The sequence below is a fragment of the Cajanus cajan genome, chromosome 8, assembly GCF_000230855.2.
Source record: "Cajanus cajan strain Asha chromosome 8, NIPB_CcT2T_4, whole genome shotgun sequence".
In the NCBI taxonomy this organism is placed as follows: domain Eukaryota; kingdom Viridiplantae; phylum Streptophyta; class Magnoliopsida; order Fabales; family Fabaceae; genus Cajanus; species Cajanus cajan.
The window spans coordinates 9,537,406-9,602,837 of record NC_138524.1 but is presented as its reverse complement, the minus strand read 5'-3'; the positions used below and the strand labels follow the sequence as shown (position 1 = coordinate 9,602,837).

Sequence of the window (65,432 nt, the reverse complement as noted above, 5' to 3'; positions counted from 1 at the left end):
TAGATATCAATTAAACATATTTATAAAAATGATATTTCTGAGCATAATATATATTTTTGAGAATGCAACATTATCACCGAAACAAACACTACATAATAAATAATAATGCATTAAATAATGAGTAAATTATCAAATGTGTTATTAATATAACAATATTCTTATTGCCTATAGAATATTTGTAATTTTATGATTACAAATTTGCATCAAACACATTTGAATTTGAATAATTATAATTTTTCTCTTTCTTTTCCTTTTGCCTATATATATATATATATTTATCTCACAACTATTATTGTTTTTAGTATTATTTTTTTAATTTCACATTAACTAGTGATATAATTAAAATAATATATACAAATAAAAATAATTTTTACTTTATAAATTATTAGTTTTATAAGATTAAATAAAATTCTAATACACTTTTCTACATTTTAATTTTTTTATACCTCAAATTTAGAAAGAGAAATGATTGAACTCTACACCTAACAGGAAACACATGTTAATATAAATAAATCATAATTGATTTCACCTTATATTTAATAATATTATTTCTAAAATACTCTTCATTAATTAACTATATCTTTTATTTGGTGTTGATATTAAATTTTAATGGAAGAGAAAAGATACTTTTAAATAAAAATCATAAATATTTTTATTAATTTGCATAAACATTTTTTAGCTTACACTACTAGAAAAATACTATTTAACATCGGTTTAGGTAGAACCGATGTAAAAATTGGATGCGGTGGCATATTCGTAAATATGAGTTGAATGTAAAGCAAATTTATATCGGTTATGTATAAAACCGATGTAATTATTGAGCATTTTACATCGGTTTTAATTGGACCGATGTAGATTTAAATGCGCGGTGGCAATTTTGTAAATATTTACAATAAAATTTACGTCGGTTTTGAAAAGAACCGATGTAGTATGGAGACCAATACCCTACCTCGCGTGGAAGCCCTTTCTCCAGGAAAACATTTCGCTCAAGCATCTTGTTCAGCACGTACAGAGTGTGCGCGACCCAGCCATTGTTGAATCGCCATTTCCCCACGAAGAACCCTCTCTCGAAGCATCTTGTTTCCTTTGTTTGGTGAGCTGCGCAAGCCATTTCCCCCCGAAGATCCCTTTCTTGAAGCATCATCTTCTCGTGCAAAGAATTTTGCGCAAGCGATGTGGTGGAACCCTAAATCCCGTTTCTTCATTTTTCATCCGAAACTTCGAGACCGCCAACAACGTATTCCCTTACAGAGAGAGCCTCCTTGATAATCCTAAGTTCCTTCTCATCGATATCGGAGATCTCGATACCTTCGACTCTGACTTTCCCGCCTAACTCCGCTCTTCCCACGCCGATATCCTTCCACTCGTACTCTCTCTCACTCTCACTCTTTACAATCATCGTCGTTTCCGGTTATAACATTTTGTTTATTTTGCATTTTCAGTTCGAAACCGCGGCGGCGCAGGTTCTCGTGAGTTTGAAGACGAAGGTGGCTGGGGACGCTGGAGATATGGAGGATCCATTGCCTGGTGATGTTCAGATTTTGCTCACTTCCAAGGAGGATTCAGTGTCGATGAGATCACTCGGGGTAAGTGAGTTTGATCTAATTTAGAGTTCGATTATGATATTTGTGTTTTCATGAATGTGATAGTTTTCGTTTCAATTTGGTAAGTTTTGTAGTTGGTAATTAGGAATTCTTAGTATTTAATTAGCGGATGTCATAGCGATGCTTTTTTTTTTTTTCACAGGCTCAACATATATCGAAGCTTGTTAAAATTTCTGGGATTACTATTGCTGCATCCAGGACTAAGGCAAAGGCTACTTATGTTACTCTGGTGTGTAAGAATTGTAAGAAGGGGAAGCAGGTTCCGTGCCGGCCGGGACTTGGGGGAGCAATTGTTCCTCGGTCGTGCGATCATGTTCCTCAGGTTTAGTTAGTGTTTGTTGTTTGTTTATATTTTGCGTGACGTGTGCCTCATCTGTGTTAACTAAGGATCTGTTTGGCTATGGAAAATGTTTGATGCTTCTATTTTCTGTTTTTACTAATAATTACCAAAATATTACCATATTTTCAATTCTTTTTTTGTGAATTTTTTTTTGAAAAATATGAATTAAAGTGAAAACAAATTGACATCTTTTTTGTAATTACTAGTGGATATAGGAAATAGAAACGCTTTTTTGTTAAACTAATAATAAACTCTGCATTGTTTTGATTTCAGGATCACCTTGCCCTGATGATGGAACTCCTTGGAAAGATGGCTCGGAAGGTGAGTACACTTCCACTGCTTGTTTATATTATTTGTTGAATTAAGAGCTATTCTAGCCTATCTAGTGCTTGTTTGCTTCCTCATTAAGGATCCACGTTAAGAGCAAAATTGGGTCAAAAATAACCTTAAACCAACTATTAGTTGCTTCTTGGATTCACGTCAATGTGCACTTCGAGGTGCAAGCAAGCATGCCACTAATCTAATGCTTGTGGGTTGCAGATTGCTACTGGTGGAGCTCTATCCAAGGATTTCTTTGATAGGCATGGGGATCTAAAAAGGATTAGAAGGCTAAAATTCTTTCCACTTGACAAATTACTAATTGATAAATATAAATTCTCAGTGAATGATGCTCAAGAGTTTTCAAAATTTCTTTTACCACTCTTTGATTTTTCACCGGAGAAGCGACCAACTGCAAGACAGTGCCTGCAACACCCATGGCTGAAATGTCCCAATGAAGAGGAAAATGAATCTGCTGTGAATGTTGGAATGAGCAACCTCAAAATCAAGGGGGGAAAGTGAAGGGTGAAATGTGTTTTGACACAGTCAAAGTTTAAGCCCCTCCTTCCACATGAAAAAAAAAACTATTGATTGTGCTTTCTTTTATTTTTTTTTTTACTTTGTTCAACTTTAATAAGATTCTTTCTATTGGATTATTAACTACAGAGATGTAAATCAGTAAGGAATTTTGTTCCTCCAGAGATATCTGACAACAGAATTTGCGTGTATATTATTGTTCAGTTCTGCTCAGTAAAGCTGGGTCAACTGAGAAGTTATCTTGGTGAGAGAGCTTGGTCTTACTCAAACTTACAAAAAGTTGATAAAAGAGGTATGTGACTAGGTTTATTACAATCGCATTACATTCTTTTCAGAAAATACTGTTGTTTGAAATAACAATATTGAAATAGTCTTGTTGATTATAGTAGTATCAATAAGAGTGTCAAATTTGAACCAATCTTCAATTGATTGGCCCAAAAAGAACAATGAAATGAGCTTGTTTTGGGGCTAACAAAATTGACACAAACTTATTTTGGCCTGACCTAGTACAGTTGGCCTGATTTTGCCTAACGCAACAAACTAAAAAAATGCCAAAATCAACTATTAATCACTAGGGCTAAAGTTTAGGTTCGTGTCTAACTTGGGAGAGCTTTTTAATGGTTCATGATTTTAAGTCAAGTTAGACAAAGGAACTTCTAAAAAAATTTACGTGTATAGGTTGATTTTAACTTCTGCAAGAAGTTTGATGAATTTTGTCTCCTTAGTTTACTTTATTTTCTTTTTCTATAATTGCCTACCGTGGTGTTTATCCAAACTGGCCTTAGAATTGCGCTGCTATATTTTAATTGACGCAATTGCGTTGCCATTACTTCCAAATTTATTGCTTCAATTCCTTAATTAAAATACTACCTTATCATTGTCTATTGCAAAAAGTTTATTTCCTATACTTTTTTGTAACTTCCATTTGGTATTTGATACACACCATAACTGGCAAGAATTAGTTTGCATGGTAGCTTTATATAATTTAATACAAGTCATATCTAGTCTAATTTTGATATGAACTTTGGCATCATATGTAGGTAACTTGGCTGTGGCTTCTCTTCATGATCAAATACTTTTGCTTATAAACATTAACATAGGCTCTAGTCTAGTGCATACATTTGTATTTAATTACAGGTAATCAGAAATAATCCAAAAATAAGCATGATATTTTTTTTAAAAAAAAAATGCAATCTACATCGGTTCTTCAGAGAACCGATGTAAATTTAAGCATAAATCTACATCGGTTCTCCAGAGAACCGATGTAGATTTATGCTTAAATCTACATCGGTTTTTCAGAACCGATGTAAAAATGTACTCCTTTTCTACGTCGCTCTATTCTACATCGGTTTTAGATGACTTTAAAGAACCGATGTAAAATATGCATTTTGTAGTAGTGTTATATATATTGTATTTCTGATTGGATGAAATATTATTTTTGTACTAACTTGCTATGATTTCTACGCTTAACCACTCAACATCTAGCAGCGAAAAACAACTAAAATATCTAATATTTATGTATTCACATCATCTGGATACAAGTACCACACGATACATATAATATATAAAACAATTGAGGAATAAAAAAAATATACATGTGTATACAGTAATTCATCATTGTGAAATAAAAACCCTAAATTATCGTTTAAGTAACTCTACAACATATATACAAAAGTAGCCTCTAACTACACCACCATCCACCAAATGCATGTAACATCTTTAACATCAACACCTTAATAGGTCAATAAATCATGTCTAAATGCCTAAAATATTCTCAATATCACACCTCAACAAGTCAACAAATTAGGGCTAATTAATATTTAAAACATTCTCAACATCAAAACTTAATAATTATCATCTTTATGCATTGCCCCAAGTTAGTAGTTATAGATCTAATAACATTAATCAATGTACAACATAATTGCACTTCAATAGTTTAATACTATATAATCATCTATATATATTATCCCGGATCAATATACATAGACCTTAATACCTGGTAACATACAACATGCAATAAATTCATTTAACCTATCCATGTTGACAAAGTAATCATATCAGATTCATGAGTTGATCTTTCCTTCAACTAAAAACCAAAAAATCAAACATGCATTGCAATAAATCATCAACAACATGAATCCAAGCTCAAATTTAACATGCAACCAAGTATAAGTCAAAATCATCAAATTTCTCTCTTTGATAACCAAAGACACATGTTTCAACACCATTTCTTTCAAATTCATGCAATTCAACCTCACCATTACAACCAATTAGTAGACATTTACATGCATAGGACTCAAACCAGATTCTGGTCTTAGCTTTCTTTACCTCAAAATCTCAAGAATTTGAGAAAAGGAGAGGAAGAAGAACGAACAAATCGAGCTCCTTCGAGAACTATGCACAACTTCACAACTCAAACTCACGACTATAAGGACCTGAATCAATCACACATAACTAATCAAAACTTCGAGTAAAGAATTTTCCCTCTCAAGAGGAGGATTAGATATGAAGAGAAACTCATAGACTTTCAAAAGTTTTTCTCTAATTTATCTCTATAAAATTCTTAAGAACTAAATTAATGAGACTCGATTCTTAAAATTAAAGAACCTTATATACTTCTTTTCTCAAGGTCAAACTAAACTTTTGTCTAGAGAAGCTTACTAAAATACTTAAAGATTTCTCAATAGTTTCTTAACTCGTAAAGTCTCTGACAATCACACTTTAAAACATCACAACATATAATTAATAAAAAAATAATAATTAACAAAACTCATAGTGTTACAATTTTGAACACATTTTTATTATTTATTAAAAACTAAAAATTTCAATTAATCTCATTTTTTAATTTAAGGCCCCCCTTTCCTATTTTTATAATATTAGTTTTTTTTAAAAATAAATTTAAACTTAATAGTTTATTGTGTGAGTGTGTATTACTCCCTCTAGACCTATATATCAGCACAAAAAGTTTAACTTTTTTGGACTTAAATATAAGTAAATTTTAATCAAAGTTAATTTTATTTAATTTTCTTTATCCAAAAATATCTCTAAAGTAATAAATAAAGTAGTATCTAGAATAAATGTGATAAAAGATATTTTAGTAAATATAATATATATTTTATATAAAATAATAAAAATGAAATATATTTAATTATCTTCTTTAATCATCTATAATATGTGTGAAATTATTATTATTTTTCTTATAAATTAATAAGTTCATTTACTACTAATCCATTGTGGAAGGATGGAATAATAACATACCCTTTATTCCTGTTCCACGTGGCGCTCCCAACCAAACCAAAGCAGGTTAGGTTGCACCATATAAGATAGGGAGTTGCTACGGTACCTCAAAGATTGAGGGATTTTAATACATTTTTCTATGTAAACTTATAAAAGATTTAGAAAAATTAATTTAATTATAAAGTGAATAATACAAATTATACTTATAAAATAAAAAATAAGATAAAATTATAGAGATTAAAATTATAAGATTTCAATAATATTATAAAATATTAAAAAAGAAAAAAGTTAATAAATAGTAGAAATAAAAAATTATTAAAATTATAATATAAAAATTCAAAAATTTAAGATAAAAAGATAAAAAAATATACTTAAAATTAAAATTAAAATATAGAAATTCAAAAATTTTAAGTGAAAAGATAAAAATATACTTAAAAAATTATTAAAATTAAACTATTTAAATATATAATAATATTATTACAAATAAATTAGAATATATAAAATAAAAATAAAATAACTAAATAGTTTAAAAATTAAAAGAATAAAATATCATAAATATTATTTAAATAAATTATTAAAAATATAAAATATAAAAAACTGTACCGGTACCCTCTCAAATAAGATGGTACCGTAGAATTTGTGTATAAGATATCATCAATATCAAGAAATTAAGCAACATGGTTGAAAATGATGGAGTCAATGTGTAGCACGTTTTCCTTCTCCGTGTGAATTTCCTGTTCAAGTCGCGTTCTCCATGCTATATATATAGCCACCTAGCTACCTCACTTCAACACTCTAAATTATAAACTATGGAGTTTGAGAATAATAATGGATCTCAAAGTCCATCATCACCAAACCCTAGATGTTCATCTCACAAGAGGAAAGCTGGGAGAAAAAAGTTCAGGGAAACACGACACCCGGTGTATAGGGGTGTACGGCAAAGAAACGGGAACAAATGGGTGTGTGAAATAAGAGAACCTAAAAACAAATCAAGGATTTGGGTAGGGACTTACCTTACTCCTGAAATGGCTGCTAGGGCACATGACGTGGCTGTCTTAGCACTTAGTGGCACCTCAGCCAAGTTCAATTTTCCTGAATCAGTTTCCCTTCTTCCACTTCCAAACTCATCTTCTGCTATTGACATAAGAGCTGCAGCAGCAAAAGCTACTTCTGCTGACCTCACATTTTCTTCCTCTCACAATGGGAATAATGCTCATCAATGTCCTTGTTTCAACTTCAGCATGCTCGGATTGGAGGGTATTCCTGATAGCAATAGCAATGATGAGTCCCAAACAATGTTTTTTGATGAGGAGGCACTCTACAATATGCCAGCTTTGTTGGATAGCATGGCAGAGGGTTTGCTTCTCACCCCGCCATCTATCAAAACACCAATGGATTGGGATGATCTTGCTTCTCAAATAGACCTCACTTTGTGGACTAACTAATTCCATATATACTTATACCATCTGCCTCCATTTTAAACTTTAATCAATGTTCCTAGGAATATTTACAGATTACACTTTAATTAAGTTTTTATATTTACAGTGAGAATCAAACTTGCTTATATCTTTGTGAGATATGAGTATGACTCTCTTTTGTATTAATTGAATCAAACTTCAATGGTACACGTACTTTTTTTTTTTTTTTTTACCAATATTTTAAAATTTTACTTTAAATTAATTTGATTTGGTTGTGAGGTAAATAAAATTTTATCAAAGATTGTTTTCGTTAAAGATTAAACTTGGAGATTGTCTAAACGATTTGATAGTTCAAGTACTTTTAATTAGTATTCCTAATTTCTCCTTTGTTTTTTTTTTTTTTACTAATTTATCAAAGAGATTTTTTCGGATCCCATGGCATGCATGTTCATGTACCTTAAGAGAAAAGATCAATATGACAAAATTATATATATTAAGTAAAAAAATTAATATATATATATATATAGTAAAAGAAAGAAAGAAATAATTTACTTACTCTAAGAGTAACTCTTAATAAACTTATTTCACTTAATAATTCATATTTTATATTAAATTTTAATAATTTAACTGTTGAATTAAAAATTTTTAATCCATATATCAAGTCTATAATTTTTTTTATAAATTTAAAAATCATATGATATATCATTATATAAATTTAAATCAATGTATACAATTTTTTATGATTATATATCCATCAATTTATTTTAATGAAACAAAGTATATATCAAATAATTTTATTTTTTTTAACTTACAAACTTGATCAATGCATAAAAATATTAATTTTAATTTAATGATTAAATTGTTGAAAATAATTAAATTATTGAGTGAAGTAAATTTACTAAGACTTAATTATTCTTGAAGTAAATAAATTTTTTCTCATATATACATACATACATACATACATACATACATACATACATACATACATACATATATATATATATATATATATATATATATATATATATATATATATATATATATATATATATGAAAAGATCAAATCCTAAATATGTAATAATGTGAAATAGTTGGGACAAAATTTGACTGTGTATATTAATTTTATTAAACTTGAACATGATTGTCTTTGTATTCTAGTTAAAAGAATCTATGACTACTTCTTTTGTGCACTTTCCACAAAATTATTTTATTATTTACCTGTACTATTTAAATCCAGAATTTAAGATACAGTCGGTTAAATTAGGAGCTATTTTTATTTATTTTATCAGTTGTGTTTCAAAAGAACTAAATTTTTAACTATACCTTTATATAGTTAATCGTGGACGTGAGCCATTCTTTAACAACGGCATCTTTTTCTCTATTTTAATGTTGTAACTACCCTAGTTTTGTCTCCACATATATAGTGTCAAATCCAATCCACACCTTTCTCTTCCACTGGAATCTAATATGGATAGATATGGAAAAAAAAAAAAAATCAAATTGTCATTCTTCATGATACAGGGGTGTTTATATATAGTTTGATTTGCATTCATTAATTTTTATATATTTTCAATAAAAATAACTGAACTAATCATAAAAATAAAATGCTGTTTTTGTCTTAATAAATCTTTCAAATAATGTCAAGGATACAGCACCAAAATAAATTTCTTAATTTGTTTTAATTTCATCGTAAAGTGGCATTGTAGTTTTACAATTAATAATATTTTCTTACTTTAATTATTTTTCCTTTTTCATGAAAAGATAAAAATAAATTGTGTCCTACTTTTCAAATAGGCAGAAGGGTTAATATATATATATATATATATATATATATATATATATATATATATATATTATAATTATATTTCTCTAAAATGGCTCAACAAAAAGACACATTTTCTTAATGAAAATCGCACAACAAAACATTTTCGTGTTTGGTCGTTAAATAATTCATTTGTTATCTTTTATTTTTTTTAAATGTCTCTTGTTATATTATATCACTTGCAATATATATATATATATATATATATATATATATATATATATATATATAAAGTACATTTTATCAACTTAAACTTTATTTAAATGACACTAAATTTCAAATTTATTCAAATATAACATATCACCCATTTTTCTCAATTAAATAACAAAATTTTAAATAAATACTAACATAAGTTTAATTAAATAAAATTAACTGGTTAATATTAACAAATATCAAATATTTCATGCTTACCTGTTCATGCTCTTTTTACTATATAAAATGTTTTTTTTTTGGAGTTTAACTTTTCTACTATTAGTATGTTAAAAACATAACTCAGTTTAATTAGTAGCATTATTTTCTTTAACATTTCTATTGTTGAGTTTTTTCTTCTTCTTACTATTAACATGTTATGGATTTTGGTATTTTCTGTTCTGTGTAAAATATGCTAACAAAATTAATATTTTTCTTTATTTACGTAAAAGATTGACATAAATTACAATGACTAGTACATGACATGAAAGAAGGATGATAAAAAGCTGGCATATATATTGATTTAGATTCTAAGAGCGTTGTATGCTATATCACCTGTGAACTTCCAATTAGGCTTTAGTATTTCTACTTCTGTAATTTTGAATATAATTTGAGCCACAAGTGTAAAAAATCACAAATGTATGTTTCAGAAAAGCTAACAAAAGAACTCTTTTCAAAACTTGTGATGACCTCAACAATTAATTATGATGTTCGAAAGTTCAAAACGAGTGTGGAAGTCGGAGCAGTCGTTATGACTTCTGAGTTCTGAAGTTCTGAGATGTGAATCATACCAAAAACTTCCTATTGGGCCATAATTTGATGTTGGACCACTTCCAATTGAAAGATAACTTCCATGATATAACTTTTATGTACAATTCTCACCCTAACTTTCTGTAAAGGTTTGAACACAAATAGCCCAAATTTACTTGGTCAAGGCCTATTGGAACTTATTGGGATGAGTTTGGGGGGAGTTAAAAATAGACCCAATTTTGTAGGTCACTTTTCATCACCTAGTTTTTTCCTTGATTTGTGGAGATTCTCCATCACTTCTTTTTGTCAGATTTTCACACCAATACAATGTGTTTCTGAACTTAATTTCTAGCAAATTAGGATCGTTCCTTGGTTTTACACTTATTGTTTTGACCTTTTCTCAATATTAAGATCGTTCTTCACTCCGTATTTTGAATTCTTTTCAATTTGATGAACGGGAACTATTAAACTTAATTTAATTCAAAGGAGGTTTGCAATTGCAATCAATGAAAGTTTTTTTTTTTTTTTTTTTTGACTGGTTTGACTGTGCTTGGGAATTCTAGATTTAAAACTACTCTTGGGCCTTTTGGGCATTGGTCAAATAGAATTGGAATTTTTAATTCAAGCTTTTTGTTGATAATTGACAGTTTGTGCAAGTTGAATAATTGACTTGTTATTTTAATTTGCTTTGCCTAATTTGATTGAATTATTGAGTTGATCATCTATCTTTATTTAATTTAAAGTTTTCTTTTTGTTTCATGACAGTGAATGTGGAACTTAAATTGATGTTTGGTAATATAAAAAAGAGTTAATCACCTATATATATTGTCAGTGTAAAGTTTTTTTACAATGACAATTAATTATCTCTTTTAATTGTGCCATGTCACTATTAAAAGTAAATGTGTTTATAGTGACATGACACAATTAAAATAATTGATTATTAGTATAAATTTTTTTTTTCACTAACAGTGTATATAGGTGATTAACTCTATAAAAGAACAATTGCTGTTTGGTTTTTCACCTTTGGGTCGAGGGCCCTTTTCTTCATTTCAAGATCCGTATATGGATCAAGTTAACAGATTTAGGTATGGGCTCCACTGAAAAGAAAAAAAAAACATATTTGCAGATGAAATGGTATTATTATGAGTGTATATAAATAAAATATATTTTTTTATCTATCTAAATTACAATAACATAAATAAAGTTTGAACTTAAAATCATACACATAGTATTAAAATCTCTCATATGTCATATTTAGATGTGTGACACTTGAGTTTAGATATGTGTGCAAGCTATGAGTTTTCCTGAACTAATTAGTTTAGATTTAAGATAAAATCAATTTTAAATTAATCATATTGAATTAGTCTTATTAAGTTTGAGTTTACAAAAATGATAAATTTAAATCAAATCTATTTAATAAAATTTGAGTTGGTTTTATTGATATCATCAATTTAAATTGTTATATTAAAAATAAATAAATCTTTGCTTATTGTCTATTTTACACAACTTTTTTATTTTACATTTATACAAAATAAAAAAATTATTCTTTTTTCTTCAATGACTTACTAATTATATTATTTTCTATGATTATCACTTTACATATTTCATTAGTTTCTTTAAGAAAACAAAATCATAAAATAACATTACCTCATAAGTGCATATATTAGTTTAAAGTTGTCAATTTTAAGATATGAATGTGTTTGGTAATTTGTTTCAGGAACTTATTTGAACTTATACAAGTTAATTTTAAGAGTTGGATAACCTATAATTTTTTTCCTTTTTAATTCTCATTAATTTATTTCAAATCCTTTTTTTTATACTATTTTTAATTTAGAAATTATTTGGTCTATCTTATCATACTTCCACTCTTATTATAAAAATTATTTTATTTTATTTTATATTTATCAGTTAGTTTTATAAGCAAAGTTTTAAAAATTGAATCAATTATCAAATTAATTAAAGCACTAAGTCAATGAGTCAAAAATCAATCAACTAAATCACTGGTTGAACGAGATGACTCAATTTTTATTAATTACTTAATTTTTAATATAAATATATATAATTTATATTGAAATTAAATATAATATTACTAATATAAAACTAACTTATTATATTTTTAGGTAAGTACAAAAGCTTGTGTGAATTGGGTGATATAGTGGTAAAGCAGGATCAATGGAGGTGCATGTGTGTGGATTCTACTCTTTGTTGGTATTCTTTTACTTATATATATATTTCACAACCACAACCTCTATGCTCTATCAATACTATAATCGGTGACATGGCCGGTTTTAGGTTTGAACAAGTCTGAGCCAAGTTTCAAGATTCCACATGATTTTAGTCATGCATATCTAAAATTATTATTTTAGTTTCTATTACTTGTCTCTTTTAACTACTTATACATTTATTAAAAGATTATGCAATCATTTTAAGTGATATTTTTAATTGTAAGTCATATTTTATTTACATTCGTCGCTTCTAATTTTTTATTATTATTATAAATTGTTAAAATAAGTATTATATGTATCCTAAAATCATCGTCAATATCTAAAAATAGTAATTTTAAATTTTAGAAGATGAAAATCAATATATGAATCAAAATTAAAATTTACTTATTTTATAAAGATTAAAAATAATATTTACAAATTTTAAATTTTTTTATAAACATTTTTAAATTGTTGTGACTTTTCTAAATTACTTATTTTATAATGATGAATTTTCGATTAAACATATATATTGTTTTTTTAAAATTAGTTTGTGGATTTTATAAAAATTTAACTCATTTAAATTTAAATTATAAAATAGTTGTGAAAATTTTGCTTGGCACTTGGCACCTGTTTAATCTACCTTTATTGAAAGTTAAATAATAAATGTAAAACCGTTTATTTTATAAAACAATTTTGAGTACATTACAAAACATAAATATTAGGATTAAATATGTTTTTAATTTTTATTAAATGAACAGGTTTTGATTTTATTCTTTATAAAAAAAATTTAAAATTTGTAAATATTATTTAAAAACATTTACAGTATTATTTAGAAAAGTCACAACAATTTAAAAATGTTTTTACATTTACAGTATGTAGATATTAAACTCATTAAAAGTAATTCAATGCTTTAGAGTAGTGATTAGGTACCATGTACTCACATATTTTGCAAATGTAACAAGAAATCCGTGTTCAATCCCCATTTAGAAAATTCGTTGAGACAAAAGTCATAATATCATAAGTAATATTAGTCTCTAAATCAGTGAATATAACAAGAAATTTGTGTTCAATCCCCATGTAGAAAATTCATTGAGCCAAAAGTCATAATAAGTAATATTAGTCTTTAAATCAGTGAGTAGAAAAAATCTATGACAAAAAAAATACTCATTAAAGTAATTTGTGATTTTCAAACTAACTTTTTATTTCATTACATTTTAATAGTCAAAACTTATAAATGACTTTTTTTATATTTTTTTATTTATTATAGACATGTCCATATAATATCTCAAAATTAATAATCAAAACTAATTTATGTTTATGAAATGTAACTTTCTCCGATCAATTTTTATTTTAACACAATCTAAAATTGAATATGAGAGTACCAAATTAACTCCGGTAACTCATAGCAACCTTACAATCATTGGTTAAAAAACTTAGTTAAAATATAAATGAATCTTAAGGCATGACAGTGGAATTTATATTTTCAGCACACAGTATATTTTCTGTATTATAATGACATGAAATTGCAAGTTACTCCGTGCAACTTTTGTTTCAAACTTTCGACTTCTTTACTTTTTTGTTTGTTTGAGGACTTCTTTACTCTTCAGTTTCTATGCGAGACACTGACAGAACAGAGATTTGAATCATTTCATGCTTCTTACTGATGAGTGACTCTTCCTAGGATAGTAAAAATAGGCAAGTAAATTACTTAGTACCCCAAAATATCATGACATTACCTATCATTTATGCTTTCTAAAAAGGTTATATTATATAGACTTATAGTCATTAAGTTCCCGGTGCAATAGAAGTTTTCTGTGTCTTGAAACTTGAAAGTAATATAGGAGTAAACATCGCAGTCTATTATTGATTAAAATATCGTCAATTATTGAAATTCTGATTAAATAAACAGAAACTTCACAACAACAAAAAATCAACTCAAATAATTCAATTGTTTTAAAGGTTTTTTGTTCGATAACTGGTGATTAAGACAGATTACCAATTACATTGGTGTTATTAGGCCATCTATAATCCAATAATACATTTACTTTTTGACTTGTCATTTCATATCCAGCCAAATGTGTACAGACCCTAGATAATAATAATAATAATATTGGAAGCACATCTTGGTACAAAACAAAACACAAAAATTCACAGAAGTCCCAATGTCCCATAATACAATATATTAACTCGAGTAACATAAAAAAATACATACATTATCATTATTCCAATTAAACAGCTAAATTTGATAAATCACATTGTTCTATATTCACCCAAGTCAAGATTCCTTAACGACAAGTACAGAAGATGATGGCATCATTGACATGTATACAAGTATTTAAGTTGAATAATTTAGCTTGGTGGTGCACATGGCAAGGACCAAGGGAACAGTGTTTTGTTAAATAGAAAAAGGCAGTGAGGGTGGCATATATTATATATTATGATAATGTTTTCTGACTCTGAGTGAGGCCAACCCATAACTCAAAGTGCAACGACAATTGCACCAGACAATGTTCACTGTGCAAATGTGGAGAAGAAGTTGCACCCTGGTGGGTCTATATATGAAAGTGGTAACTTTCCTAATATTTAGTCTTGGATTCTGTCCCCCTTAAACTTTTTTTGGTCATTGATTAGGGCGGTGAAATTGGTCATCAGGATCTGACACCGGACAGATAGAGACCGTGAGAGTTGAATGCTAAATTGTGGGTCTTGTGTGTATATATTTGCCTACTAGGACCTGCTTTTTCTTCATTAGAGTTTCATTGTGTTGTGGCCATGGGGACTTTCAATCACTATGTGGTTGTTAAATTCAAGGATGGTGTGGCAGTTGAAGAACTCATTCAAGGGTTGGAGAAAATGGTCTCTGGGATTGACCATGTCAAGTCCTTTGAATGGTATATTGTTTTGCTTTATCTTCTTTCTCTTATCACTTAGAATCTGATCGGATACAAGTTTTGAAAAAGTATTTGAAAGCTTTCTACTAAATATAGAGAGCTTTTTGTAGTAAAAAAAATTCCCCAAAATACTTTTAACTTGTATCTAAACAGAGTCTTAATCACTTTTCTACATGTATTTGTTTGATCGCCTTCTAGATTCTGTAAATTAAAAGCAAAATCAACTAAAGATTGTATAAGAATCAAACTCAGAATTATGAGGTTTATGACAACTCGAACACTTTATGCAACTAATTGAATTAGATTCCTTGATATAATCTTTAACCTTTTGAGTACTGTTTTGGGAATCTATAAAACTCCCATTAATTTTGTTTAACTTCAATGATTAATACATAGAGACATTTTTGTATATGACATGTTTGTGAGACAGGGGGAAGGACATCGAGAGTCATGAAATGCTGAGACAAGGTTTCACTCATGCTTTCTTGATGACATTCAATGGGAAAGAGGAGTGCAACGCATTTCAGACTCATCCAAATCATGTTGAGTTCTCCGGGATATTTTCACCTGCTATTGAGAAGATTGTGGTGCTGGATTTTCCATCTAAGCTTGTCAAAGCACCAGCATGATCCTCAACTTATTTAAGCAATGAAATTTTCTGTCTTTGAAGTGCATGCATCTGTGTGTGTACATTGTAGTCTGTTATGGTTGTTCCTTCAAGTTCTTGTGCAATTTCAACTTGATAATAAGCACTTTTTTTCCTAATTAATGGAAAGTTCTAGCATTGTTATTTGTTAATACTAATTCTCTCCATACTTATAGGCTCATACTAATCAACTTTTCACTAAGGGTGTGAAGATGAATGATGAATGTGAAGAGTATGAGCCTCTTGTTTTTTAGGATGATAACTATTATTTTTCTCTCCCTTTTTTCACCTTTTTTTCTTTGTTTTTAATATTTTTGGATAAATATGTATCGGTATGAAATATCATCCATGACTAATTTCTATTGAAAAATTTGATTAACACATAACTCAAACTTAAGAACTTTCCAACTTGATTGAGTAAATATGTTAATATTATAATATTACAAAGTAATTATGATTTTTTTTCCATAAATAAAAAGGTAATTTATCGGTCATTTTCTTTCTCTTTTATTTCTCTCTCTCTTTTTTGGGGTCATAGAATATGTTTCTCTCTTCCACTCCTTTATCAAATTTACACTCAACATTTCCCTTTTACTTTTTAGTCATGGTGGGAACTTTTTTTTTTCTCCTCTTTTCTGTTTTCTTTTTCTTTTTCAGTTTTTACCTACTTCCCATTTTTGTCATCTTACTTAATTATATTCTTTTATCTTTACTTTCAACCTATATTCTGTGAGTAGAATATCTCTAATACATGGGTGGTAACTGACTAACAGTGAGTTGAGAAAGTAATCCAACTAATACGGTAGTTATGCAATTTAAAGCATGCTGCATATGATCGATTTAAGTTTGATAGTTTATTTTACTATAAAATCTTTTGTAACCATCTAAATATATTTTACTTTATTTATATCTTATGTTTATGTTCTGAAATGTAAGTAGTTTTATATTTTATGTAACTTTATCAAATTTTATTATATGAAATTATAATTTCATAATATATAAATTTGTATCATAACGTATCCTTGATCATTGCTCACTTTGAACAAATGCATTTTCCAAATTTTGGTTTTTTGATTGATGCAGTGAACAATTCAATCTTTACAATAAAGAGATGGGGTACTCAAAGCCTTCATTTAACTGTTGGAGAACAACATTGTTTGCCTTGCCTAAAAAAGCCTAAACACCAAAGTAACTTTAGTAGGGTAGGAAATGATTATCAATGGTGAAAGACATTGAACCATGCAAAACCCATGACCAATTGGAAAATATATTTAACAGTACTATTTTTTTTTTTGAAGGATGGTCTAATAAAGCGATGGCAAGCTAGTGTAAAGAAAAGTAATTTTTTTTTTTAACTTTTATTTATTTCATTTCATTGTTTTAACTTTTACATATTCAACAAATTAGTCCTTTTTCTAAGTTTTATTTAAGTTTGTAATAACATTATTAAGTTATCTTCATATTGGATTTAATATTGTTTTATTTCAATACTCGAATTTTTAAAAGCCCAATAAATTAGTTCTTTCATTACCTTTTATCCTTTGATTTTCGTTTAAGAGAATTTCAACTTTCTACAACAATGAGTTATAAAAATAGGGGTATTCCAATCTTGAAATGGTTACCCAAGTACTTGTCAAAATTGTTCTGCATTATTTTAAAAAAAACATTGAAGTATTTTGACTTTATTTCTGATTTTATTTTTGATTTCTTGTTATTGTTATTTTTCTATATTGCATTCACGTATATGTGACAGAAAACATTTCATATTCTTATATTCACACAAATTTGTGAGCAAACAATTATCTCAATGGTTTCCTTTGTTTATGATTAACAATGATTAATGCGTTGAAACAGAAAGAGGTTAACATGTAAAATAAACTATTTTTCTAAGCATATCCATATGCTTCCTGCAATATCAATAAGTCAAATTTGATAAAATGATACGTTCAAAGTAAGTCACTGTAGTGCAATGAGGGTATAAATAAATATACAATTAGACAAAAGTATGCAAGATGCTAATCATAAAAGAAGAATCCATACAAGCTACAATGGTAAAATGCACATTATTAAATCTTTTGCAATAAAATTAAAATTTTCCAATAATGAAAAATTAGCAAGATGTTATAAATATATCCCATTAAATAAAACTAGAATTATAGTAGATAAACAGTTCAAGTTAAACAATTTATCTAGTTTGCACTTTGTAAAGAAGCATTAACATGTAAAATCCTTTAGACAAATTACATCAAGTTTAAATCGCTTTCCTTTTTTAGAAATGTTCCGTCTTGAATGCAATGTGACCAATACATTTTTTTGTCAGCAATTCTTGTGTACGTATGAATTCCGACCTCTATTTTCTACACAGTATTAGAACATTAATAAAATAAAATAAAATAATGAAACATAGTTTAAATGTTTCAACAAGTTTTTTTTTGTTGTTGAAAAATATAGAACACTTTTAATAGGGGTCAATGGTTCATCCTAAAAACTAGAATATCCTTGTTTTCAACCGGTAGTTGCAAAAAAACAACAATTTTTTAATAGAAAAGAAAAGAAAGAACCAAAAACGAAAAATCAATTTCTTGGACTTGTTAGAGGAATAAAATAAAATAGCATTAAGTGAAATATAAAGATAACTTACCACTATTAGTCTATTACTAACAAATCATTAAAAGAATAAAAAAAAAAGGCGAAAAATTAAAGCAGCAAATTGACCCAAAAAAAGTTTTGAAATTTGAAGCTTAAGATTCCTTAAAGCAATGTAACCTTTTTCTAGTGACAAGAAAAAGAAAGTCACGAATCCAACATTGGCCAACTTGGAAAATGATTTGGAACTAGTGTTTTCTCGAGTTCTTAACGCTGCTTTTTCTATCAAGAATGATCCTGAAAGAAGAAACCTACAAAATATATTAAAATAACATAGCAAACAACATCCTTTGCATCGATTGGGAAAAAGGGATGAACATGAATCCATTCAAGAAACTCCATCTTCTTCATTCTTTACTCTTATTCAATATCATATTAGTTTATTCTACACCCCAACATGATCATGCAAACATCTGTGGGAACATCAAAACTCAAACACCTTTCTTGAACTCCAATTCTTCAATACTAGAAAGCATCACCCTTTGCATATCTCAGAATCTCTACTTGAGAACATCCCTTGGTCTTTTCCACGTTTCATCACTTGACTATAATGGTGGATTACTAACACTAACCATCACTCACTCTTCTTGTTCTTCTCTCCAATATGTTTCTCCTCTTGCTGTCACATCTGGTTTCCCTTCTCCTCCTGAGCCTAACTCACTTGTGCTCTTCAACTGCTCAAGCAGAAGAGACCCCTTTTTACCAATTATGCAAAATTGTAGGGCCTTATACAAATGTGGAGGTGCTGAAGAGAACATGAAACATCCTTGTTTAGTTGTTGAAGATCTTCAAAAAGTGAATAAGGATTTTCACCCTGAACAGATGAACTGCTCTCATTATAGTTGGGTACATAGAAGTGCTTCAGATGGTGGACATGATCAAGGATATAAGGTGGGAACAAGGATATCTGTTGACATTCCCCGTGTGCCAGAAATTTGTCAAGGGTGTGAAAAGCCTAATGGAAACTGTGGTGCTGGTTTGAATTGTTTATGCCACCCTAAAGAGTGCAGTAAGTACCTTGATCTTTGATATGTACATAGATTTTTATTAAACAAAACTTTGATGCAATTTTATAGGTGTTCTTGTATTATTTTTCTAATAAGAATTGAAGTTTTATCTTATAATTCGTGTAATAAAAGATTGTATTAAAAAGTCAACATAATTTTCTGATGGGAGGATAAAATCAACATTATTTATTGATCTGTATATGAGTTTTATCCTTTTTATTATTATTATGCTTTCCATTTGTTTTGGGTTATGAGGAAACTATTTGATTACTCTGACTCAGTGACTACAATTTTGCAGAAGACAAGGTCATCTCCAAGGGTGGGATAAAATCTACTGCTAGTGTTTTTTTCTCTGTGCTCTCTTTCATTGGTTCTGTTACAGTAGCCTTCTTGATGCATCTCTAAGAAAGCTTAGCTAAGAGTTTGATTGTTACGTAAGAGTACTTGATGGTTATACATATGTCATTTGCTATATGAATCTAAGGTGTATAATCTTCGAATCTCGTATTAATTGTTACTGGCACAAAACAGTGATTGATACTGGTTAGTCCTGCCCAAGATGGATGGTAACAAGAGTATTGAACATGAACCATCTATCTAACGGATATCTAAGTATGCTTAGATTGAAACTTGATTAGGATTGGAAGCTGAAATGATCGTTAAGTTTCTGTCACTGCCTCCTTAGAGCAGTGAAGCCAAAATTTACATGTTTGGAATACATTTTTTTTTTTGTCTTGTCACGAATATTCCTAGTCTATTGAGCTAGAGACTGATCCGCTCGTGATACAATAATTGACACTAATTAGAAAGATTTTCGCACACAACAGAGATTGAACACAAGGTTCAATACTAAATAAATCAATTCTATAATGTGTGAATGCAAGTTGCTTAATTATTATGTAAATGTCTGAAATACGTGAATGAATATGTTTATCACACTAGAGAATGCAGCTATCTTAGGGAACAAGTTATCTTGCACAAGAAAACGTTAATGCCCCAATCATGGTTGAAAACTTATAAAACTGCTGTTTGACATTGAAATCTGATCTGAGCAAGGATTTGTGTAAAACATCAGGTAAGTTGATTTTAGTTACAGGAGAAACAATGATATAGCAATCTGAATGTTTCAGAAACTAGAACATAAAAAAGGACAAAAAAGAAAAAAACACAACAGTGGATGACCATGAATATAATCATTTCACACATAGTCATCTTGTAAAAATGTAAGCAAGAAAATAATGAGAGTAATCAAAATTAATCACTTAAAACTACCAACTTGAATAATGAAACAGAACAGTGTGAAGCAGGGTTGATATTGATGGGGGTTATTTATGGTATTTGTCTGAGAGGATATTTTATGAGTTATTTTATAATTTTATTACAAACATACTCCATAATAATGAGATATTGTCCGCTTTGGGCCTTAGCCCTCACGGTTTTGCTTTTGGTCATCACCCAAAAGGCCTTTCAATCATTGAAGTATGTTTGTATTATATAAGTTATTATTATTTGTCATATTTTATCGATGTGAGACTTGTTTGTATCCCAACAATCCTCCTCTCAAACAAGGGACCTAACCTTTCATGTAGCGGAATCTATCTTTATATAGCACATTATATGTTATGAGTTATGAGGGGTTATATGTTATTGGTTGTCAATGAATCCGGAACCTAACCTTTCATACAGCGGAATCTGTCTTTATATAACACATTATATGTTATGAGTTATGAGGGGTTATATGTTATTGGTTGTCAACGAATCCAACCTGCGGCCATATTTTATCGATGTGAGACTTGTTTGTATCCCAACAATCCTCCTCTCAAACAAGGGACCTAACCTTTCATGCAGCGGAATCTGTCTTTATATAGCACATTATATGTTATGAGTTATGAGGGGTTATATGTTATTGGTTGTCAATGAATCCGGGACCTAACCTTTCATGCAGCGGAATCTGTATTTATATAGCACATTATATGTTATGAGTTATGAGGGGTCTAACCTTTCATGCAGCGAATCTGTCTTTATATAGCACATTATATGTTATGAGTTATGAGGGGTTATATGTTATTGGTTGTCAACGAAGTTATTTTATGATATTTGTCTGAGAGGATATTTTATGAGTTATTTTTATAAGGTTATTACACAAACATACTCCACAATGATAAGATATTGTCCGCTTTGGGCCTTAGCTCTCACGATTTTGCTTTTGGTCATCACCCAAAAGACCTCTCGATCATTGAAGTATATTTGTATTATATAAGTTGTTATTTGTTGTATTATTTTATCGATGTGAGACTTGTTTGAATCTCAACAGATATTAAAGTGATAAGCAATAGAAGCACGAAACAAGGATAAAAAAAATTGAGGAGATAAAAAATAAAACATAAATTTAGCGTGATATATACTTTCCCATGAAAGTGAAACAAGACATGACTCAATTCGGTAACATGAAAGAAGTGACTAAATTATTGTGTTCTTTCTCTCTCAATTATTTGTACTCGTGTCTCGCAGTTTTTGTTTTCTTTTGGAGCATGATAGCATAGCATGCCAGTAACTGTCAATTTATTATATTCGCATTTCTTCCTATGACTGGCTGGTTCCACTTTCAAAAAGATCCGTGTTAGCCAAAAATAAATAAAATAAAATTTTAATAGTTCAATTCTAAAGTTAGTTGTTTGGCCAAAAATAAAAGTCATTAGCAAATATAATCGGACTCACATTTTTATTCTACAAATGATGAGAAGAGTAATCTCTCATAAATTTCTCCAAAAATATGTGAAAAAAAAAATAAAGTAAGTTTCCTTAGTTAATTTGTAAAAATTCTCTCATATTAATTTTTTCAAAAATTATAAATTAAAAGTATTTTTGAGAACTTTTCTATTTAAGAAAAAAAAAAAACTTCAAACTTATGTATTTCAAAATCTAAATGCATCTCAAATGGGGTCAGATTAGTGAGACGAATTTGGCCATGCTCACATCACAGGTGACCTGAGCTTAGAAGAACTGGAAAAAATAAATATGTATACTGATGAGTGATGAAGCTATAATGAATGGCGTGTGCCCACTAGAAAATCAATTAATGGTATCAAACTTGGCCCACAAACAACACATTAAATATCCCTTCAAATGGAATGGGCTTTTTTGCGTGTCACAACTGCTATTGGACTCAAATCAAACTTCCATCCCCATCCCCTACTACTCCTTTATGCTCAATTCTATTTATATCTTTTTTTTTTTCCTTCACACTTCTTATTTTTTTATAATATATCAAAAATTCATTTTCCAATTAAAAAACTATTTTGGAAGCTATTTTTCGAAAAGAAGAAACAGTGTGAAGTGAAGAAAAAAAAAAGTGAAAAGAATCACTCCTATACCTAGTGCTTGGTTGGTTTCCCATCGTAGTTAGTTTTCCAGGCTGCCACAACAAACTGCTATAAATGCAACCGATAATATTAGCTGGATGGGAAACCAAAATAACGCACATTTTTTTTTTATTTTAAAAATCAACACTTTTATTATTAAAATTAAACAAGTAAATTATAGAAAAAAAATCATTAAATAAAAAATAAGACCCTTTAAAATTTATAATTTTTAATAAATTGTACTCAACTTTTTAAATAAATTTTAATTTATACTATTAATTAGTTAAATATTATCTTCAATATGACTTTTTTATGTTTAATTATTATAAAAACCAAAGACGAATCATAACATAATATATAGGTAAAATACCTAATTTGGTCTCTTATAATAATTAATAGTTTCAAATTTGTCCCTCAATAATTTTTTATTTCAATTTAGTCCTGAATAATTTAAAAAATGTCAATGTGGGACTTTCCGTCCAAATTTCACCAACGGCGTTAAAGGTGATGATGTGGATGTCACGTAGATGCATAGGTGGCATGCATGCCTCCTCTCCCCCTTCTTTAATGATCTGGAACGGCCCGTTCTGAAATCAGAACGGCCCGTTCCGCTTGCATTCCTTGTGTATTAATTTTGCATTTGGAATGAGTCGTTCCAGATTCAAAAAAAACATACAAAGAATGCAAGCGGAACGGGCCGTTCCAGATCCAAGGATTGTTCTTGAATATCTTAATTCTCTCCATATTAAAATTTTAACCGGGGAAAATTGTGAATCAGGATTGATTTTCTTTAAAGTTTTTAATATAGAATATCGTCTCAATTTGGAAGAATTTAATGGTATCTTTGGATTTCAAACCATAAGGGAAAAAAATCCAAGATTATTTAATTCATACATGTTTTAGGGGGTTGTAACAGGTAATACACAATGGGAGGCTGGTTAATGCAATTCATCTACATTCGTCATGTTGTCATTAAAATTATGCATAAGTTTATTGCATCTACTGTTCTAGGTCATGGGGACTCAGACGGTAAACTACGCCTAATTGATTTATTATTTATATGGGCAATGATGAAAAATAAGGATGAAAAGATCAACTCTGGTGCATATTTTAATATTTGAATTTATATTATGTTATGAATTTTTGTTTTCAATCTGTGAACCACATTGCTACATTTTGTTGAACATTTTGTTGAAATGTAACACTTAAATTAACGGTCTGTTCTTAAACCACAACGACCCGTTCTTAAACCAAAACGGGCTGTTCTGCTTCACTCGTTGTGTGTTACATTTGCATCTGGAACGGGCTGTTTCAGTTACAAAATTAACACACAACGAGTGGGATCAGAACGGCTCGTTCAAGTTTTAGAACAGGCCGTTCCAGGTTCATTAAAGAAGGACTATGGAAACTTGTCACGTATGTATCTACGTGGCATCCACGTCATCTACATTTGACACCATTTGTAAAAATTTGGACAAAAAACTCTACATTGACATTTTTTAAATTACAAAAAATTATAAAAAGATGAAACTGAAATTATTAATTATTATAAGGGACCAAATTAGATATTTTGTCTAATATATAATTAAATAAAGGTACTATAGCTATCTTCTCGTATAATAAATGGTATCTTAAAAAAAAGTGTTTTGGTAATATTTATCTAAGTGGATAAATATGCAATACAGCTGGTGTGGCAACAGCAAGACGTGTTAAGCAAAAGAGAAGCTGAAGCTGGGCAAACGCAGGAAAAAGCTGCGTTTCAGGATGAACGGTTAAGTCATGTTTGCCTTTTAAGGTCATTTGATTGTAATTGTGAAGGGATAATCATTAAAAACAAAAATGGTGGGGCATGTATATATAATGTATGAACATAAAGGATGATGTAGTTAAAAAAGAGTAGGTGCATGACAATTTGTAACATACATGTATCTATCTCTAAGTGCACTCACCATGTTCTCATTTTTAACTTTGAAAAGTCTTAAATTATGAATTTGGCATGAGTTCTTTTTCTTATAAGCGATGTTTTTATTTTTATTTTTTTATCTATTATATGTAACAACCTAAAAAAACACTTGATATAAAATGACATTTTCTTTTATAAATCACAGAAACAATGTGTGTATAGTTTTGTGAAATAATGGTGTTTTCAAAAAAATTCAAATGGCTATGTCTGGCCCAATCCCACGAAAATTCTTATGATGGTTGTTCTCACGTCTATCATGTCTAGATGAATTTTCTAGGATTTTAGATGGGGAATCTCTTTACCAGACAACATTTGGAACAATTCATAAGCCATCAATGTTTTTAGCTACAATTACACAATACCACATTGTTGCTACTTGGTGTTGAGACACTTCAGTTGTCAACCCAAGGAAAATTTTGATTTTTTTATGTTATAAAAAATATGTGATTTAAAAAAAAAAACTAAAACAAAAAAAATTCAAATCTCTCATTTTCAACTACTACTAGAGAACCACTTGCTATAAGGAGAAAATGTGCACAAAAGCAGAGCAAGTAACAGAGATTGGTATGTTAGCATTAATTGTAAATCAGCATTGATGTGCTTCTCAAAAGTCATAACGTGGTTTCACTGTAATGCCCATCTCTTTCAATTTCAAAGGTGATAACCAACCTAATATAGAATTTTCTAAGGCTAGTGGAGTCGCTAAATTTCAACATTTGAAAAATAGCATTACAAAATCCATAATTTGTAGGATTCATTCACTTCATCTATGGAACGCAAATAATGAATCAAAGCTTTTAATTAACGTACACAGACTTCTTAAAGATCATGTGCCAAGAATTTTGACAATTAATTGAAAGTAACATCCACCAAACAGCGCCCAACATACAAAATCAACTGAGTCATAAGTAGGGTTACTTTGACTTATGATGAAAATTTAATTTGATCCTATTAAATTTAAGTGATTTGGATTGGTATAGGTTTCATTTTAAGTTTTTTTGTTAATCTGAACTGAATTAATTAGATATTGATTAAGTTGGTTTGATTTGAGTCATAAGATATTTAATAATTTTTTAAAATAAATAAAATTTTTAATATTAACTAAATTGATATATTATCAAAATTTAATTAAATTGATTTGTTTGTAATATAATTTTTCTTGATTTTTTTTAATTTACTTAAACATTTCAAATATATTATGATATATAAAAATGACACTCAATATATTATAATATTTTTTTTAGTTTCTTTTAAGTATTTTAGAATAGGAATGGAAAAAATCTATATATTATAAAATTAAAATGATACATAAATGTTAATCGATAACTAAATAAAAATAAATGTATAAATTAATTAATTTAATTATTTAGATTTTAAATATATAAATTGAATATTCAAATTAATCAACTTTGATTTGGATTGTGATGTTTGTCATAATAATCTGATCCAACGAAGACTTGTAGTAAAATAATCAATATTGAAGACATCTTTGCAGTATATATAGTGGGTCAAAAAGAAAATGAGAAATAAATTTGAAAGATAAGACTGTTAGTAAATAGTAATACAGAAGACATCTTTGCACTTTATTTTGAATGAAGGAGAAAGGAAAAAGCAGAATAGTAGCATAAAAGGTACTTGGCCTATGTTTCAGTACAGAACCTCATGAGTTAAACAGAGCTGCAGATTATAGCTACAAAGCAGAAGCTTTTTTTTTTTTTCATAATGTTTTATACAAAAATTTATATATATAAAAAAAGATAGATAGATAGAAATAAAAGGTACTAGTATAAAAGTGTAAAATAAGATTACTGATGTAATTGAAAAAAAAAAACAGAAAAATTAATATTGTAAAATATATACTATAAAAACTGTATAAATAATATAACACAAAAAAAGAATTTCACAATTTTTCCGGAACAATTTTTTCGTTTGCCATGTTGCATCCTACTATAAAAGTGTTGTATTGTTTAGAAATTGAGGTAAATAATGAGTTATAAATATTTCCTTATGCATAAAAAAAGATGCGTTTTTTAAACAACAAAACTGTGTAAATCTATTAGAATACTTTTCTTTCATAACATATTTAGTGCGTGTTGCGTCTCAAATCCATGTTGTTCCTTAATTTTGCATCAAAAAAGAAGTAAAAAACGCATAAGCAAGCCTAGATTACTTTTGTTGATTCACATATGAAAATAAGTAATGTCTTACCAAATATACACTTATATCTAAATATAAGGGTGTTTATCGATCGGTTTTTTTAAAAATTCAAACCAAACCGAACCGAACCGATTTATTTTATAAGAGTGGATTAGTTAATCAATCCGTTTTTTATAAAGTGGATCGGTTTGATTTTTTTAAAAAATGGATCAGTTTTTTAAAATTGGATCGGTTCGGTGCGGTACGTTTATTCATTTTTTACTCATATATATAGATAAGTTTTTTTAAAAAATCAAACCGAACCGAACCGATCCACTTTGTAAAAATGAATTGGATAATTGAACTGGGTTTTATAAAGTGGATCGGTTCGGATTTTCTTTAAAAAAAGATTTTTTTTAATATGGATCGGATCGGTTATGAATCGGTTCAGATCAATTTGGATTTTTTGCACACCCCCTACTTATATCATGTTTGTTTATGTGGTGGTGATATGATTTTTCATGTCAAATTGGAAGCAAGTAATTTAAACATTCACGTTTTGAAAATAATTGATGCAAAAATATATTGTGAAACAAATCATCAACGTTAAAACAAACATACTTAAAGAATAAGATTCAAAATATTGATAAAAATTATAATCAAATATCTAGGATGACAATACAAAAAATTTATAATCGAAAGATCATGAAAACATTTCAATAAAAAATTTATAAATAAAATCAAATTGCCATCTAAAATTGATTTCATCCAAATCAAGTCTACCCAAAAAAGAAAAATTCATACCTACTTGGTATGTGAAATGAAGATTTGCATATGTTTTGAAAACGCATGCATCCACAAAGTAGGTGGTGATGATGAAAGTGAACTCGAGTTTTGGAGGGACAATAGAGTCATAAACACATGCCATGGCATCTCAGGACAGAGGAATAGACCATCATATTCTCCCATAATCAAAGGTTCCACCACGCCAAGTAAAGACAAGCCCAATATTTAAAATGTTGGAGCTTCCCTTTGAATCATTTTCGTGTGAAAGTGACCCGACCAAACCTTATTTTCCCTCTAAGTTATCCATCCTTAAATGCTCTGTAAATTCTTCCACCCTTCAATTACACTTTAAGTTTTAAACTAAACTCCTATCACAACCACATCGTCACATCATCATACTCGTACATTGTCGTGTGCCCTCATTGATTAGTTGGACGGTTATCATCAAAAAAACGTTTTTATCTTTCAACGCAAGACGACATTTATGAACAAAATCGTAAAGACGCGGTCAAGAATAAGATATCGTTCATTAATATTCTTTCCCATAAAGGCTTGGCAATTCAACCATGCCAATCAAACTCATCCACTACCCTTTCAGCTAGTTTTCGTTGGTGTTTATCTCACAAACCCCAAAAGCCCGTTTCGGTCACGCTCTTTTTCTTTCAAAACTAGTAAACGAGTTGGACACTAGAAATTCTACATTCTACACTTCTAGTAACATTCAAAATAACCGGTTCCACACATTCCAAAGCTGTAATAACTATGAAGTCGCATTAAAGACAACAATTTCTGTGATGATTAACTTATCCCAATTCATCATACCATCTACTAATCATATTTATGGTGTTATGTCAAAGAGTTTTAACACATTAAAAATCAAATTAACACCCTATTTTCACCCAAATAAATCAACTTTAATACCAGGAATCAACTTATTAATCAACCTTTCTTAATTCATTAGACCATATATTAATGTTTGTCGTGCTGTGACTTGTGACTGGCCTTGAAGGGTTTTCTTATTTCTTCACACGCGGTGGAGATATCAAACACATATTGCTTTCCAAATAAATCGACATAAACAACATGAATTTGAATAGTTTTCATGAAATTTTAGATTTAAACCTTGTACATACAAAAAAAAAAATGTTATTTCCCGACAGTTATGTCTTGTTGACAAAGCAGACAAGGCATGTGAACTAAACTAAACTCAGAAGGAAAAAAAAATGCAGAAAAATAGCTGAATTTTGTTGTACAAGTAAAATTAGTCTAAATTATTGACTTTGTCTTTAAAAAAAGAATGAGTATAGCTCCTTTCAAGAAAAGAAGAGTAAAAGCATGAGGTTAAGAGAAAAGAAGCAGAAGAAGGAAGTGTGGTTCCCTTATGAAGTCTTACAGGCATAGATCAACAAGGAGAATTCAACTCTCTCTTTATCTTTCTGCACACCCTTATCCTCCAACCACAACCTACTATCCATGCCACTCCTAGTCCTGAACATGAACACAGCATACCCTCCACCACAAGGGTTGTTGAAGAACCAATCATGAACGTCCCACATCAAATCCACCAATAACCCATCAACGAAAATGGTCTGGTTCCCCCGAAAGTTCCACTGCAGCCTCTTCACACGTGTCACAGTCTTCTTATCAATGCAGACGCTCAAAACCGGGGACTTGAAGAAGCCTCCATCGTTGTCCTTCTCGAGGCTGCACCTGATGAGAACATCGTGGCACGTGCCGGTGTCGCAAAAGCGAGCCTTGGTGGTGTAAAGCGTGTTGCCGGAACAATGCTCTCGTTTGGAAACCATTCTGGCAAGAGGGTTGGTTTTGAAAGCGAACCTCTTGGAAAGTGTTTCCTGCGCGGTGTCACCGAGAACCAAGGCTAGTTCGGAGTCTACGATGATGACGAGGTAAAAGGCTTGAAGCGGTTCTGGACCGGTTTGGTACTTGGCGTTTGAGAGGTCCCATAGGATTTCTAGGTTGGAGGAGTGTAGTTGGAGGGTTTTGGAGCCTTTTTTCTTTCGGAAGAAGCGTGAGGTGGTGTTGAGTCTGAAGTGTGGAGGGTCTTGGTGGTTGAAGGTTATGGTGAGGCCTTGGTTACACCATGTGACTGTGATGGTGATTTGTTTGAGGGTGTAGATGGTGGAGGTTGAGTTTTGGATGGAGGGTGAGATTGTGGAGCATGAGATTGTTGAAGAGTAGTGAGACACGTTCACTGCGTTGTCGCTCAAACATGAGACTATGTCTCTCATTTTTTTGGCACTTGGAGAAATTGTGAGTTAAGGGTTGCTTTTGGCTTTCGATTCTTATGCTTGCATCTTCTCTCTCTCTCTCTCTCAAAAGGAGGAAACTCGGAGGAAGAAGAGTTGCTATTTAACATCACAATCTCTCTCTCTCTCTTATTTTATAGCAGAAATGGGAAAGTGTTTGTGTTACGTACTATAAAGGAAGAAAGAGAGGAAGAAACGTTCAATCATGCAAGTTGCTTCATTACTTCATATACTTCTACTTGTTTGCTTTCTTTATTTACTTCCAACATAATTAGATACAAATTAAAAATCTCTTCTTCTTTTTTTTTTTTTTTGAATTTTTCTACTAAAAATAAATAATTTTTTTTAAAATTACATCTAAATTTATATCTAAACAAACTCTTTTATTTATTTATGTCGAATATTTTTCTTAAAATAGTAATTAGTTATTTGTTTTTTCTTCCTTAGATTTCCCACTAATGAAAAAAAAAATATAATAAATAGTGTAATAAATGATTGAACAAAGTCTTCCAAGATATTAATTTTTGGTAAGCAAAGAGATAATAAAAGTTTTGTTTTTCTTCGTAGGCATGGTCACGTAAAGGAATAACATCTTTTGCATAGACTATGTTGAGTAAATGTTATAAGTTATTAATTTTATATAGTTTAAAGGGAGAGTTTTATCTAATGATTTTATTTGATTGAAGTTTATGAAATGATATTTGTATAACAAATTATAAAAGAACATTTTTTATATTTATCTCTTTTATCACATCATTTATTACACATATTATGATAGAGGGAGATATAAATTGTCGTATTTTTTTTCATTATTTTATTGATAAGAAATATTCATATACAATCATTGATAAAAAAAACAAAAAAAAACTAATTAACAATTCTTAATTCATCTTTTCTCTTTATTGTGATTTCTATTTATAAAACTTGAATTTGAATCCTGACCTAAATAGATTAAGCTCAGTTTACTATTGTATTAATAACATGATATTGATTGAGTATTTTTTTCTCTCTCACATGTATCTCTCTATGATATATGTATTTTTTTAAAAAAAGTAGATGTATGAATATAATAATCCATTGTAATAATGTTTTTGGTATGAGAGGGAAAAGATAGAGGCAGAAACCTGGGTGGTGTGGTTTTTAAATATGAGTTGCCAGTTAATACTGCAATTTAAAAAAAAATGAAAAGAAAAGAAAAGGGGAAGCAAAAAAGTTGATCCTGTATTTCAGCACCAGTTGTAACACGATCATTTTTTTATTCATACCTTGGGTTTGATGATTATTAATAACAGAAATTAAGGAGAAAATGTTATGAGCAAAATCCAAACATACATAAGTGGGAAAGAATAAACTCAAAATAAAAATAAAAAGAGGAATCCCCTTTAAGGCTTTTGTATACTTTATCTTAATATATTTACTATTATTTTATAAATTTTATAAATCATTTTTAATATTATTTACATTTTTAATACTTCAATTGGTTCACTTTTTATATTTTATTTTTTCATGATAACTTTTTTTTTAAGAAAAAAGTTATTTCATATATCATGTTTGATTTTATAAATATTTGAGAAGTTTCCTTTGGCAATTATTATACGAAAAAGTTTAGGTTGAGTGGTTTGTTAATTCCATTTATTATTCCTAATGCCAAAATTTTTGAGTCGTGTCGGAATTCTGAACGAATCGTCTCATTCACTTCGCTTCAAACCCTTCCTGTCACAGTCTCACTTTCATTTTGAGCCAACTTTTTGTGGAATTTTGTTTTGTATTTTATTATTTACTCAGTATTGTTTAAACTTTAAAGCATCAAAGTAAATAAGTCAATTAATATTTTCATTAAAAAAACATTGATATTATATTATTAATATTAAGTTAATGAGTTTTTAATAGATTTTTTTATATTCTGTTATTGTAAAAATAAATGACAACTTTTGAAAAATATAAAATAAATTATTTTAATTAATACATTTCTCCTCTATAATTAATAATCTAAAATTATTTTCAAAAATTAAAATCAAATTTAAATTAGAATTGGATAAGATCATAATAATATTAAAACCTTTTTTATTTAAAATCCCATATATTTTATAATTTGATATCATGTATTAATAATTAAAATATTGATATTAAATTAAAATTAATTAAACTTAACTAAATTCGTTAATTTAAGTGATTCAACATTTGATTAAGGGTTGAAGTTCGAATTTTTTTAAACCTTTGAATTGGTGGAAATTTGTGTGTTTTTTTAGTTTGTCATTTTTCTTTTGTTGCAAATGCTACCTTGTTAAATAGGGAGTTTTCTTAGGGGACCATTGAAGCAAAAATATGTAAGTGTAAACATGCCATTTCTCTTTCTTTCTTTCTTGTGCCAAAAATACTAAACACCTCTTTCTTGATAAGAACAGAGGAGTGGGGGTAGCCATGATCATGAATATGCGATAGTGAATGTTGGACCCACAAAATAAATTTGGCTTCTAAATTCACCCCAACCCAAACTCATTTATGACTAATATTTAATTTATTAGCAAGATGGGGCAACCCACAAAAGAAGGCATAAACGAGCTATACCTATAGACATGACTTTCTGATTTTCCTTACATGTTGTTGACTTTGTAAGTAATAAAATTCAGAAAAATTAAAGGAGTGTGACTATTTTAATTACTTGTTAGTACATGATATAATACAGAATATCATGTGGTTGCAGTTGGGAAAGAAAAGCATTTGAATGAACACCAGCACATGAATTATTAAAGCATATATAACTGATCCAATTTTTATCCCCTCAATCTTCCCGTTTTTGGTAGTTTTCTCCAACCAAACATACATTATGGATTTGTGAAGTAATGTAGCGTTCTAGAGAGAGTAAAAGATGGGGGGTCACAACTTTACACATAACACAGACTTTGAAGTTTGATTTGCTAGAATGACTTAAGTGACTTAATTTTCCTATGATTAGATTATATACAAGAGATTTCTTGTGTAAGAGAGTCTAGGACTAATTTCTTAAAATACTATGATTCATTTATGAATCTGACATCTTTTAAAATATATTTTTTCATACACATGAACTTGAAATCAGATTCTTAACCACCATGTTTAAAGAGGAACTCTTTTATATATTAAAATTCATTTAAGAAATTTTGCACCCAATTTTCTTTTATACATATGAATTTGGAGGTCGAATCACTAACCATATGGTTAAAGAACATGATTATATCTTTCAATCTTACCACAATGTCCAAGTGTATATATGTAAAAGAGGTAAAACAGATGAGAAAGAAAGAATAGGGAATAGTGGAATCTGTCACAAACAACATGAAACAGCGCATAAAGGGCATCATTACTTTCTCTGGTTGAGGTACAAGTGTGAGGGCATATTGTTTGGGGCATGGACCCCATAACCTCTGGTTCTGCTGGGGCATGTTCTACCCTTCCTCATCATGAATCAAACATTCAACCTTGCTTATAATAAACGTAAGGATTCTTTATATGTAACTGCATCTACAAATCACTCTGTAAAGTTTAATTACAACTGTTAACAAGAGGGGGAATATATTGATATAATAAAAGTCATTTGAAGTTAAACAAGTCATACAACTAGAAATGTAATCCCTTAAGGGTTTTAACTATTTATCAACTACAATTGCAACTATTTGTGCATCTTGGAACTGAATTTTGTGGTTGGAGCTCATATGTACAAGAATTTTAGTTGATATTTAAGGGGGGAGAAAGAGAAACTATAAAAAGTGAATGAGAACGCATGCTTCTTGTGAGTTTCCTGGTTTATAAAGAAGGCATGCATGTTAACTTTTCTTTTTTTCTTTTCATCTACATTTTTAACTTTTCCCTATTAAAGTAGAATAACCAAATTCCTCACAAACTACGTGTTTCTCTCAACAAATTCTTAGCTAGTTACAAATTGCACTATAAAATGCAAATCCATAAATTAAATAATAGAAGCATTATATTTCAGACTAATATATATGTCTTCATTATGACATAGAAACAATAGAGAAAAATTCAAATTTTACATTGAATAAAATAAAACAAACAAAGAATATATAAATAGGAAACAAACTTTGCCTTATAAACTAATTTTGTAAACTTAAGTTAGACACAAACTCACATTTTAACATGGTATCATCAAACCCACATCTAACATGAACATGAAAGTCGTTACATTTGAACCATGAAATTCTTTGAAACTTTTTGTTTAGTTAACTAGTAGGCCACATATATAGCTAACTTATCCTATTCCATCTAATTAGGCCTTTACTTTTGGAAAGTTCAAAGTAGTAGTTGGTAATTGTCTAATAGAGACTAGAGATCCATGGTAGGGACTGATGAATCCCATCTGTTATGAATCTTATGATTAACCAATTATAATCCATGTGTCACAGACATATTGTAAAACAACAATAATTAGTATGTATGTGACCCCCTAGAGAAATTTAATTGTAGTGCCTTAGAAAACGAGTTGGATCCCATTGTTTTCTTCTTTCTCTTTTGATGCTAAAGATTAGTTGCACTGAGATTCCAAAGGGTGCATGATGATATATAACTAAACGCAACGTGAGGGTGACAATTCAAAAGGGTAGAAGAATGGAATCCAACCGAAAAGGAAAATTATTATGTGCCTTGGCCTTATGTAATACCAAGAAATTCTCTCCAACCATGGGGACATCATTTTTCTTTTTTATTTCTGGCAAAGTTGAATTTGAACTTTCTTTTAACACATAATAATACACTTGGTGCTGATAGATCTTAGACTTTATCCTTTAAGTTTTTTATGAAACTTGAAGGAAGCTGTTACCTATCCGCGGGAATATTGGGAATTAATAAATCAATTGGGCCAGCTAGCTAGCTCATGTGTTTCACCTTTTCCCCCACTTTTTTTTTATCAGCTTCCTGTGGGACTTCAAACTTCAAAATCAAAACCGTGTTATACTTTTTTTTTCTTCAAAAGGAATATTAATACTATAATATAATTAATCACTAATGTGAGTCTAGTAATTGAGAAGTTGGGATAATATATTATATACAGGATATTAGGTTTGAACTTCAATGTTGTTATTTTAATTGTTGAAAAACAATTAAAGTCTCACATTATTTGAACAAAAGACATGAATTTATAAATATACACAAAGTCTTTCTTGATAAAAAAATCTTTTGATTGATCACCAAAAGGAAAATTATACTTGTAATTGCCATGAAAAAGTTTTACCGTGATTTTGTATTTTTGGTAAAAGCTATGACTGATTTAGTGACCCTACTTAATCTTTTTTTTATTCAATTACATTCAGTTACATATACATTTAGAATTAGGTTCTCTTCCACCTTGAGACAATACAGTTGAGGTACTAGAATAATGCATAAATATAGTAGATATGAGGAGCGAAGTCAATATTTTTAAATCGTGTTTTATGGACAAATATTTTAACTGTTTGAAGTTATGTGTGTCCGAACATATCTTGAACTAGCTGTCTTGTAAAAACTATCAGAGTAAAAAGCTGTTTCCTGGATCGTACAATAATACAATTGGATAGTCCAATAATCCTATTGGGTATGGTTATTGAAGTACCGAACACTCATAGATTAATGTCTTAAATCACATGGACTTTAGGGAGTACAATTCATTTAATATGAATCTAGTATTCAATGACAGGTGAATTTTTAACTCAAACAACTGTTAAAACTATTTCTTTTATTTTTTATAATAATTAGAAAGCATTCCACCGAGTCATTCCATCGTGTATGAATAAAATGGTGTCATCAGTTATAATATTATGTTTCAATCCTTAATTAAAAAAATACAAACGTAAGACCGTTAACTTTCGATACTATAGTTAATGAAGAGATATGACAATATATAGATAAGAAACACAATTGTCCAACGTGCAATAATTATTGGAACGATATATATCGAAAATTTTGAAGTATACGATGATGTCTGTGTATGACATAAAACAAAAGTTCTGTAGAGCACTTTCTTCAGTTATACGTTTGTTTGAAGGATGTTACAGACATGATTTGGGTGCTAGCTATGATTTCTGAGAGAGACTTGAAAAATAGAATTAGAAAAACTAATCAGCTGGCTGTAATCTAATAAAGGGGGTCAGAACAATTAGTTTTAATTTTAAATTAAATCGAATACATGTTTCTTTGCTTATATAATTCCTTTGTTTAGAATAGCAGACAATTGACTTTGTTCTTATTCTTATTATGTTACTCGCAATTGGTGATTACTACAAGAAACCAATTAAGCTGAATTAAACCAACCAATAACTATATTTTTGGCCCTATTACTTTCTTTAGTTGAAATATTCTGAGGAACATGTAGAAGAAAGAAATTTGATCTATTATGTAGAATTAATGTACAAAGTCAATGAACCAAGAATAAATTTTCCTGTTTTTTTTTTATTTTGAGTTTAGGTCTTCCTAGCCTAGATCCAATGTAGTGGTGGCTTTTGTTCACTTTCTTGAGTTTCGTTAAATATATATGGTATGTTTTTTATCCATTTCTATATGGTATATGACTAGTAATGAGGAAAACTAAAATGACACCTCATCTACGCAAGCATGTGCAATCTAGTCTTACGTCAATCTCCACCAAAGAAAAGCAATTAATGAATCTTTGTAGCAAAGAAAATTAAGAAGAAAAAATCTTCTTTAGATGGGATTTTGTGTTGATTTTGGAAGTTTGGTTAAGAGTTCATTTTCGGAGTAACAGAAACTTGAATTAAATTTAATCGATGAATGTGACACATAAAATTCCGCAGTACATTTCCTCCCTCAAAACCTTCCTTGAGCATAAAAGATAATCTATATTTCATATCTGACAGTGTCGGCAAAATCAACAACTAGTTCCGTGTGATGGGACGGATCAAATGATATATTCAATCATTGAATTTGAATAATGTAAACTTGGCGGAGTGGCCAATCCATACTTGAAACTTCGAATCATATCAAATAGTTCTGAATTTCTAGGGCTTCCATTTAAAATTGAACAGGCAATGTCACATCCAATGAAGAATATTCATGTCTAATAACAGTGTTTGTGCAGTATGTATATCATCTCTAGCTGACAAATTCTATCCTCTTAAATATAAAATTCACCATCTAATAGCAACTCTAAGTCTAACCCAGTGATAAATTTTGCTCTAAAAATATATATGAATTTATACAGCTAGAGAAATAGACGAATAGCACATTAATATGCCTCAACTACATTATTTAAAACGCACAACAAATTTCCACTGTTTGGTAGTACTATTCCCCTTAACAATGGGAAATGGGTGATAGCTAAATATTGCCTAACCATATTATTCTCCTGTTCTAAACTATATGTCATTTTAGAGTGATCTATTTTATCTGTTATTTGATAAAATTAAACTTTTTTTTTAATTCTATCCTTGTTTTCTTACTGCATGTTTGATAGGGCGTCACATACCATTGAACTTACATCAAACATGAAGCATCTAGGAATAGCTTCTAATTTTTTTTTACACTGTTAGGTAAACAAAGGACTAAAAAGTATTTAATTAAATTAGTTAATATCACAATGAACTTTTTTTTTTTCTTTCCTTCATATTTCTGAACTCATTGTATAAAAAAGAATATAGAACTTGATTTCTTTAACTGATTATCTGTAAAGAGAAAGAGAGGAATAAAAAGTACCAGACAGAACAACGTTTTAGCCATAACATATTAAATGCCTCCTCAACTAGTACCTACTTCATTCGACTTATCTAATAACTTCTCTTTTTGTATCTCGAGATATTCGGGAACATTGAACATAGCCAGCAATCATCATTCATCAAACAGTATATAGCAACAATATCAAGAATTGCTATTAGAATATTCAAAACCACTGACAAAGTAATCTTGGGCGATTGGTGCTATGAACTGCACACATCAGACCAAGTCATGTATATATATATAGCTTTCATTACGAGGAAGGCAAGAAAAACCGTGCTGTCACATCCCAGGTCACCCCCCTGGCTAAGACCTTATAAGATTCAATGATCATGCCTTAAAGTTTCAACAATCATGATAACATTGAGCCTCTGAAACTCCACACTTGGGTGATGGGGTGTCATTTCAATTTAATTTCTCTCTAGTTATACAGTTAAAACTCTTCACCATCCTCTGTTGATCTAGTAATAGGTATGGACCATCTCCCCAAATGTGCAGTGTAATTTATGCACCTGATGACACCTTTTCCCTTAGGTCCATCAGGGAAGTCAACAACACTCACGCTCCCTGCATCAAGATGAAATGATCCCAACCATTCTTTTGTCAAATTAAGGCAGTGCCCCATTAGTGCTATGTGGATTGCAGGATGACCAACTGCAACTACAACTTCTTCTGGCCTAGATTCGTCAGATATTTCATCCAATAGCGATCGCCAGGCTTTCCCAGATTGATCCCATAATTTTGTTCTCAACCCATCATCAATTCTATTTAACCACCCAGGTTGAAATGGTGGAAAATTGGATATATCCTGAAATAAATAATATATATTAGACAGAACATACAGACAATGCACACTTAAACTGTTGACCAAGCCTTGTTATTCAGGAAGCTAGAAAAATGGATATCAAAATTAGAAGCAGCTATTTGCACCAAGTACCAAGCACTTGGAAAAACCTTTAGCTATACTTCTTAGTATATTGAGATGGTCATAAGTTTCTTCTACGTTTCAATTCTTTCAAGCTTCTTTTAACAACATCTTCAATTTTTATTTAGCAAATTCTTACGGTCATTCCTTTGTCAAGAATCAAGATCATTCTAATACAGAAAAAACTTAATTAGTATCCATTTAAGTCAACAAATGATTGATGCACACTTCCACATACAAACACATCCAAACATTACTTGCCGTGTTGGTTTGTTTGAAGATAGTTTCAACATCAAGGTTCCCCATCTGCTTCATCTCAACATATCGAGGCACACAGTCAGCACCCAAGCAATCTGCAGCTTCTTGCACCTAAATTCATATCAAACAATTTAATTAGAGGAGAACAACAATGAATAGAATAGAAATAGAAAACTCAAATTCTCCAGTTCGGGCTTACAATTCAACAGGTATATATATAAAAAGTAAAAACCAGAGTCTATATAGACGTAGATGCAAATCCTTGCAATATATAGATTACACTAGGAAATAGGAATTTGACATGATAGAACTGGGAACTTGGCATGACGGAACTAACTATGACATACCAAAAGTGAGCTTACCTTGGAGATGGCCACGGCTGTCTCAACACAAGCTTTGTTAGGACTGCTAACTATGGAATTCACTTTCAAATCAAGAAGTAGCTCTGCAGATTTCTGGGACTGTTATACATGCAAAAGGTCAGATGAAATAACTTCTGCCCACTTATTTCTGATGATTGGATGTAGTACCTGTATGACACCAAGCATGTTCAATGGTTGATCACCAGCAAAAGGAAAACCATCCTGTTAACATAAGGTAGTTTGTTTAGAACTGGTATGTGAAGAAATGCATTTGGAATCAAAAGCTTAAGTTATTCGGTGAATGCACAACTCTAAACCACATAGTCAGCTATAATATCATACCATGAATGGTGAACCAACTATGCCAAAAGCTATGCTTTTGGGTGAAAGCATACAAATGACTTTTAATTTGACACTTTCCATTCTAATGCAAATTTTATAGCAATAAAGATTTTGATAAAATATGGGGAAGAAATAGAAATATTGCAAAGAAGTTAAAGCACCCAAACCACATCAAAAAAAGATATTTGAGTAAACATCAATTTTAGTCATACAATAAACACTTTCATAAACTTTATTTCTCTGAACACCTTCCACTATACTTCCTATTCTAGTTTTTTTTTTTAAATGTCGCAAGGTGCATTGGATACTAGAATGAGTCATAATAACACTTGGTAAACTACTTGATTTTTCAAATAATTGCTTGGGGTTTGTAGGAATGCACTTCGCTGCCAGCATTAGAAAATAGATAGCTCACAAAGGGTAGGTTATCCCTCATCACATCAGTTATAACATTCACAGAAATGGAAAAAATAAAAACTCAATTTTAGAACTTCAGCTGATGATCCTTTGACAAGTTACATCTGGATCAAATACATTTTAGTGTTTGCTTCTTACCTCTGTATTTCCTTGTGTTGATCCACTACAAACAAGTATAAATCGCCTACTTGTCTCTCTACCTGCAGATTTCCCACCAGCAACAGGCGAACCAGGGGTCTGCATTAATATTTCAACTCTGTTTAAAGAACAGCCTACACTGTTGAGCACATTGTGATCGAAAAACAATTTTTGGATTATATAGAGAGAATAACATAATCTGCATTCACATCAGCTTTTACTTTGAAGCTCTGTCATGGGAATAACAGCCAATCCCACATTTAAACTCAGCTGGTCGGCAGCTCGGCGCTGTGGCATTTTGCCCAGTGAATGTACTATTTACCTGATTTAAGCGGTTAAGGCAAATATGTGGAGATCCACCCTCAGGTCTCGGGATGAAATCCAGCACACTAACACCACAATTGCTCTGAAGTAATGTTCTGAAATACTCTGCCCCCAAACCTGATTGTTAGGAATGGAAGAAAAGATGAGCACGTTATTCAAATTGATAAAATTTTGATATTTTATTTTCATTACCAAAATTTCCTCAGAGGGAGAAACAGGTACCAATTGCTGTGGCAACAAGAGCCTGATTAACAGCATTGTGAGCAACCACAAGAACAGACCTGCTATCATGAGCTAAGATTTTAGTCCAGCAGCTTCTAGCACGGTCCCACAACTCTCTAACAGGATAATGGCCATCAATCATGAAGTTCGCAGCATCCACCTGCCACTCACGGTAAGCAGCACCATATCTCGCTTTCCCTTCATGCTTCAACAGACCCTAAAGCGACAAGAGATCAGTCAGACCAAGTCACAAGGCCATACCTTAGAACAACCACTATTTTAGTACTTAAAAAGATACAAGCTTATTCAATTCGGTACCTTACAGATTAATTTTATCAATTTCATCTTTCAAAGTTCAAATTATCAATATTTTTATTCTTCCATCCAAATAACAAAGGCAATACGTGACTAGAAAGCTAAGAGCTTGTTTGGATTATTTTTTTTCCAGGCCTTAAGACCCTCATTATGCAGAAGTCACTTTAAATCTTGACTAATCTATGTTGAGCTCGGTGAACCCACTTAAGGAAGCAAAGCTCTCTTAATGCTTATTTTTTCCATACACAAGATTTGAATCCAAGGTCATGCTTAAGGAAAACCAAGCTCATTGTCATGTGAATCAACAAGCACTGGTTAAGAGCTTGTTTGGTTAAAAAAAAATTGCTATTTTTCATTTCCCATTCTCACTAAGAATTACAAAAAGAAAAAATAACGTACGCTCTAACAGTGTTAATGATTTTTACACTGCCATTTAATCACAATCTACCATATATAGCAAGTCTATTAACATTTACAATAGTTATCTTAAAACTCAAGCCAACCATAGTTCTCATTGATTGACAATGTAAAACATTTTGTTCGAACAATGCATAGAAATGAAATTCTTACAAAAATGTTTTCTTATTTTTGTTCTGTCCATGTTTTCAAAAATCTGACAATAAAGGTCTACTTGCTTTGACAAAATGTTTTGAATTTTCATTTTTTATTTTTATGAATAATCACAAAAATGTCACTACTTTTACTTGTTTTCTTCATTACAAAGATTTGTACAACTAACAGTGGAAACAACAAAGCCTTGCTGTCACTATTTCCTATTTAAATCTTTAACATCGTGAAAACAAAGCAAAAACAAGTTGACAATTTTATAACTGTGAATAGCAAAAAGAAAGCAAAATGTTTTCTTAAACCAAAGAGGTCGTAGTATAAAGTTTGACTTTCATACACTGAATGTACAGAATTTTACCCTATCAAGTAGCAACTAATTAAAAATCAATCTAAAATTAAATATAACGTCAATAATTATCACAAAATTCAATAATCTTAATCTTATCATACATGACAAGACAATGTATAATTAGACGACAATATATAAAACCTTTAACAGGTGAGTGCATTTTAATTAAATTATTTTTCAAATAGTAGTGAAAAACAACTAGAGTAAATAGAATATGCTTGGCCGACGTAACTAGTTTTTATACTATTAATCAATCAGAAATTGACAAATATAATAATTTTGTTGACCTTTATACTAACTACTTTAAAGCCTAGGATTTAGATGACGGTCTAAATGCGCATAAAAACTTAAACGAATAAACACCCACTTTGGCCTTTGAATTTAGAAGGCGTTGTCATATTAGTTTCTAAACTTAAGAAATTATTAAATAAGACCCTAAAGTGCAAATTTACTATCACATTAGTCTAAAACTTGAAAAAATGTGACTAAAGTAAGAATGTTGATATATATTCAAGACCAAAAAGATAGTAAGTAATTAAATTTAAGTACATATTCGACATTTCAAGGACTTGTTTGAGAATTTATGAGTTTGAGAGACTAATATGAGAGTACAACGGCTTCCCAATTCATGGACCAAAATGGATGTTTAATCAAATTTATCCTAAAACAAAAAACTATAATATTATGTTAGGGTGGAGCATAGCATACTTGAAAGGAGTACAAATCGATTTCCCTCAAGTCAATGTCGGGAACGATGGTCTCTTGGCGAGGTCCCCAAATGATTTCAGCGGTTCTCTTGGATCGAGCCAAAGGACTAGATTACAACAAGAAAGAGCACAATAAGCAATGGCAATAAACAAGCAATGGATCGAATTAAAGTGATGAGAAGAAGAAACCTAGCGAAGCATGCATCGAAGTGATCGTCGATGAGCATTTGGCGCGAAGTCTCGGCCTGAGACTCGCCCTTCTTCGTGAGAACCGAGAAATTGGAACTTCCTTGGATCCTCCCTTCCGCGTTCCACGTGCTCTGCCCGTGCCTCACCAGAACCACTCTCTTCGCCACCCTGATCGGAGGGAACGGCACCGAAGCCTGCAGCTCCGAATCCAATCCTCTTTTCTCTTCCACGCTGCTCAAGGAGCATCTAACGACGACGTTTCTGCTACGCTGCGGCTTGGGCTGAAAATGATGAATACTCACGGAAGAAGAACAGGGTCTTACTATCAAAAGCATCTTACTGAGTCAGTGAGATTGGGTTGGGTTGGAACTTGAAACTATTTTTTTTTTTTTTATATTTTATATATATGGTTGCCGTTGCTTCCATATCGCTCTGCCTCTGCGTGGAGGGAGATACCTACGGAAAGCCACGTGTTCAAACAACCAAACCTCTATCTTAACTAAATTCTTCAAAGACAACGTTTTTCTGCTTTGCTTTATATAATACTACTATATCTTTTTATTTGAAAAAACTGTTTGTTTATACTATGATCACACTACTTTCTTGGAAGTGGGAGATTATTAGAACGTTGCCTGATTGGCATCTTGAAGAGACTCATCGTGGAACATTTTTCATGTCTTTTACCCAAAAGACTTTAAATCATTTTGTGCTTTTTCACCCAGAGTAATTCTGCTAATACACCTAAAAAAAATTGTGTTGATACAACAATCAAAACGATATATTTAAGTTTTATTATGTTATCACCAAAAAATAGTTTCACTATATATATATTCTTTTAGAAACAATTTTATTCAACATACAGTCATATATTAAATGTGAACATCTCTTCCAACATTCACTCAAGCCCCGTTGATAGGTTACATTCTGTTTTAATACAATTACATTTCATATATTTCCATTTAATCTCTCTTTTATTTGGGCAAAACTGTTTTTTTAACTTCATAAAAGAATTATTTTCATTACCATTTTTTTTAAAGTATAGTAAAATATTACAACTTAGTATGATTAGAAATCTTGCAATTTCAGGAGTCACATCGTGGAACATCTTCCTTGGTTTTTATAGTTGAATTAGTTTATTTCCTTGAAAAAATAGCAGCTATTAATATTTTGCTCGATGACAGACATTTTTGTGAGCAAAAAAGCCAACAATTACCATGACAAGGTAAAGAGAAAACCATCTTTAGTCTATGGGTGCTTGGTTCAAAGAAGGGAGTGAAGAAAAAATGAATAGAAAAAAAAATAAAAGGGTAAGAGAATAAAAGGAGAGCAAATGAAAAAAAAGTTTTCCATATTTATTTTGGTGAAAGAAGAGAGATAAAAGGAAGGTTCCTTTATTTGATTAGCAAACAAAAGAAAGTAAAAATAATATTAATATACTGTTATTAGCTAAGCAAAGAAAGTAATGTGTTTTTAAATCTTTGGAAAAAAGAAACTACGCATAAAAGGGGTCCTAACTTTTAACTTTTGCCAACTGAGATGCCCTAATAAATCTTCTGCTACTTCCCTCCAGCTGTCCACTACTCGAGTTTCAGTCCAATCTATCAAAAGGGAAGACGGAAACAACAAACTCTTAACAGCAATAGGACAGGTAGTAGGTCTCCAAGAACCTAGAAATCTGCTGCCAGAAGAAACAGGAATACAGTATCTATTGGCAAACAATGAATTTCATCCATAGCAATTTGAACACTTGCGTTTAAATAGCTACCAACAAACAAGCCCACATAATGAAAAATGACCAAATTCTTAATGAAAAAGACTTTAACCGGAGAAAATATTCTCACTTCAGTTATGTACAAGTATATCCCAAAAAATGACCATATTATTGTTACAACCTCTTTAAAGTAGAAAATATAAATCACTCAACTTCCTAATCCTACAACTAATGTCACATCAAAACATGAAAGCCAGGAGTAATCCTTTTTCCCAATTGGAAGAGCTCTCTCAACAATTAATTGAATAAAAGGGAGAGCAATGTTGCCAAGCTAGTAATGGACTTCAATAGGCAACGTTGAGGCTACTTCGGACATGCATGCTCTCCTGATTAAATAATGCATTGTTCGTGATCACCCTCCGCAAACTTGTACCTAATTGATCAAATACCATAATTTGGTCACTGTAGAATAATGTCTCTGTATCAAATAATACATTTGGTAAATTACAAAGAGTTCTTCATTTCAAAACACAGTACATATTTGACTTTACACTAGACTGAATTGGGACGCAAGGAAGATGATTCGTGGATTATTGTGTTTAAAGCTACATTATCTAGCCCGACTTCATCCCTGCACTGAAATTACAGAATACTTGATTGATCAAGCTTAACCCAAGTTACAATTGAGTACTACCAAAAGGTAGAAAAGAATGATGCCACTGGTTCATTTGCAGAACTCTAATGTAAAGCAACGGGTGAATTCTGAGTATGCTTGAAGGAACTGTAACACTCATGATCATCCGTGATAGACCCTTGAATTGTAAGAGCAAGAAATATCCAATTTCATTTAGCAAATGAACCAACATTCCGAAGAGGCAGTCAACAGGACCCATATGCCCATCTTTCTTCACATGTTAAACAGACAAACCCAAAAACATACTACATCTAAAAAATGTCAAACCAATCATGTAGTATAGCCCAATGTGGCAAAGTTGTAGCAGGCAAATAAGTACCAATGTTCTCCCATCTTCAGGCCTGAAATAGGATCAAATTGTAGAAGACTAGCTTAGCATTCACAGTTGGGCCAGGTGTGGTTAAAATTTGGGTAATGAGCAAGATATTGGTTAATATGAATAATGGTGAACTTTGACCTTCATTATACAGTTGTATATGGAAGAGCACATAAAATTCAGTTGAACAAAAAGGTATATAATCTGCTAAACAAGCAGATAAGCCAGATAGCCACTAAATGCACCATCCACGCAATTTAGCTATCTTTCATTCATTTATTAAGTATACCCTTTGGAAAAAAGAATGTCAAAATTCAAATTGGAACATTGTTTGCTAAAAGGAGTTAACGCTGCATAAAGCATTTCAAAAGAAACACCCCTTCAATGTACAGCCTCTTCCAAAAGAAAAGTAATGGTCTATTTTGAATGAAGAGCGTTTAGGTTAAATAGTATATATGAACTTATATATATGCATAGATATCAATGCAAAGGAATAAAAGTAGTGGCCGAGGAATTCCTGGTTATTAATATTGTTTTCAAAATCACATGCTTGACTGAAAAACATACTGAGAGGTGCTTGGTCAAGTGCAGGAAATATCCAATTTCATTCTTTTAAGAACAATTAAAATAAAGAAACTGTTTCTATCAGTTATTTTCATATCTAGCATCTCCTGTGATCGTCACACAAACCCAAATAATATATGCAGCTTTTTATTAGAACAGTAACAACATTATTTATGAACCTTTCAACTTTCCTGCTTTCTTAAAACATGACTATCATGAAAGTTGAAGAAAATACATTAACAACTAACTTGATAAGAGCACCCCCAACAGGGAGTGCTTAGATGTATCTTAAAAATAAGCAACAGAGCTTACAAGAATTTGCCATTGGAGTGATCCTACGAGGCAAGAAAAGTTCCAATTTTTTTAGCTTCATTGCTTCAGCAAGGAATGGTGTTTAGCACTATGAATTGCTTATAAGTGACCTGGTATGGTGGGACCCATTTAAAGTGGATGGAAGTTGCTTATAAGCAACTCCCATTGTAGATGCTCTAATAAATGATGTACCTACCATATCCACCAGCTAAAATTTTAATAGAAAAGTAAATCATAGACAGGATAACCGGTGTCAGCCTCGTGAGCTCTTAACCAATTCACTGCCTATTTTTGCAAATGCCCTCAGCATTGAGGATTCTCTAGGCTTTCGCATATTGATTTACTTAAAATGAACCTAAGCAATATCCTACTTGCCAACTAACAGAGTCCATGGCCCTTGTGTTATGTATACACATCCAAGGATAACAAGAAGAAAAATGCTTATTGAACCAAACTCTGTTTCAGCAACATATCACATTGTAACTTGAAATAAGCCAAGCTTAGAATCAAGGAAACTCAATAATCATGTAAAGTTTAAGCACCATAAAACATTGAAATCCACACCATATAATGTTTTGTTCAAGAACACAAATAGAAAAAAGGATATCAAAATGCAATATTCAAATGAACCTGAAAGCAAGATTTTCAGCAATGGTGGATTCATCACCAGTGTCCAGCAGAATGCAGAACATGCTCTCCAATTGTTTATTCCTGAAATACCCTTTCATCATCGTGTTATACGCCATCGGCGTGCGCTTAACGATGCAGTAACAGTTGGCAATTATGTTGTAACTAATGCTATCGGCGTTGAATTTGTTTCTTAGGGTTTTGAAGAGGTCGTGCGCCATTTCGACGCGCTTGGACTTGCAGAGGATGTCGAGGATGGTGTTGAAGGAGTGAAGATCCTGGCGGCAACCATAGTTGTGCATGGAGAGGAAGAGATTCACGGCGCGGTGGGGCTTTTCGGCGGAGACGTAGCGCTCGGCGAGGATGGCGAAGGTGCGGGGAATTGGGCCATGGCGGAGGGAGCGCATGCGGGCCAGGAGGGCCCATGCGGAGTTGTAGTCGCGCATGCGGGCCGCGATGTCGATGGCATGGTCGAAGGCCGAGGGGGAGTGGGTGTAGGCGGGGGTGGCGGCCCAGGTGCTTGAAGAATTACCACAGAAACTCACACCATGGGCTAAGGAATGTTGATTTTTTTTTTTTTTTTTTTCTGATTTCTTTGGGGACTGTTGTTGACATTATTTTTTATGTTTGATTTCCATTAAAATAATGTTCGGTTAATAGAGATTAATATTTAATTATTAACTTTAAGAGATACGTAAATTATATTCATTAAAAAAAATATTTTTTTGTTGATACGAGATCTTTAACCTATACCTTGCATAATTGAAGTATTGGTATAATGATATTGAGATAAATTCTAATTATTATAAGAAAATATATTAACAACATAGTGAGACTTAACAAAACTAATTTTTAAGATAAAAATTATTTTTCACTCATATATATATAAACTTTCATTAATTTTTTTTAAAGTTATGTTGTGAGTTTTTTTATTGTGTATAAATTAATTAAGGATCATGTAATTTAGGATCATCAAAAAATTGTTGTCTTTGGGTATTTGTTATATAGTTATTGTTCTAATATGGGGGACGATCACCAAAACATCTAGTAACTATCTATACCTAAAACACCAATGAGTAAATCTGTCTTTTTAGTGCAAAGGAAATATCTATATATTGGGGGCTATCTCTCCGAATATTCCTTAACTATAATCAAAGTAGATATTAACTCAGCATGTTACCGACACGATACTCAATCAATACATGCGCTTCAAAAACATACAATTAAATAAATACATAGATGATATATTAATCAACAAAATAATAAACTAGTCGATAAAATACATAAATGATACATTAGTCAGAAAATATTAGAATGATAAATTAGTTGGCAAAATACAAGGGCAGTACAATACTTGAGGATGAATTCATGAGAAGTCGAACCCATGAATGTTTCTTATATAGTACTCTCTCAAGTCTTATATATGAAAAAAAAAACTAATTTACACTAATTAATAAAATTGGTTAGTATAATTTAATTGCACTAATTTCACTTAAAATAAATAAATTTTTCTTTTGAACTATTCAATCTATGCTTTATTGAAATTTGATACCAAAAAAGAGAGCAAAATTCAAGGAAAATAAAATCTCAATTAAATGAAAGGTGTTTTGAAAATAGTAATAATAAATTTGGGATGAAAACATGTCAAATTGTTGGACACGAGTCTATGACCTAACCTACATCAAGCCAAACTTTTTAAAACATAGGCCAAACCAATGCTTTTATTAGAACCAATTAAATTAAAGGTTCAAACTTTATGTCATTTAAAAGGTTTACTAACCTACTAGACTAACCTATTTAAATAAAAAATATTTATTATTATATCAAATTTGTTATAATGTATTATATATATATATATATATATATATATATATATATATATAATTTCCATTTTATAAGTTAAAGCATGTCGACTTATATAAAAAAAAGTGTAGTTTATAAGTTTATTGAAAGATAAATTTATGTCCTATTTAACATTTTTATTACAAAAAATATTTACAAATAAGTTATTAACCTTAAAAAATATTTATCTCATATAAATAAGTTAGATTTAATTTTATAAAACCTAACATATCTATCTTTGATTTCTAACTTGATATCAAAATTATTATAAAATAGGCTATTGAACAAATTTGAAAGTTAGGTTAATCCTTTAAAAAGATATATGACAAATAAATAGATCAAATTTATGACATGTATTTTCAAAAAAAGTCAAATTTAGGCTTAACAAAGCTTAAGTCTATTTAACCTATTTACACCTTTACAACAAATGAGGTCAAATTAGGAAAAATCCGTTAAATTTAAAATTAATATGCATGTGATTTTCTTTTTTCTTATATCTTAGACACAAAAGAGTATATACATTCTAATTTTTATTTGGTAATTAATATATTAATATACATACCAATGACGTACAAAATTGTTGCAATAATGAGAGTAATTATAATAATATAATATTTGATTGACACTCTTTCTTTTATAGATGGATTTTGTTAAAAATTACAAAATTAACAAGCAGATAAATATTCGTTCAAAATATTCGTAAGAATATTAATATCAGAATATATTTAAATAATTATAAAGAAAAATTAAAATGTAGTCATCCTTGAATTGATTTTTATCCTGTATTAATGTATTTGTAATAAGAGATTATGATTGACCCCCATATAAATAAAGTAGTATTTTAGTGTTAATAATTATTGTTCCTATTTGATGTGTTAAAAGTGATCTAATCATGGCCTATACTGGTCCAGGCCCAATCCAGTGTGGACAAGCCAACCTTTTGGACATCATCACAGTTTTTTTACTTCTGGCAAAAGAAGAGAAATGAAAAAAAAATTAAATTAAATTAAAGATCATTAGATCGGGGTTATCAGATTGTAAAATATAAATTAAATATTCAAACTAATGAATACATGGTCTTATTGGTTTGGACCGTTTGGTTTGAGTCAAATTCAATAAGAGAAGAAAAAAAAACCCATTTAATTAGTTTGGTTCAAATAATTGAATTAATCGATTAAATTAAACTAACTAAATTGTTAAAAATACTTTAAAATTGGTGAACTACGTAGCTCACACAGATTGTTGCTCCACTTTTGAATTTAGAGTAAGTTGGTTCCGTTTGTCTTTTTCAATGTAATCAATGGAATGTTAGATTAATCTAATGAGTTATCTTAATGGTTTATATTCACATGCTGCTGAGACGATTTATTTAATAAAAAAAATTGTATACAATTTTAATTTTGCAAAAAAATATTAAGATTAGAGACAATTACAATAAGTAAAATTCTGTTTTCAGTGAATTAAGAGATACCCATAATAAATTGAATACTACTCTAAAGTCTAAACGTTTGTTAGAGCCACCATATCCCCCAAAACCCAAAACTAATCTAAAAGTATTTTTTTGACATGCAAATTACTATTCGACTTCTGTAAAAGAAATAAAAGAGAAAAATAAAAAATATGATAAGTAATACGATGTAGTTGGAAAAATAAAAATAAAAATACATGATAAATGTTAGAACATCCACTACCTAACATTCCTCTTTAAAATCTAAAATAAATCTGAATTCTACACATCACTCATTTATTTTATTTTTTAAAATTTAAGCAAGTATCCCCTTTAATTGATTTCTTTTTAATCTTTAACATGTTATATGGGTTTCACTAAATTATACATTTTTTTTTATCTTTTCAATATATTTTAATTTTACTTTTTTACTATAGAGGCATTGTTTATTATTAAAAATATTTTATTTGGACCAGGCGTTAATTTTATTTTTTTCTGCATCTATTGTTTGGTGTTAGAATTAGTTCAATTGAACACAAATCAAAATCACAAATTGATTAAAAAAATTGGAAATGATGGAAAATTATGTTAATTTTTATTTTCCTAAATTATGCAGTTCAGCTCAATTTTTGGATTGAAATGTGATATTAACTCAAATCAAATCACACTTTTATTTATATATATATATATATATATATATATATATATATATATATATATATATATATATTCCTAATATATAATATAGGTATACAAATTGATACATATATAAAAGATTTTTTTTTATTAAATTGTAAGTTATTAAATTGTACCTTACGAAAGATGTTTGATCCCCATAACTATACTTTATAATATATTAAGACGTATTTAAAATTTTGATTAATATTTTTTTATTTATATTTGAATCAATAGTAAATTTGGTTTTTTATATTAAAAAATTATAATTTTTTATTTTATTTATTAAAAATAGGAACATATCGTTAATATATATTTTTAATTTTTTAATTTTAAAAAATTTTGATAAATTAATCAACTAACTCGTGGTGAGTTAAATTTTTCTGGTTCATTAGAAAATGAGTTGGATTGATTTAACCCGTTTAAAGTACCAATTTTTGTTGAGTTAACCTGTGTCAATCAAGTTGGTTCATTTTGACACCTTTATCAAAGATAATATTTATTTGTGTATATAATTTGTTAGAATTTTTTAGTTATATATAATAAACATTTAACTTATGTATTGTAGATGCTAAAATACTAGTTTTTAGTATTAGTATACTTATAATTTTATTTTTGATGCACAATTCTTAAACAAATAACGTAATATTATAATTTTTAGTTAATATTGAAATAAAAAAATTTAAAAATTGCAACATCAAACCAAATCAATCCACAACATATTGATTTAGTTCAGTTTGAATTTCATAATGCACTAGTATTTTAACCGTATAAAATATAGACATGTTTATTATATATATAATTAAGGTCGAGACATTTTGTGTTTCTATTAAAAATAAAATAAAATAAAAATTAAGTAATAAATATATGTTGATCTAATGTTATAATTAGTCAATTAATTTTGAGGTCTTGATTTTGATAAAAATATTATTTTTATATTTTTTTAAAATGAAATGATATAATGGTCAACAAAATGTGTAAAACAAGGTGATTACTAAAAAGAACATCTCCTTTATATATTAGTATATATATATATATATATATATATATATATATATATATATATATATATATATATATATATATAATATTATGTTTAAATATATAAATTATATTTAAAATTAGTATATATAAATATTTTTAAACATATAAATTATATTTTATATTTATGATAAATAGTTTGTGTGGTATCAAATTTTTTTTTTTTATTGATAATTTATTTTAAAATATAAATATTTAATTCACAAATTATTATTATAAACAAAAGTTAAATTAAATTAAAAAATTAAAAATTCTTACAAACTCTTTCATTATAGAAAAACTTAAAAAAAAAAACTCTCACATAAAATATTGATTAATATTTAATGTGTAAAAAATAATTAAAATCAAACTATACATAATTTTTTTATTTAATTCAAATAACTTTAATAAAAATCGAGCCAAATCACATTTAAATGCCCATTCTTCTTCTTAATAAGGAAAAATGAGTTAAAAAAGTCCCTATTTAAATGCCCCAAGTAAAATGTAAAAAATAAAATGATGGGATATATCATAGTATTACTGTTCAAACCATTGGCATGTGCGATTGCAACTATGATATGATGGCTTCCTGTTTATGAGTTTGCAATATCATGGGCCGGTGAATTTCCCCGAATCTTTAACATATCTCACGTTTGTTAAAGGATAATATATGTATATTTTTTATCATTATTATAGGACAAAATGATTGCAACAACAACAAAAATATCTTAACTTGTAGAAGAAAATGATGAATTCAATGGATGACATCACTATAATTATCAAGCATATATGAGAAGAAAAACAGAGTGGTGGAGAATTGTAAACCCAGCACCATAGTTGGTGTTGATTTGATTTGGTGATGGCAATGCATGATAATGCACTACAGGTAGTTTTTTTTAATTGTATTATTAATATTATTGATATAAAATATTAACTAATTTTATCGATTATTGATATTTATTGAAAAAATTGAATAAAATTTTTAGTGAGATTTTTTCTTTTCATCACATTTTTATTATGCATAATATTTAAACTCAAAATTTTATTTTAAAAAATTGAATTTAATATTTAAACCAATAATTTATTATTGACCATTATTCTACCTGTCACTTAAATCTCAAGGAATTTTATTAATCAACTTGATTGTAGTGTTAGAACAGAAGATATTTAATAAATATATAAGAATGAAAAAGGTATAAAAATTTTAAGAAATGAAATATCATCTAGATTTATCCAATTAATTGTCTTAAATCATATATTAGATATAATCAGTTGCATTAATATAAAATCACAGGACCTTGAAAATATGAGGCCTAAAACTGCTGCTTTAATTACTTGGAGTAACTTCACAAAGAAACTGTTTGGACTTAACCTAATTTAAATATAATTCATGTAAAATTAAGGGTATTGTTGACTTTAAATTTAAAAAAATTAATTTTAGCTTTTAAAATACAACTAAAATAAGGTTTTTCAAAATGAATAAGGTGTTAAGCTTGCCCCACATGCTGATGCTAAGACTGAATTAAATGAAAGTAGAAAACGGGAAAATTAGAATAACTGTCTTACCTGTTTAAATAATGAGAACATTTCCCATTTCAACAGATTGTTGAGATGGCCGAGTTGGTCTAAGGCGCCAGATTAAGGTTCTGGTCCGAAAGGGCGTGGGTTCAAATCCCACTCTCAACAGCAAACCTTTTTCTTTTTTTTATTATTATTTAAATTATTTAATTTTTTTATTTCTTGTCGTTCTTCTTTATCTCAATGTAATTAACTGGGTTCACTCAAGAAGATAATGTTTATTTAATTGTGGACCAAGTTTTGTTCAACCTAACACATTGATTTGATGTCTGTTGAACCCAGTCCAAGTCATCAAACTGAAAAATTGTTTAGAAACAGCGTTGTGGCAAAACCCATCGTGCCTAAATGGCTAAATCCATCCATCTTCTGAAAGACTGAAACCATGTATTTAGGGGAATAGCATCTTTTCTTTTTTGACTTGACAGCACAATGATATCTCATCGATGCATAATGACTTAGGTGAAATATAATAATGCATTATACATTTAAGATTTATTATATTTTAATGCTATTACGTTTATTTTGCACATCCAATTATTATATCCTTTTATTTGAAAAAACTGTTGTTTATACTATGATCACACTACTTTCTTGGAAGTGGGAGATTATTAGAACGTTGCCTGATTGGCTTCTTGAAGAGACTCATCGTGGAACATTTTTCATGTCTTTTACTCAGAAGACTTTAAATCATTTTGTGCTTTTTCACCCAGAGTAATTCTGCTAATACACCTACTAAAAAAAATTGTGTTGATACAACAATCAAAACGATATATTTAAGTTTTATTATGTTATCACCAAAAAATAGTTTCATTATATATATACAGGCACGGATCTACATTGATTAGAGTGGGGGCACTTGTCCCTACTATAATTTTATACATATATTTTTTATTAATTTATACATATATAATTTTTATTAAAGAATAATATATTTTAAAAATAAAATTTATTTTTTAATAATATATATATATATATATATATTTAAATTATAGTATGTATAAAATATAAATTTAGACAAAGTGTTTATTTATCTGATATTTGTCAAATTTTTGAAGAAAATTAGTTTTTATATGTGATAAGGAATTTTTAAAAAAATTTAATTATAATATATATACATATATAACGTAATATATTAAAAAAATCAATAAAATAAATTTTGTAGCATGTATGTTTACCTTTTATGCTTTCAATTTATTGTATATGTTGATTAAAAAGATCAAAATAGTAAAGATAATGAGATTGTATATGTTGATTAAAAAAATCAAAATAGAAAAGATTAGAAAATTTATGTTCTATTTAGAATTTTTATTATAAAATATGTTTTAAAATAAATTATCATCTAAAAACTTTATCATATATTAAAAACATGTTTATATCATAAATAAGTCAAACTTGATTTTTATAAGATTTAACATATTTATCTTTATATTTTTAATAGTGTTAAATTATTATAAAGTAGGTTTTTATGATTGTAGTTCTAACCAAACATTTAGAAAATATCTACGATAAATAAATAAGCCATATTTAGGACATGTATTTTTAAAGAAAGTTAAGTTCAAACCTATTAAATTATAATATAACCTAGTTTAACCTATTCTTTTTTTTATCCTTAATCGTAATCATAGATATAAAAACTTGTAAAAAAATAATTATGATATATTTATACTTTTAAAAGTTATATGTAAAAATTTTAACATTACAAATATATGAATAAATTTTACCCCCACTATCTAAAATTTCTGGATCCGTCACTCTATATATATATATATATATTATTTTAGAAACAATTTTATTCGATATACAATCATATATTAAATGTGAACATCTCTTTCAACATTCACTCAAGCCCCTTTGATAGGTTGCATTCTGTTTTAATACAATTACATTTCATGTACTTCCATTTAATCTCTCTTTTATTTGGGCAAAACTGTTTTTTTTTAACTTCATAAAAAAAATTATTTTCATTACCATTTTTTTAAGTATAGTAAAATATTACAACGTAGTATGATTAGCAATCTCACAATTTCAGGAGTCCCATCGTGGATAGGGATGACAATGAGGCCTCATGGGAGTGAGTAATAGTAAATTTGCCCTCGCGCCCGCTGGATAAAAATTGACCCCATACTCACCCCATATCCGTGCGGGTATCCATTAAGCGAGTATCCAAGAATTTATTGAATACCCACGGATATCAATGGATATTTATAAATTTTTTAAGAAATTAAAAAAAATTATATTACAAATAATTTTAAGTTTATATTTAATGTTATTGAAATATTAAAAATAAAAATTCAATGTTAATTTTGAACTTGTATTTAACGTTAATTTTGTTGAAATAATAATAAAAATGAAAGATAATCAATAACTTAAAATACATCAATCTCACAAATAAGTTAAAGTCTCATCACAAAGTTATAGTAATTCAATCTGATAATTCCAAACGAAAGTAAACAACTTAAAATACATAAATTTTATTGGTCAAATCAAAGTTAAAAAATTAATCAAATTACATCTAACATAATTCTATAACATGCTTAACACATGTTGGTAACTTCATCAACCTCACTTTTGTAAGAAAACAAGATGAGAGAGTGTAATTTTAGGGTTATGTGGTACAAGCATAGTTTTAAAAACCGGACCGGTCATCGAACTAGTTAGGGTAATGAATTAGTGGGTCAAAGGTTGAACCGGTGAGTCACTAATTGAACAACATGACTCAATTTTTATTAATTTTTTAAAAAAAATATTCATGTTAAATATATTTTATATTATGAATTTTAATAAATTCATATCCTATTTTAAATTTCAATTTTCTTCTTATTTAAAATTATCTTTATTTTTATTTTGTATAAAGAAATACATAATAAAAAAGTTACATGATAAACTGTATATTAATACAAATTAAAAATATAAATAATATGTACATATATAATATGCTTGCAATTGATATCACAAAATAAAATATGTAATATCTACATAGATATTATATTATTAAATATATAATTTAAAATTAATAATATGCTATAAAATTTATTTAAGTTGCATATATTACAAATAAATACATTAGAACAAGTAGTCATTGTTATGTTTAATAAGACTCTTTGTTCTACCATTAAAAATTCAATTCTCATTATTATTTTTGTGGTTTGTGGTCCCTTAAAAAAAATTTGTAGTTGAATCGGTTTGACCCACCGGTTCATTGATCGGACCGAAAAATTGACCAGTTCAATCCGGTTTGAAACAAGTCAAATGATAACCGATCCAACTTAAAGTTCAAACCGGCTGGACCACCAGTTCCCGATTCAACCGGTCCGACTAGCTGGTTCGATATGATTTTTAAAACACTGGGTACAAGGATAATTAGGATATTTAAGAAATATTATTAAACGAGTACACGCGGGTATGAATATCATCAAACTCGCCCCTTCCCCATTTATAAACGGGTAAAAAATTATTCGTCCCCGTTATCCGTGGGTATCCAATTAGCCTATTCATTTATTATCAATAGCGAATTTTATTTGCGAGTGCGTGTATTTTTGTCATCCCTAATCGTGATACATTTTCCTCGATTTTTATAGTTGAATTAGTTTATTTCCTTGTAAAAATAGTAGTTATTAATATTTTGCTCGATGACACACGTTTTTGTGAACAAAAAAGCCGACAAATACCATGACAAGGAAAAGAGAAAACCACCTTTAGGGTGTGTTTGGATGAGGAATTTATATAGGGTAATTCATTTATTTGAAGAATTTCAAATTTCTTGAGGTGAAATGCTTTGTTTGGATGAGGAATTTACAAAGAATTTGAAATCCAAGCATTTGTGAAATTCTTTAAAATAGTAGAATTTCAAATTCTCCCATAAATGGGAGAATTTGAAATTCCTCATATTTATTTTTCTTATTTCACCTATATATTTTATCTTATCTCTTCATTCTTTTAATTATTGGATATTCAAAAATATTTTTAAAATTGTTAAACATTATCTAATATTAATTTTTAAAATTATTAAATATTATCTAATATTAATTTTTAAAATTATTAAATATTTAAAAATGGATTAATATTTATTTTTATAAAATTTAATTTAAAAATATTAACATATAAATATATTTTTAAAATCAATTTTTATTATGATGGAATAAAATTATCATATTCAACCTAACAATTTAAAATTTAAGAAATTTGAATTGACTCATCCAAACAAAATATTTCAAGAATGATAGAAATTAAAATCAAAATAATTCAAATGCCAAGAATTTAAAATTTCTTGAATTTGTAAAATTTCTCATCCAAACACACTGTTAGTCTATGGGTGCTTGGTTCAAAAGAAGGGAGCGAAGAAAAAATGAAAAAAAAGGGTAAGAGAAAAAAAACGAGGGCAAATGAAAGAAAAGTTTCCCGTATTTATTTTGGTGAAAGAAGAGAGATAGAAGGAAGGTTCCTTTATTTGATTAGCAAAGAAAAGAAAGTAAAAATAATATTAATATACTGTTATTAGATAAGCAAAGCAAAGAAAGTAATGTGTTTTTAAATCTTTGGTAGAAAGAAACTACCCATAAAAGGGGTTCTAACTTTTAACTTCTGCCAACTGAGATGCCCTAATAAATCTTATGCTATTTCTCTCCAGCTGTCCACTACTCAAGTTTCAATCCAATCTATCAAAAGGGAAGACGAAAATAACAAACTCTTAACAACAATAGGACAGGTAGTAGGTCCCCAAGAACCTAGAAATCTGCTGCCAGAAGAAACAAGAATACAGTATCTATTGGTAAACAATGAATTTCATCCATAGCAATTTGAACACTTGCGTTTAAATAGCTACCGACAAACAAGCCCACATAATGAAAAATGACCAAATTCTTAATGAAAAAGACTTTAATAGGAGAAAATATTCTCACTCAGTTATGTATAAGTATAGTCCAAAAAATGACCATATTATTGTTACAACCTCTTTAAAGTAGAAAATATAAATCACTCAACTTCTTAATCCTACAACTAATGTCACATCAAAACATGAAAGCAAGGAGTAATCCTTTATCCCAATTGGAAGAGCCCTCTCAACAATTAATTGAATAAAAGAGAGAGCAATGTTGCTATGCTAGTAATGGACTTCAATAGGCAACGTTGGAGGCTACTTCGGACATGCATGCTCTCTTTGATTAAATAATGCATTGTTCGTGATCACACTCCGCAAATTTGTACCTATTTGATCAAATACCATAATTTCGTCACTGCAAAATAATGTCTCTGTATCAAACTCTGTTTCAGCAACATATCACATTATAACTTGAAATAAGCCAAGCTTAGAATCAAGGAAACTCAATAATCATGTAAAGTTTAAGCACCATAAAACATTGAAATCAACACCATATAATGTTTTGTTCAAGAACACAAATAGAAAAAAGGATATCAAAATGGAATATTCAAATGAACCTGAAAGTAACATTTTCAACAATGGTGGATTCATCACCAGAGTGTCCAGCAGAATGCAGAACATGCTCTCCAATTGAACACTCCATACATTTCCTGATGTTCAGAACAATGTGAATTGTCTTCCTTCAAGTACCTAACATCACAAGTGAGCAGTGACCAATATTATCTCGACAAAAACAATTGAAGCCGCTTCTAAATGTTAAATGGTGCTAAGAAAGAAACAAAAACCTACGAAATCCAACAATAAAACATGTCACAATTTCAAACGACGAACAACCCTTCCGCACTTGCTCTGCTTTCTAAGTATCTCCTTTGCGAACTCCTGATTTCCTGTAAGAACAAGTCCATTCAAAACCCTATTAAAAGTAAACTTCCTAGGCAAGAACCCTCTATCAATCATCTCCATCAATAACTTCCCAGCCACCACCAAATCCTCCGACTTCTTCTTCACAAACATTGCACAAATCAAAACATTGTACGAATCCAAATTAGGCAAACACTCGCCACCCCCCATTTTCCCAAACACCTCCAAACCCTTCTCAATCTCCCCAGCATCACAAAAGTATCGAATTAGAACATTATAAGTCTGAACACTAGCCCTCAAACCATGCTCCTCCATCCTCCCCATAAACCCCAACGCCCTCTCCATGTCCCCAACATGACACAAACCTATGATCACAATGTTGTAAGTTGTCACATTAGGCACACACAACCCCTCCCTCACCATCTCCTCAAAAACCACCATTGCACTCTCCACACTCTCCTTCTTACACAAAACCTGAATCAAAGCATTGTAAGTAGCAACCGAAGGAGCCACACCTTCCTTCACCATCTCATCAAAAACCCTACGAGATTTCTTAACCTCACCCGCAACACCAAACCGTGAATCATAGTGGTGTAAGTCACAACATCAATCTCGCATTTCCTCTTCTTCATCTCCAAGTAAAACTCCCAAGCCTCTTTCAATTGTTTATTCCTGAAATAGCCTTTCAGCATTGTGTTATACGTGACCATGGTAGGGCTAATCCCTCGCTCCACCATCTCCTTCAAAACTTGCAGCGCCATCGGCGTGCGCTTAACGATGCAGTAACCGTTGGCGATTATGTTGTAACTAACGCTATCGGCATTGAATTTGTTTCTTAGGGTTTTGAAGAGGTCGTGCACCATTTCAACGCGCTTGGACTTGCAGAGGATGTCGAGGATGGTGTTGAAGGAGTGAAGATCCAGGCGGCAACCGTAGTCTTGCATGGAGAGGAAAAGATTCACGGCGCGGTGGGGCTTTCCAGCGGAGACGTAGTGCTCAGCGAGAATGGCAAAGGTGCGAGGAGTTGGGCCATGACGGAGGGAGCGCATGCGGGACAGGAGGGCCCATGCGGAGTTATAGTCGCGCATGCGGGCCGCGATGTCGATGGCGAGGTCGAAGGCCGAGGAAGAGTGGGTGTAGGAGGGGTGGCGGCCCAGGTGCTTGAAGAATTGGAGAGCCTTGGGCCCGTGGTTCCAGAGGCGCTTCAGGACCTTGTCCACGAGCTCTGGGGTCCATTGGATGGTGGGCCTGTATAGGGCCTTGGGGAGAGTGCCTGGGTTGGATTCGAGGACTAGTTTGGCTATTGCGGCGGCGTCTTCCGTTTGGGCTCCGTCGGCGAGGGTAAACGCTGAACGTGGAAGCTGCGAAAAGTGATGCTTCGTTGCTAGAGGGAGAAGGTGGAGATGAGAACCCTTGGGGAACATTGATTTTTAGGAGCTTTTTCAGATTTTCACTGCTCCCTCACTCCTTAAACCTTTTTGAGGTAAGATCCTAAATTAAGCCCAACTATACCTCGATGTCACATTCTATCAGAGCATGCCCAATTGACGCCTTAAGCCTCATCAACATTCTCATGATGATGATCACCTGTAACATAATTTAAACATATACAAAAACAACAAGGGGGTGAGAAATATGTCACTCAGTTCCAGGTGCAGAAATAAAAGTTAGATAGCACACACACACAACAAACATAAGTCACATGTAAGCAATACACATACACAATCAATATCACATGCACACTCATTTATCATGCAATGATGTCATAAATTTGACTCATAAATGCATGCATGTGGCGCCATACAAAAGTTTCACATTTCTCATCATTTCATCACGTAGTTTGTTACATCACTGGTGATCCTAAGGTACACCTTGTTAGCTTGATACATCACTGTTGATCCTAAGGTATACCTTGTTAGCTTTTTATATCACTAGTGACCTAAGGTACACCTAAAATATCTCAGTACATCACTAGTATGCGGCTTAAGCAGCACACTTGGAATAAGTCATTTCATCACATAATTTGTTATATCAGTAGTGAAGGTACACTTGGAATACATCATTTCATCACTGGTATGCAGCCTAAGCAGCACACCTGGAGTTATATATGTATATGATGCATGTCATATATTCACTATTTCATTAACTCAACATTTCACTATCACGAAATTTAATTTATTATCTCATGTCATCATTTTTCATATTCTCATAGTCAGAGCTTATCTTAATAACTCATTCTTATGTCTCATATCATTTGTTCATATTTCACATAATCACGTTATAATTATTCCTCATAAAGTTCGCATAGGAATCCATAGAACACTCTTAATCATATTAAAACTTATTTATTATCAAAATTAATCACATATTTATTCATCATCTCCAACAAAGAACAAATCAGACTAATCAGAAAGTAAAACAAAACATATTCATGTTCCTAGAAACATATATCAGACAAGGCATTGGGGTCAATCCGACTACCCAACAATTATTCTCAAACCCTCGAGTGAGGTTTCTCACTCCCCCCTTACCTCGATAAACAGGAGCTGAAACTGGAGCAGAACCTTGTTAATCTCCTTCTCGGGATTCCCTCTTTCTTTCTCTTTCTCTTTCTCTCTCTAAATTTTCACCTTAAGTCAGCTATAATTTTTTCCATAGCTCCTCTCTCCTATTTATAGGCTTTCAGGGGTGGCCGGAACGGCCCGTTCTCAAACCAGAACGAGCCGTTCTGGATCCATCGATTATATGTAAAAGTTACAAATAGAACGGCCCGTTCTCACCACCAGAACGACCCGTTTTAAAAATCAGAACGGCCCGTTCTCAAAATAAGAACGGCCCGTTCTCAAAATAAGAACGGCCGTTCTGGGGTTGAATTTAAGACACATTGACCGTAATTAGAATGGGCGGTTTCTAAATTGTATTTTAGCCCATTTTCTTTCTCTGGAACGTCCCGTTCCACTTGATGGAACGCCCCGTTCTGATTATGGGAACGACCCGTTCTGCTTATGGGAACGGCCCGTTCCGCTGTTTGGAACGGCCATTCTGGGCCTAAGATCCAGAATTTCATATAAAAAAATTAATTTCTCATAATTATTTAAATTATTAAAAAATCTCTAAAATGTTCGATAAAACCCCTTTAATTAATAAACATAACCGTAAGAAGATAACTTCCATAAATATAAAAATAATAATAATTAACTATCGTATTATTAAAAAATTTGAGATGTTACAATACTTTGCATAATTGAAGTATTGGTCTAATGATATTGACATAAATTCTAATCCTTATAAGAAAATAGATTAAGAACTTAATCAGACTTAACAAAACTAATTTTTAAGATAAAAATTATTTTTCATTCATATATATATATATATATATATATATATATATATAAATGATTCATTTGTTATAAGAATAAATTTATATAGACTATGATATAAATTTTCATTAATTTTTTTTTTTAAGTTATGTTGAAAGTTTTTCTATTAAGTCACATGACAAGCCAACTCTAAATTAAATATAATCATGTGTTATGTTTGTTGGTATTAATTTAGTTAAAATTAAAGTATAAAATCTTAGTAAAGAATATCTCATCCAAGTAAATGTTCTCAAATACAAGTTAAAATGTAAGTATAAAATCTTAGTAGAAAATACTTTGTCTGAGTAAGTGCTCTTAGATGAAAGTTAAAACTCAAGTATAAAACCTTGATAAGGAAGTTTCCATATGAGAGAAATTAACATGCTCTTAACCCAAAAAATTATCTCAGATGGATTTTCCAAGTAAAAAATATTGGCTAACAAGTTCTTATGTGAGAAGCCAACATGTTCTCACTAGTGTAAAAACTTTTGTATCGATTTTTCTAGGTATAAAATCTTAATCAACAAGTTTTCGTTCGAGAATTCAACATGTTCTCATCCAAGTAAAAAACTCATGGAGTTATCCAAGTATAAGATTTTGACCAACAAATTCTTATTGAGAAGTCAACATGTTCTCACTTGAGTAAAAACTCTAGATGAATTTTTCCAAGTATAAATTTTTGGTTGATAATTTCTCATTCAAGAAGCAGACATGTAGTTCTCATACAAGTAAGTGTTATTGTATAAAATTTTGGTCAACAAGTTTTCATATGAGAAGCTGACATGTTCTCATCTAAGTAAAAACCCTCTGATGGATTTTTTCAAAGTATAAAATTTTAGCTGACAAATTCTTATTTGAGAAACCAACATGTTCACATCCAAGTAAATACTCTCGAATGAATTTTTCGAAGTATAAAATATTGACTAATAAGTTCTCATCCAATAAGTCAACGTGTTCTCACTAGTGCAAAAACTCTCACATGGATTTTTTCAAGTATAAAATATTAATAGAGAAGCTCTCATCTGAGATGCCAACATGTTTTCATCCTAGTAAATATTCTCGGATGAAAGTTTTCAAATATAAAATCCAATTGTAAAATCTTAGTCGAATTGGCTGAATAAAATTTTTAGTCAATAAATTTTAGTTAATTATTTTTTACAATTCACTTCAATAAAAAAATTTCTGTCAAACAAAAATGTGTCTACTACTTGTACAAACAAAGTTGAATTTTCATTTATGACATAATAAATAAACAAAAACTACATGTTTTGGTTAAAATGTTTATGAATGCACTTTAAACAATCAAACCTCTTCTTCCATATACTCAAGACTTGGGGGCTTATATATTGAATATGGTCAAATAATAAATAGAATATGAAGTAACATCTTATATAATTAATAATAACAATAATAATAATTGATAAACATTTTTATTATAACTCCTAATGATGTGTAACATATTTTCATAAGATACATATATTACACCTTTATAATACTTGTATGTAACATTATTATCTTTTTGGCAAGAGCATCAAAGTGTCATTATAAATATCCCAACCCACCTAAAGGATCTCTAGAAGAAGAGAAAAAAAGAAAGTTATCAACTTTTAACAAAAGTTTAAAAGAGATTCAATTTTTGACAACTACATTTTTTTAATATTTTATCATATTATATACTATGCTAGACACTAAATAGTCTTAATATAATAAATTATATATCAAATATTAATTAGGGAAATTAAGATGTAATTTCATATTAGATAGGTGTATTATTTGACATACTATCTCTTTTTAAGTGTTTTTTTTTAATATTTTTTTAACATAATAATAGTCTTGAGTTTATTTCATTAGTTCAAGAGGGTGACAAAGTGAGAGTTAAATTTATTAATTTTAATTTGCCTAGCATTTTTTAAAAAGGTGATTCTCAACTCACTTCTAACAATCAATCCATTCGATCATATTTAAGGAACTTAAAATTGGATTAGACATATTAAGCCCACTTTAACACCCTTAAACACCAATTTATTTGGCTGGGCTTTCTGAACCAAATAAGTTGATACAGTCCAACAAACAACTTAAAACCCCATAATAGAAGTTAATTAATATCATAGACCTAAAAATCAATTCATATTCATGTCGGATCAAATCACATAAATTAAAGAAATTGTATGCAAGTTGAGCATAAGCTGTCCATTTGAATAGATCAACTCATTTTCAGCAATGCACTCCACAAATGTTTGAACATAATAATCCAAAAATCATTTTTCCCTAGCTTTAAAAACAATGCTTAAAATGAAAAGTCGTTATCTCAAGTGATTATACATTTACTTTTTAACTAATAACCAGGGATCAATCGTTACTTTAAGCATGGAGTCAAAATAAGTTATATTTTTTTATAAAATAAAATAATAAAATTGTGTTTGAATACAAATAATTACATAAGCATGAGGGAAGCCACAGAAAAGATAAGAACAACTAAATGGGAAAGAGGCAGTGGAGAATTTCTGGATACGTAAGATAGAGGCAATGGAAGAAACATGAGTAAATATGAACCACAAATGATATAATTAAAATTAATTAACACTAAACACAGCAATAACAAAGAACATCATCACCT

At 29.9% G+C, this 65,432-nt stretch overlaps 7 protein-coding genes, 1 non-coding gene and 1 pseudogene across 13 annotated transcripts; 5 read left to right on the top strand and 4 right to left on the bottom strand.

The window, feature by feature from the left end:
- Positions 1–1,396: 1,396 nt before the first annotated feature.
- On the top strand, positions 1,397–3,047 carry LOC145950882 (uncharacterized). The gene is made up of 4 exons (XM_083062728.1): positions 1,397–1,586; positions 1,747–1,926; positions 2,218–2,265; positions 2,485–3,047. Exons 1-4 carry the CDS (start codon positions 1,509–1,511, stop codon positions 2,782–2,784), a joined length of 606 nt encoding a protein of 201 aa, XP_082918854.1. The 5' UTR covers positions 1,397–1,508; the 3' UTR covers positions 2,785–3,047.
- A 3,768-nt stretch (positions 3,048–6,815) lies between these two features.
- Positions 6,816–7,686, top strand: LOC109799090 (dehydration-responsive element-binding protein 1C). The gene has a single exon (XM_020359581.3). The coding sequence runs from the start codon at positions 6,846–6,848 to the stop codon at positions 7,479–7,481; it is 636 nt and encodes a 211-aa protein (XP_020215170.1). The 5' UTR covers positions 6,816–6,845; the 3' UTR covers positions 7,482–7,686.
- Positions 7,687–14,828: 7,142 nt separating this feature from the next.
- LOC109798976 (stress-response A/B barrel domain-containing protein At5g22580) lies at positions 14,829–16,108 on the top strand. 2 transcript variants are annotated; one of them, XM_020359436.3, is made up of 3 exons: positions 14,829–14,965; positions 15,051–15,310; positions 15,741–16,108. In XM_020359436.3, exons 2-3 carry the CDS (start codon positions 15,192–15,194, stop codon positions 15,937–15,939), a joined length of 318 nt encoding a protein of 105 aa, XP_020215025.1. In that variant the 5' UTR covers positions 14,829–14,965; positions 15,051–15,191; the 3' UTR covers positions 15,940–16,108. The 2 variants fall into 2 exon arrangements, with proteins under 2 accessions (XP_020215025.1, XP_082918372.1); XM_083062246.1 differs by lacking the exon at positions 14,829–14,965 and having other exon boundaries at positions 15,009–15,310.
- Positions 16,109–18,747: 2,639 nt separating this feature from the next.
- On the top strand, positions 18,748–20,479 carry LOC109799064 (uncharacterized). Its single transcript, XM_020359553.3, has 2 exons — positions 18,748–19,611; positions 19,908–20,479. The coding sequence occupies exons 1-2, from the start codon at positions 18,915–18,917 to the stop codon at positions 20,012–20,014; spliced, it is 804 nt and encodes a 267-aa protein (XP_020215142.1). The 5' UTR covers positions 18,748–18,914; the 3' UTR covers positions 20,015–20,479.
- An 8,452-nt stretch (positions 20,480–28,931) lies between these two features.
- On the bottom strand, positions 28,932–30,265 carry LOC109798786 (uncharacterized). Its single transcript, XM_020359183.3, has one exon. The coding sequence runs from the start codon at positions 30,103–30,105 to the stop codon at positions 29,236–29,238; it is 870 nt and encodes a 289-aa protein (XP_020214772.1). The 5' UTR covers positions 30,106–30,265; the 3' UTR covers positions 28,932–29,235.
- A 7,686-nt stretch (positions 30,266–37,951) lies between these two features.
- On the bottom strand, positions 37,952–43,425 carry LOC109798256 (putative 2-carboxy-D-arabinitol-1-phosphatase). Its single transcript, XM_020358460.3, has 9 exons — positions 42,934–43,425; positions 42,746–42,851; positions 40,807–41,023; positions 40,583–40,701; positions 40,261–40,359; positions 39,532–39,585; positions 39,364–39,462; positions 39,005–39,112; positions 37,952–38,626 (listed from the first exon to the last, which is right to left on the bottom strand). Exons 1-9 carry the CDS (start codon positions 43,266–43,268, stop codon positions 38,252–38,254), a joined length of 1,512 nt encoding a protein of 503 aa, XP_020214049.1. The 5' UTR covers positions 43,269–43,425; the 3' UTR covers positions 37,952–38,251.
- A 1,293-nt stretch (positions 43,426–44,718) lies between these two features.
- On the bottom strand, positions 44,719–47,765 carry LOC109798508 (pentatricopeptide repeat-containing protein At1g74900, mitochondrial). 4 transcript variants are annotated; one of them, XM_083061873.1, is made up of 2 exons: positions 47,198–47,765; positions 44,719–45,077 (listed from the first exon to the last, which is right to left on the bottom strand). In XM_083061873.1, the coding sequence occupies exons 1-2, from the start codon at positions 47,601–47,603 to the stop codon at positions 44,989–44,991; spliced, it is 495 nt and encodes a 164-aa protein (XP_082917999.1). In that variant the 5' UTR covers positions 47,604–47,765; the 3' UTR covers positions 44,719–44,988. The 4 variants fall into 4 exon arrangements, with proteins under 4 accessions (XP_082917999.1, XP_020214416.1, XP_020214415.1 ...); XM_020358827.3 differs by having other exon boundaries at positions 44,719–45,679; positions 47,198–47,764; XM_020358826.3 differs by having other exon boundaries at positions 47,161–47,763.
- Positions 47,766–53,746: 5,981 nt separating this feature from the next.
- TRNAL-AAG (transfer RNA leucine (anticodon AAG)) lies at positions 53,747–53,827 on the top strand. The gene has a single exon. It is a non-coding gene; the product is annotated as a tRNA-Leu (tRNA).
- A 4,749-nt stretch (positions 53,828–58,576) lies between these two features.
- On the bottom strand, positions 58,577–60,911 carry LOC109798507 (pentatricopeptide repeat-containing protein At1g74900, mitochondrial pseudogene; annotated as a pseudogene). Its single transcript, XR_014428630.1, has 2 exons — positions 59,153–60,911; positions 58,577–58,950 (listed from the first exon to the last, which is right to left on the bottom strand). The product of XR_014428630.1 is annotated as a pentatricopeptide repeat-containing protein At1g74900, mitochondrial pseudogene (transcript).
- Between the last annotated feature and the right edge of the window lie 4,521 nt (positions 60,912–65,432).

What these genes read in the sequence shown, in the direction of transcription:
- LOC145950882 (XM_083062728.1), top strand. Translation starts at nt 1,509, where the DNA reads ATGGAGGATCCATTGCCTGGTGATGTTCAGATTTTGCTCACTTCCAAG. An exon ending in TGTCGATGAGATCACTCGGG is followed by an intron (nt 1,587 to 1,746) that starts GTAAGTGAGTTT and finishes TTTTTTTCACAG; the next exon opens with GCTCAACATATATCGAAGCT. An exon ending in TTGGAAAGATGGCTCGGAAG is followed by an intron (nt 2,266 to 2,484) that starts GTGAGTACACTT and finishes TGTGGGTTGCAG; the next exon opens with ATTGCTACTGGTGGAGCTCT.
- LOC109798508 (XM_020358824.3), bottom strand. Translation starts at nt 47,603, where the DNA reads ATGCGCGACTACAACTCCGCATGGGCCCTCCTGGCCCGCATGCGCTCC. An exon ending in GCTGAAAATCTTGCTTTCAG is followed by an intron (nt 45,680 to 47,160) that starts GTTCATTTGAAT and finishes ATCCTATTTCAG; the next exon opens with GCCTGAAGATGGGAGAACAT.
- LOC109798256 (XM_020358460.3), bottom strand. Translation starts at nt 43,268, where the DNA reads ATGCTTTTGATAGTAAGACCCTGTTCTTCTTCCGTGAGTATTCATCAT. An exon ending in CAACACAAGGAAATACAGAG is followed by an intron (nt 39,586 to 40,260) that starts GTAAGAAGCAAA and finishes TTATGTTAACAG; the next exon opens with GATGGTTTTCCTTTTGCTGG. An exon ending in ACATGCTTGGTGTCATACAG is followed by an intron (nt 39,463 to 39,531) that starts GTACTACATCCA and finishes CATGTATAACAG; the next exon opens with TCCCAGAAATCTGCAGAGCT.
- LOC109798976 (XM_020359436.3), top strand. Translation starts at nt 15,192, where the DNA reads ATGGGGACTTTCAATCACTATGTGGTTGTTAAATTCAAGGATGGTGTG. An exon ending in CATGTCAAGTCCTTTGAATG is followed by an intron (nt 15,311 to 15,740) that starts GTATATTGTTTT and finishes TTTGTGAGACAG; the next exon opens with GGGGAAGGACATCGAGAGTC.
- LOC109799090 (XM_020359581.3), top strand. Translation starts at nt 6,846, where the DNA reads ATGGAGTTTGAGAATAATAATGGATCTCAAAGTCCATCATCACCAAAC.
- LOC109799064 (XM_020359553.3), top strand. Translation starts at nt 18,915, where the DNA reads ATGAACATGAATCCATTCAAGAAACTCCATCTTCTTCATTCTTTACTC. An exon ending in ATGCCACCCTAAAGAGTGCA is followed by an intron (nt 19,612 to 19,907) that starts GTAAGTACCTTG and finishes ACAATTTTGCAG; the next exon opens with AAGACAAGGTCATCTCCAAG.
- LOC109798786 (XM_020359183.3), bottom strand. Translation starts at nt 30,105, where the DNA reads ATGAGAGACATAGTCTCATGTTTGAGCGACAACGCAGTGAACGTGTCT.